We start from the raw sequence: 60,948 nt of genomic DNA, 5'->3' as shown, positions 1-60,948 counted from the left end.
AGACCAGAATAAAGATTAATAGAAATTGTTATTGAAGAAAACAAAGGCTACAGACACCAGTTATAAATGCTTGCTGCACCCAAACATTTTAGAAGTGCTACACACCCTTTATGCACAGTCATTTTCAATACTTGTTTATTTATATACACTTCTATGGACTTTTAGCGCGTAGATAGGACTTTTATTTTGGTGTATACGTGTGACGTCACAGCTTTGCGCCGCGATCCTTCGTTTGTTATTCGGTTGAGCAAATGTTTTTTATTTTAATTATTTAGTGATTAATACAATGCTAACTGTTTTGTTCGTTTCATAGAATAAACTGTTATTAAATGTAAGACCAGAATGCTTTAGCTATTAATGAACGTTATATTTGTAAATACAACAACACTTATCATAACAGGTGCGTCTCATTTCAGTTTGTCTGAAGTAAATATTAAGGGTTTCTATATTTTGTGCCCTTCCATTAATTTATAGTTACAGTTTTGAGTGTTTAAGGCTAATCGGGGCCATTGAATAACACTCAATAGGGACCTGATTGAGATAGGGATTTTATCAGTTAATTTTTCTAATTTTATAACGCTAACGTTACATGACAAATTGTCTAAACACACAGGGAAAACTCCTGGAGATGCGACTGAGCTCTCCATGTGAAACAGCATTATAAAAATGTCGCTTATTAAAGAGGAGAGTGAAGACGTGAAGATTGAAGCAGCAGTCCGAGTGAAACATGAAGATATCGAGACACAAACAGGTTAGTTTTACATTATCAACCATCCTAGTTTTTAGTGTTAAGAAATACATAAATTAAAAAAAAAATCATACATTTTTAAATGGCATGGATGATTGAGCAACATTTTGTAGTTTCAACATAATTTATTTTTTCAGACAATCTTCCTAAAATACATAAAGTATTAGCTTTATACAAAGTGACCCACATTAATTTTCGTTAAAACATTTTTTTAACCATTAAAATTTTGTAAAATCAAACTTTTTTTAAATATTTAATTATTTTTTTTATACAAAAAATGCAACTCTGCATAATCAGCTTTGTTCATTCAGTAGACAGCGCAAGATTGCTGAATGCAAACAACTTTAATTTGTTTGTTTACGATCTTGGGTACTTTATTTATTGTTGAATATTGTTTTCTCTGTGTACAAAATGTATTCTCATAGCTTTGTAAAATTACGGTTGAAGCACTGACGTCACATTGACTATTTTACCAATGTCCTTGGTACATTTCTATGCGTTGATCGTGGTGATATCTTGCTCTCTATGGAGGGTCAGATCAGCTCTCAGATTTCATCAAAAATATCTTCATTTGTGTTCTGAAGATGATCGAAGCACTTACGGTTTTGGAACAATATGAGGGTAATGCGATTACAATTTTTACCTTCTCTTTGGATTGTTACAAGTTAGGGTTGTGCCGATAGACGATAGGATCGTGTATCGACGATAGTCAGAGATATCGACATAAGCAGATTTCTCTGTCAATAATCAAGAGGCTATTAGGCTCATTTTCCTATAAATGTATTGGATTATAATAATAACTATTATTTTTATTTTAATTAGGCTGCTTATTATAATTCGGCTATCAAACTGCCCAGCAATTTCACTTCAGCACTGCATTTCTCTCTCACACCCTCACACACACAGCGAGCGCAGGGGGATTAGAGCTTGTAGTCGCTTAAATTGTCCGCTTTGACTCGGATAACTCGTTAAATCCATGAAATTAAAGGGATAGAAAACAAGGAGTTGGTGTCCCACACATTTAATGGCTGCTACACGATAACGCGCTCTTCTCATACATGAGAGATTAACTCTTTCATGCCTTACAAATAAAGTAAAGACAAAATAATAACAAAGCGACAGAGCGAACTTTTCATCCATAGTGGTTCTCACGTAGTTCTTCTCTTTAAAGACTGATCACTTAACTTATAACGCACACTATGTGGTGACGTAGAAGAACTACGTGAGAACCACTGTGGATAAGTTCGCTCTGCCACCTTTTTATTATTTTCATGCACACCGCACTATAATGTGAAGCATGCAAAATACAGAGTTTTGGCCGTTACAAAGTCTCCATCCACAAACAGATGTACATCGTCTGCAGATAGATATTTCATTGCACTTTAACAAGTAATCCGGCCTATACATGTGCAATATTTTAAACGAGCCCTCACCATCTGAGTGTAATGCCACAGTTATGTTAGAATGCATCTCTTTCTTGTTTCTGTGGCGGTGCGTTGGTCTCGTCATGAGGCACGGTCCCGAGTGCTGTATGACAAATTGAACTTTACTAATAATATATGAACTTAGCTGTTTTGAATACTTTATATTTAACATGTTCGTTTATGTCCAATATTAGTGTTAAACTGCTGGGCTTTAAATGAAATCGACTATTGATTTGCGCAGATGCGGCAGATTTGTCACCGGACGCGCGATATGACATTTGCGCCCGACAATATATGAACTAGCCATTTAAAATACAGTATTTTTATATTTAACATTAGTTTATCAGTATGTTTGAAAGTATATTTTTTAGATTACTGGTGATTCCATAGGCTCTCTCTCGCGCACCTGCTCGGTTTAAAACACCAAATAGTTATGCTATGACGAGAACAAAGAGTTTTCTTTTGCTCCACCCATGCACGATAATATTGTGTATTGTCGATCTCATGGGCTGATGATATGACGATCTGAAAAATGACCATATCGCCCAACACTATTACAAGCTCTAGGTGCATAAAGAAGATCTGTAAAGTTGCAAAGACTAAAGTCTAAAATCCAAAGAGATATTCTTCATAAAAGTTAAGACTTTTCTACCCCCCCTAAAACGGCTCATTCTAACACGCCCCCACGTCTACGTCACTATGTGGGAAGATTTGCATAACGTTGCCCAAATGTTCAGGCAAAGAAAGAAGGTGTTACTTTTATTCTCTCTGTTTCCGCTGCTGCCATGTCGTGGAGTTGCTGTGTGTTTCGTTGTGAAAGTGAAACTACTAGTTTGGTCTTCCAAAAGAGGACACGACTAGAAATCAGTGGTTAAGTTGTATTTCAGCACTGTCACAGAACAGTCCAACCCAAATATTCAGATGTGTGCTACTCATTTTATGGAGGATGAGGACTGTTTCCTGAACCAGTAGCCTGCAATGCGTCTGTGGCACAATGACTGTTTCTATAAAGTTGAGCAGTTCAAACATTTCAAGGACAGTCTGGCACTTCTGACTCACAGCCTTTAGGTACAGTACATTTATTTATATTTAAAATATTTGTCAATGATGATTCAAGCGCTAAAGCACTGTAGAGTAGACTTGTTTGTTGTTTCTCAGATCACAAATTAGGGCTGTGCGATATGGACAAAAGAAAAAAACTATCGCGATTTCTTTGATCAATTTTGCGATTTCTATTTTAATCATCGAGCTCAATGTAGCGGTGCCTCAGGTGTTGAAACAGAATTGTTATACATTTATAGAGGTTCACATTAGGGCTAGCAAAGTCACGATACGATACGTATCATGATACAGGACTGCACTTAATTTTACCTCAGTGGAATTTAGTAAAACAGATGTTTATTAAACACTGCATACTTTAGGGCCAGTGCTTACTATAACAGTTTACCTCTGCAATATCAAGGGCCTCTGTAACTGTACCACAGTAGAACATAGTGTAGGGGAATTTAGTTAAAACCCAACGACCAGATATTTGGCAATGAAGACCGGGAGTCAGAGATGAGTTAAATTAATAATAATAATTTTACTTGTAGAAAATAGTTTGCAGTTTCATCAGCAGAAGTCAGCTTCAATACACTCAACGGAGTTGGTAGGCTGCCCCCAGTACAACTCAAAATCAACCCCAGTTATACCCTGACAGAGGATACTAATTGCGTCAATACATAAGTCAACAAAATTCTGATTGGTTCCAAAACCTAGATAAACTCTCCAAAGACGTATATCTGATCTCCCTGTACAGACAGATACTAACACACATACACAGAGAACTTATCTAAAATTCAAGGCTTTCTAGCCCTGGCAAGTGTCTTATCATTACGGTTGGATACACACACATACTATGTGGACATTAATCTTGAGGAAAAGAAATACAGGGTAGAACAGGATTCTTTAATATCTCATAAGCGCACATAAGGGTTACACATTTCACTCTTGCCATAACATGATTAATAGTCAAACAAGAAATTGTGTAATAATATAATTAATATCAGTATGAAGGATATGGCAACTCGGCATCCACTCCTTCAGTAGGTAATGGCATGTGTTTAAATAAAAAAAATTAATTATGCATTTAGCAGACGCTTTTATCCAAAGCGACTTACAGTGCATTCAGGCTATCAATTTTTACCTATCATGTGTTCCCGGGGAATCGAAAACCCCCAACCTTGATAGCGCATTCATTGCTCTACCAATTGAGCTACAGGAACAGGACTGTTTAATGTTTTCATTGGGAACTCCCCACCAGGTACAACATTCTGATTGCTTGCATTTGTTTTTAAGCCCATAAATAATAATGTACTTGTTATAATAAATTTATATTGTAATGTACTCATATTAATATATAAAAAAAAATCTTAACATTGATGCTAGGTTATCATTCCACAAATTAATGCACTCTCCACTTTTTACAAATAAAATAAAGAGTTCTAAACTACTGTGCTGTCTTTCGTATCTTACGCGCACACACGTGCACAGTCACTCACACAGATCACGCTTTGCATGCAGTCATACAAATAAACACTTGATGAATTACAATGTTTTGAGAATAGAATATTGAAGTGGAGATAGCTAAACTGCAAGCTAACAGGTGTTTTGGGGATAACCTCTCTTCATATCAGGCAACTCCGGTTTTGTTCCTTTGCGGCCAGATTAAACCTTTTTGTAGTCTATATATTAAGCTCTATTCATTATTTTTAAGAAACCTTGCACTTTTCTACTTGGTTTTAAACTGTGTTCTTGCGTTCAAATTAAGCACTGTCCACTGCTGTGCATGTATCAATACAGGGCCAGCTGTATCGATATTCGTATGATCAAATCTCTGTGAGGATATATCGTCGTATCGAAATGTTGAACACAGCCCTAGTTCACACGTACTCCATCTGCAGTGCGTATACAGTATGTGTATGTGTATGCAGTGCAGAAGCAGCAGCGAGAGCACATTATTGTAACGTGAAGGTGCATTAAAATAAGCCGCGAGTGTGAATCTTTCCGCTCACACGCAGATTTCCTTTGCTTTGTCACAAAACCAGACATGCTGCTCTCGCCTGGAGAGAGTGCACGCACTTAAAACATGTCTCTCATCTCGCTCAAACTGTATCCTCCTGTGTTAGATATAAATTATTTTAGCACCTTTCTATTTCTAACCTTCTCGGTTCACATCTTTCACATCTTTTACTGCGTGCAGTGTGAACGCTCTGATCTGTTAACATGGGCTCGGAAAAAAATACGAACCACAGACGGAGTGTGTGAACCTGGAGTTACGTAGGCATATGCCCAGTCTGTTCTGTCCTTGCGCTCCATTTTGGCGTGCTGCATTCTTATTGGATCAGATAGCATCATACAGTACTGGATAGCATACTGTGGGAGGTCGGGCCGCGGAAAATCATGCGATAAACCGATTTAGAAATCGCGCACGCTCAAATCGGGATTTTTTTTTGTTGATGATTTTGATTAATCGCACAGCCTTATCGCAAATGCAAACATTGTTTACGCAGCACAATACGCAACGCAGCACGTAAAAAGACAGCAAAAGTCATTATAATCAGTAATTAATCCACAATCCACAAATTACTTAAGTTATTTGGTATATAAACATGACTTACACTCCCTCTGATGCAAGATAAACCAATATACCAAATATACCAATATACCAAAACTCATGTTTGAATCATCAATGGAAAATCCTTTACATACTGTATGTAAATGTACTTAGACTGTGAGTCAGAATTTTATTCTTCTTTCCCAGGATCAGGAAACAGTTCTTCATAAAATGTGCTCCACACACTCAAATATTTGGGTTGAACTGTTCTGGAACAGTGCTGTAAATACAAATTAACCACTGATTTCTAGTTATATCCTCTTTTAGAAGGTTAAACAAAGTAGTTTAATTTTCTCAACGAAACAGCGATTCCACAGTATGGCGCTAGCAGCAACAGTGAGGATAAAAGGTTGCCCCTTCTTTTTTTGCGTGAACATTTGGGCCGCGTTATGCAAATCTTCCCACATTGTGACGTAGACACGTAGGTTTTTTTTATTCGAGGTGTTTTAAGAGGGAATGGTCGAGTCTTAACTTGTATTTTTTTTAATAATTTTTTTTATTATGCAAACAGACTATTACAATATTTACAAAAAAACAAATTAAATGCAAAAAACAAATTCACAGACCAACATAACATACATATCAGTACGATTTGTGTGTGTGCGTGTGTGTGTGTTAGTGTAAATGGGTGAGGGAGTAGAAATATATGAATAAAGGGGGCTGTAGGGAAGTACAACAGACTTAACCAGAATTTTTTTTTATATATACACACATAACAATAGCAATAGTACTAATAATATAATAATAATAATTATAAATACAATTAATAAGAGTAGACAAATGGTAATAATAGTATTAGCAGTCGTAGTAATGATAAACATATATTAACAAATATTTCTTCCAGAATGAGGGGGAGGTTAAATGATCAGGAAAAGGACAAATAAAATAGTAGTAGGAGTCTTAACTTTTATAAAGAATATCTGTTTGAGTTTGAGACTTTAGTCTTGGCAACTTTACAGATCTTCTTTATGCACCAAGAGCTTGTGGCACTTCAAATAGAAAGGAAAAATTTGAATCCCATCACATGATCCCCTTTAATCAAGCTGTAAAGTGAAACACCAGGCTGTTGGTGCCCTCAGCAGGTCTTTGTTTTAATACATATACCATATCTGCTATTTCTGTGTTTTTAGACAGTTCTGTGGACTTTATAGTTATCCTTGGTGTGAATGGGCCTTTAGCCTTGGATTATTGTTAACTTCTTTATGGGCAATGGTTGCTTATAGAATAAAGCTCAAATTAAAACAATTGGAAAAAAAACCTTAAAGCCACGTTTCCACCACAGGAACTTTACCCAGGAACTAGGGACTTTAAGCCGGTACTCTGTGTGTACCCTCTTAAAGAAAGTGAAGAGTTAACATTGAGAAGAGGTTCTGAGATTGCTGGATGTGTATAGGATCTTGCATACATGCATGTGGTTTTGATTATTATTTTTATGTCTGTTGCTTTGTGTCATTAACTGGTGTTAACTTGTATTTTATTGTCTTTTTTTTTCAATTCAGACCCAATGGCTTTGAAAAAGGAAAGCCAAGAACTGAATAAAATGGAAGAGAATCAGTATGACAGAGATCAGGATTTTATAACTGGAGAAAAATCCACACAAAATGAAAAGACTTCCCCACAAAAAAGAGCTCAAAAGACTGAATCTACCAGTTGTTTCACATGCTGTCATTGTGAAAAGACTTACACTCAAAAACAAAACCTTGAAGTCCACATGAGAATTCACAATGGAGAAAAGCCTTTCACCTGCCAACAGTGTGGAAAGAGTTTCATTCAAAAACAATACCTTAAAATCCACATGAGGGTTCACACTGGTTATAAACCTTATACTTGCACTCAGTGTGAACAGAGTTTTACACAAAAAGGAAACCTTAATGCCCACATGAGAGGTCACACTGGAGAGAGTCCTTATACCTGTGGACTGTGTGAGAAGAGCTTTTCACGAAAAGAACGTCTTAAGACTCACATGCGAATTCACACTGGAGAGAAGCCGTTCATATGTGGTCAGTGTGGAAAGAGTTTCAGATGTAAAGAAAAGCTTAATTGCCACATGAGGATTCACTAGAGAGAGAACAGTTGTATATGTCATCAGTGTGGAAAGAGTTTTCCCGACAGGAACCACCTTAGAAATCATGTACAGTAGGTGGCCAGCCTATCAGGGCCTTACCGCCGCGCATACCGCCAGAGCCGCAGCGTTAACTGTAATTCAGTCGCGTGTTAAAATCATTCGCGAAAATACCGCCAGGTGGCGCAAAGGGACTGATTGCGAAATGACTTTAATTGTAAAATGAGATAAAAGGAAGTAAAACAACAATAATATTATGGTATAACATTGTAACATTTAGAAAAAAAAAACATAAAAAATTTACAATTTGTTAATTTTTAAAATGTAGGATAGTGTTAGGCTACAGTCTACTAAACCAAAATTAAAAGAAGACCTTTACACAAAGGATCATATGCATGCTATTTTAATAAACAGTACATAAATATAAGGCCTGTGTGTGTGTGTGTGTGTGTGTGTGTGTGTGTGTGTGTGTATATATATATTAGCTTAATGTTTTAATTTCATTTTCATTTTGGTTCTTGGTTTTAAAAAAATCTTCAGGTTCCACATGCAGAGCGAAATGGGAACGGTTCAGCATTTAGCAATAGTTAGTATTAACTCTGTTATTATTCTTGATTTTTGAAACTACCAGCATCTTTGAATTATGCCTTATGTGTGACCAAAAATTAAGTATAATTTGTTTCAGCGGTTTGATTGCTGGTGCCTCATGCACATATTCACTGGAAACAGCAGTCGTTCACCAGACATTCGGCGCAATCACTTTGACATATTGTTAATTATGTGTTTTTTTTTCATCGATACTGAAACGCACACAGCCTATTTACCTCATGAAAAATAGTTAAGCTTCAAATGGGCAACATCACAAACATGGAAATGTTTGATTTCTCTCAATTGAGAAAGCCCAACCTTACCTTATGCTTAGCTTTAAATTATTATTATTATTATTATTATTTTTATTATTATTACTAAGCTTATATTATTATATACTGCAATTATATTTATCCATTAGAATTATATATTTTTAATCATTGTTTTTTTCTGATAAATTTGTTAAATTTAAAGGATTTGTTGTAAAATATTTTCTTATAGCCTATTTTCTTCCTCTCACAAACTGATTTATTTTTTTAGCGTGTTTAAAAAACATGCAGCAAACGAAAATAAATAATTGATCCGTTAAAATGAAACATATACACCATTTATTCGGATCATTTTCAAAATATTACTGTTATTGTGTCATGAACTGTAATTTTAAAAGTATTTCAGTCGCGAATGTAGTTGTTTAAAACTCAAATCTGTGGTTTATTTATAAAGACAGAGCTTATTTAAAAATGTGTTTCGCCAATCTCGGAGACGGTGAGCTTCACGCGATCAGCAGTAGCTCAGTAATCATGTATCCGCCGAGAGCAGCCTCACCTCGGCTAGACCTTCTGATGTGTGCCGCTGGCAGTGGTACTTGATATCCTATTTCGTTTTATTGTAAATATACAGAGAAATTGCAGTAGTCAAGGCGAGCTGACTGAAGTTATCAAGTAGCTGCTGTTTGCAGAATTACCCGAATTGCGTCGTCGTGGACATCACACTCCTGAGTCGAATGAGCAAAGTCTGAACTACCGAGGATGCATCTCCAAAAACGCGTACTACAGTATTGAGAAACGCGCGCAAACCTACGTCACCAGTCTATTTGCTTAATTTTCCCGGTACTTTAGACCATGGTGGAAATGCAGAAAGCAACAGGTCTGGGGGAAAATAGTTCCTGGTACAAATGTTCCGGTTTTTTGGTGTAAACGCAGCATAAGATAACCTCTAGAAATAAACAAACACGCACACGACTTAAGCATGCAGAATAATGCAAATTAGATTTTTTTTTTTTTTTTTTGTAATTGAGACTTTGAACAGTTAGATAATTGTGGCATCCGTAATTGCAATCACGATTAGAAATTTGATTAATTATGCAAACTTAAGATAATTATTTTTAAGCACAGTATTTCTGCTACAATGGGGCTTAATTTCTAAATGAAAACTAAACTACAAAACTGAACATAGTTGAGAGTATTAACTTTTTCCTATTATTTTAGACCTATCTGGTAGATATGGGATTTGTCTATAATAAAACAATTTTTCAGGGTCCAGTGATAAGGGGTTTGATAGCTGCCAGGTTTTATTTTTTATTTTATTAAAAAAAAAATTGTCTTTAAGAAAGTGAACAGTTAACATTGAGAAGAGGTTCTGAGATTGCTGGATGTTGTATAGGATCTTGCATGCATGCATGTGGTTTTGATTATTATTTTTATGTCTGTTGCTTTGTGTCATTATCTGGTGTTAACTTGTATTTTATTGTCTTTTTTTTTCAATTCAGACCCAATGGCTTTGAAAAAGGAAAGGCAAGAACTGAATAAAATGGAAAAGAATCAGTATGATAGAGATCAGGATTTTATAACTGGAGAAAAATCCACACAAAATGAAAAGACTTCCCCACAAAAAAGAGCTCAAAAGACTGAATGTACCAGTTGTTTCACATGCCGTCTTTGTGGAAAGACTTTCAGTCCAAAACAAAACCTTGATGTCCACATGAGAATTCACAATGGAGAAAAGCCTTTCACCTGCCAACAGTGTGGAAAGAGTTTCACTCAAAAACAAAACCTTAAAGTCCACATGAGGGTTCACACTGGTGATAAACCTTATACTTGCACTCAGTGTGGACAGAGTTTTACACAAAAAGGAAACCTTAATACCCACATGAGAGGTCACACTGGAGAGAGTCCTTACACCTGTGGACTGTGTGAGAAGAGCTTGTCACGAAAAGAACGTCTTAAGACTCACATGCGAATTCACACTGGAGAGAAGCCGTTCATATGTGGTCAGTGTGGAAAGAGTTTCAGATGTAAAGAAAAGCTTAACTGCCACATGAGGATTCACTAGAGAGAGAACAGTTTTATGTCATCAATGAGGAAACATATACACGACTCATATATTTTTTTCCCTCTGACAAACTGAATTTATTTTTTAGCGTGTTTAAAAAATAAAGGAAACATTCAACAAATGAAAATAGGCAAAAATAATTAATCCGTTAAAATTTGTTACTCTTGGTTAAGAGTAATTATAATTATTTTACTTCAGAACAGAGCATGGGACTAATCTAGGTTACCCAGGTTTTTTCTTTTCTTTCTCATTGCATCTGAAAATGACTTTGTTCATTACATTCACTTCACGTGCTCTGGCGCAGATCAGCCTCCCGCAATGCTCAGCTGTGGACGATTTAAAAATGTTTGATATAAAGCAGTGGTTCTCAACCCGCGGCCCTTCACAAATTCAAATGCGGCCCGCACCACATGCTGAATAAAAAAAAATAAAAAAAAACTTTTTTATATAAAAAAAAACAGTTTGTAATTTTTTTTTTTTTACATGAATTAAAATAAAATATTATGCTACTAATGAAATATAAGCTATATTCTAATGTTTTTATGTGAATTTTCTTCTTCATATATTATTTTCAGACATGAGCACTGGCATAAGCATTGTAGCAGAAATGAGTCAAATCAGACAAATCAAAGAGTCTATCAGAGCTGTGTGCATTGAAACATGAGCTGAATTCCTCAGGAAGTCATAAATCAGTTCTAGTGCCACAAGAACCAAGCAAGATAACCAACCAACCAACTTGTTCACACAACAGCTTTCAACATTAACACCAATAGAACAATTATTGACAATTTTAATTCGAAGAAGAGATTGTCAAATTTATTGTTCGTGATTGGAATGCAACGCTGGACATCACATGTAAACCCAGGAGATCAAGTTAAATACTTGCATTGACTTCCCCCCCCAGCCAGTGAAACCAGACTGAAATTCCTAAGGGGGAAGGGCTTTAAACCTTTGTCTTCACAGAAAAGTCCTTTGCCAGAGAATGGCAAAGAAACCCTTTTTATACATTATATATGGACCAGAATGAACTCAAAAAAGACTTATGAATGAATCATTTCATTGCTTAACTCCATATTCATTTACGTGTAACCCACACATTTGACTATCATGTATAATCACTTATTGTGTATGTCTTTTGATAACTATAGGATACCTAGTCATGTCTAGTATTGAAATAATCGCATTTTCTTGCTTGATATTGTCCTGACAATCATTTATTTGTAAAATATATCATAATCATGTTATAGGAATCATGTCCAAAATTAGACCCTGTGAGGCAAGAACCACATGCTTGGTAAGATAAACAAATGATTTATGATACCCACCCCAAGAACATATCTGATTGGTCAAGGCAACATTTGAGGGGTGGCCAACAAGAAAGTTTAAATACTTTGGATACGATTAAATTTTTGCTTTTAGTTCTAGTCTGCCTGCTGCTATTAGCCATGTCGGCTTTTAGTCTGCTTTTAGTTCCAGCCTTGCTCGTGCTATCAGTCATGCCTGCTTTTAGCTTGTAGCTTTGCTACCTAGCTTTAGCTTGTAGCATCTAGCCATGCGGTTAGTCATCATTGTTCTTTGAGCGCGGTTCCAGCATGCCTGCCTGCTGCTACTATGCCACGATGAGAAAGAAAACAACCTAGTCTCGTCAAACTTTATTTCTTTTCTTTTCCGTTTGAGAGTTTCGTGTTCTGAGTTAAGTTTTGTAACGTCCATTCAACTTCAACCAGCGAACACGACTCTGCACTTTCAGCCAACGCCCAAGCACGGGCTCCCCAAGACGTCACTTCAGCCACTACTGAACTTCCAGCCAATCAGCGACACCGGGATACCCCTTTCAACTGGAGTCCCTTTCACAGCAAACGAAGGCAACGTATTCCCAGATATTTGTTGTGCTGGTGTATCTAATATAATTTTAGTCACATTGAGGAACTCAATGCAAGGGCTAATTACGTGATTGATGGTTGTTCATGTCTATGCAATTTAACGTATTGCTGTAAACTTGGGATTCCATATTTCCATTCTCTTAAACTCATCTTTCCTTTAACTTTCGACCTTCCTGCAACTGGTGTGAATGTGTGTGTGCGTGCGTTTATGTGTTAGATTAGTTTATATGTCTTAGATTTATCTAATAAAGCCTTATTCATATTGAAAAGAGAAGTATCTTGTGTTTTGTGCTTACAAGTTAATGTCTTAAACTGCCGATCTTGTTACTGTGCTAATTGATAGTGTTTTCACTATAGTTTGGATATTAGTATCCAGCGCAGATTTGATGTTAAACGGCTCGTTCACTGAACCGCAGGCGCGTCTCCGTGAACAGCCGTGAAACAGTGATTCTGTTCAAATTCCCTTTAAAATCTTAAATGATTCCCTTTGAGCTAAATTGACCTGTTTCCCTTACATTTATAATGGTGGAGAATGATTGCGGGCAGTTTAATCTAAATTGTGAGCATAAACCAAGTTATTTAATCTTTGTTTTGCTAAAGGAATGAAAGCTGAGAAGCTTGCGAGACTGGAGTGTGTGTTTGTGTGACGCGTGACGAAAGCAGCGCGCGCCCTCCCGCTTGAATGAAAGGAGCTAGAGGAGACTTTAACTCGAGTCCGTCTCCCCTTTGTTAACAGCAGTAAGTGAACTTAAAAGTAAACATCTGAGATCGTACAATAAGGTAGAAATTGAGCGTGTTCCTCATTTGTGTAATGCCTTGTTTTATAGCTGATTTGATTTCACTGCGTGTTCCAGTGTCTCAAACGCTATCTCAGTCACTGTTTGCTGAACGGAGCTAAACTGTTAGTGTTTAAAAAGGGATATAAATCGGTGAATAAAGAATAGTTTTGAGCGGGTTCCTCAATCTATTTATCAAAGTCCCCGTATTCATAGTTCATATAGTTTAATTGCCAGTGCGTGTTCCACTGCCGAATCAAATTTGATATTCGACTCCCCTAAGTTAACGTTAAACATTAGAGAACAATGTTTGTCCATTTGTATCCGTTCACAAAGTGAATGCAATCTCGCGTAACACTGCGTGTGTCCGAGAGTAATTTGAATGGGAGTGTTTTAAAAGCTTGATCAAGTAAATTTTAACTGTGTACCAACAGCGAAGGAAAACTTTTATGTTTGTGTCCAGAAAAACTGGCACGGAGAATCAAATTGCTGAGATTGATATAATAACTACAGCAGGAAGCTGCTATTTGAATTAAGATAAATTTAACTCTATACAAACTGAGAGTTTAAGTGCCACATCGCAAAACCAACTGAAAGGCGGTGTTGTTATTTGTACAGTGTTGAAATGAGCCGACATTTCATGTAACATGCTTAACTGTATTTGCAACAATGCAACGATTCATGTGCTAATCCACTAGAATGTGTTTTGGTTGCCATAGTGACGACCGTGACCAGGAAGACTAACGTACTTCCGGAGCAACTCTGAACTGTGCACGCGCAGCGCACAAACTCTGCGGTGTCGCTAAGCTAACGAAACCATTGCATTTACATTGAAGTCTATACTAAAGCCACTAGCCTCGAAGGTTAGCCGTTAGCATTACCATCCAGTGGTAGAATAATGTGTGTTTGGGCAACGCTGACGTGATTTAACCATTTTAAACATCTTAACTAACACTTGTTAGTCTCTTTCTTTTTATCGCTCTCTTTTCTCACTAGACCACTTATTTTCATTTTACTAGAAAGGGAAATACTGACTCACAATTATTAATTGTCAAATTGAAATTTAATTGAAACATTAAATTTATTTTGAATCATTTAAAATTTCCCTTTCAGATCATTTCATATGATCTTTTATTTCTAGTATTCTCTTTTGGGTCTAATTATTTTAGGAATGAATAAGCCTTGAACTTTGGAAGTTAAAGTAAACTTATTCTTCCTAATTTATTTATTACCCATCTGAATATATGCTATTCAGACCTTTACTTATTTGAATGCGTTTTACCCCTCTTCCTGTTTTGGTTATACACTTAACCACTATTGTTTTACGTATTGATTTCCTCTTTTTAATTTCATTTTTGCATATTTTGCCCATTTATTAATTTTTTTTAATTTTCCTATTTCTTACCATTTCTTTTGTGTATCCTAGCCTGGGAACGACAAACCTGAACCCTAAAAGGAGACATTGTTATCCCTCACTACGAGTTCAAATAAATTAGAAAGACAACTCTCTTTCACTTAAAGTTTATTTTGTTTGATTAGTTGTGCAGCAACTAACACAACGCTCTCCTTGTAGTTGAGGTAACCGCTTCTGAGACTTACCATCTCCGTCCTCTCTCTCCTTTACTTTCCTCTTCTCTTTTTACATTTGTAGGACATGTAAGAACCATCAATCAATTCTGAGTGAAGTAAATACACAATCGTGCCAAAGACGACGAATCATCCTTATGAATTTGATTGTAATCATCCTCTCATTTGTTCTTCCTAAACTCCCTACATTTGGAAACGCAATCCAAGTTTTAGCAACTCATCCAACGTTGAGATCAATTTAATAGAGCAACTGTCACCTTTGCTGACTCCCTGGTGATCGATCCAACTGAAAGGTGTACGGTGTCAATCCTGTCAGACTAAGAAAAGAGATATCAGAATTATTATTGTATTCTTTTGTCCAAAGCAAGAAATATAATAATATTATTTACGTTTTTGATAACATTTAATTGGAAAAAATAATTTTCCTCATTTGAAAAACTGAAATTTTGCTTGTCATTTGAATTTGTTTTTCACCTCTGTCTCTCTTTTCCTCTTCCTCATTAGAGTGACAAAGTCTTCGCATCTCTAGTCTACTTAGACACCCTGAGACCAACACAGTCATCACCACATTTCACTAGTGGTTCACAATCACTGATACAACACTTAGTTGTCCCACCACACATAGGCTTTTACTCCACACAGATCTGTGTCAGTCTCTCTTCTCCCCAGCGTGCCAACATGCCGCAGACTGCAGACCCCATTTCCCATGGGGAAGATGTGAACATTCGGCTGAGAGGCATAACAGACAGCCTCACTCCAAAGACATTTGAACTGTTATTATTTTTAATAATAATCCTAATCCTGAGAAGATTCCTGACACAAGATTCAAGCCAGAACAACAACCACGAGGAGCTAGTCAAGATCATGAGCTCACTAAGCTATGCCTTCACAACCCAGCTGAAACTGAGCGACAAGCACATCACCCACCTTCAAGAGGAGCTGACACGTGCTCAACGTCGCATAGACAAGCTGGAAGTGAAAGTTCAAGATCAACTCAAAGCACCCAGCGAGAGGGAGCAGGATACAACAGAACAAGTTAAGAAGCTCCAAGCAGCCCTGGCAGCAGCTCAGCTCGACCAGCAACATACAACGGCTGCTCAGAAAGACCTGGTAAACAGACTCCAGTATGCCGAACAGCTACTGGAGAAAGCCAAGATAGACATCAGAAACAAGAATTCTGAAATCAGTGCTTTGAAAGACCACCTTGAAAGGTACAGAACTGAAACGGACAATCTGACCCAACAACTAGACGATACCAACGATGAGCTCTACATGGTCAGAAAAGAACTCCAAAATGCTTACAAGCACAAACTAGAGCCAAGAAAAGAGAAACATCTCTTAGCCTCATCGCTGCTGAGCAGAGCAGAGTTCCACGTCCAAGAACTGGCATATGATGAAAGGAGCGAAGGGCCACAACCCAAAACCTCACCTGCCTTCGCCACACAACCCTTTTCTGCCAACGAAAGAAAACCTCCCGTCCAAGGCCTTGGAGCTGCACACGGGATGACCATCAAAGACCTCAACAAGCTGTCTAAAAACATCAGCAGGTTCAACCCGAACTCCACAGAGAGCCCCGACATCCAAGCTTATCTGCGAGAAATCGAATTTCACCTGGAAGTGAGACCTCATGTGACTGACAGAGACTGGTTATACCTCCTTAGAGCCACGTCCAGTCCCGAGGTACGAAACTTTCTAGATCGACAGCCCAGTCAAACCAAGTCAAACTACCAGCGACTTCGTGAGGTCCTGATTAAAGAGTTTACAGACCCAGAGTCTGAACATGGACTGTTAACTGCCTTGGAAACCAAACAAGGTCGTCAAGAGACTCCACAAGCTTATTACAACCGACTCCGACAAGCCTACTTTGGTGCACACAACAGCCCTGACCTTGAAGAGGATGTGAACTTCAAAACCCTCTTCCTAAAGAATCTGCACCCCGGAGTAAGTCACCATCTAGGTGTCATGGCCTGTCCGAACTCCATGACCATCCAACAGTTGCGTGACCTAACACAGAAGGCCTATAACAAGCAGAAGTTGGCCTCAAAGAAAGGTAACAAAACATCCACACTCTTGAACTCTGTCAACAAAGACTCAAGCCTTGCACTGGACGACACCCAGTGGCATCACAACACCAGATTCTTCCATCAAGAGCACAGAGAACGTGACGCCCATATCCACGACAGCTTTCAGCCCAACTGCTGGAAAAATCCATGGGACCTGCCACGCTTCTCAAGAAACCAAAAGGATAACATCTGGAAACCTAACCAGATATCCAATGGTAATCACCTGACTCATCCAAGAGCAACTCGTGTGGGTAAGCGACAACAAAACCCACCTCAGCACCACTCAGACATGCACAGTGCTGAGTATGCACAAGAACATAACCGCTTACCATTAGAAGACACGGAACAAGTCATGGAACAACTAAGAGAGTTCCTTCAAGACAATTTACATGCATATGACCACAAAGTTGAGTCATGCTCGCTGTGACCAGCGACAGAACGGAAGGCCGGTGATCACCTGGTGCACCACATCAGAGATGACAAGCACCTGTTCAACAACAACCCAGAATGAACAAGTCTTTCACGGCCAACTGTTGATGAAAAATCTGAGGTACTAAAGGACATCACCTCAGTCACTAACAAACTGTCAAATGAACTCCAACTCCAAGTTCCAAATTCCCTGTCTGTGCAACAGCAACCACCAGAGCACAGAAGGTCAGAAAGTCTGCTACAGCCAGAAGGCATCACAAGAAGAATGCAACATAGGAGACAAGTTTTGCAACTCAGCTTCACACAGCCATGCCAAACTGCCTCCGACTGTCTGCTAAAGAACTTCCTGCCTTGCTGGACTGACCCCTCATTAGACCATGGACACGCCCTCATCCAAGCCAAGGATGCAGAGAGCCAGTCTTCAGTGACATGCTAGAAAAAGGGGGAGACAACACAGACTTGAACAGATCTGACCACACATGCACTACACCAGTAACACACAACATTACCTACACCCAGAGGTAAACACAAATCTACTGACAGTCAACAAACATATTCTTCCCACAGGTAGAATATCCAACTTTTAGCGTAACAAAGTTACACATACCCACCATGAAGAAACATGCAGCCATCCTCACAATAGGTAGAACACCTGACACTAAGTTAAGGTTCACGACACACTAGCTGCACCTGACATCCTAGCTCAATAGTAGTTGTAACACATGCTAGGAAAACCCACAGCAGCCTTGTTTTGTTTTGTTCTTCTTTTACCTATCCTTCTCCTTCCCCTCTTTCCTGAGTAGGTGAAACGCCTAGACACCCTGCGAGGGTCGAAGGTCTGATATTAGGATTGACTCGCAACACCTAATATCCGCCAGCCACTCTAAACTGAATGGAAGCCAGAGAGCTCCATGCATGATAGGTCAATTCATTGAATTGAAAATGAAATTACTATAAAACTAATGGTAAACATGTAAAGTAAGACAACCTAGAAGAACCAAACAAAGTTAACCACAAATTTGATTGATGAATCAAAATAAAAACAATTTCCAAGACGATCTAAACTATCCTCAATGTGCTAAACTACATTGACTAATTGAACTTAACCACGTGTACCTAAATAACCTGATGCCTGCACCAGTACAGTAACTGTCATGGAGGTGTTGTCTTGCTGTTTGCTGTGTTTGTCTGCTTCTTCTGCCTTTGTTTCTCCAGCGATCGACGATGTCTTCACCTAAACACCTCGCCGATCGAAAGGGGGATATATGTAGCAGAAATGAGTCAAATCAGACAAATCAAAGAGTCTATCAGAGCTGTGTGCATTGAAACATGAGCTGAATTCCTCAGGAAGTCATAAATCAGTTCTAGTGCCACAAGAACCAAGCAAGATAACCAACCAACCAACTTGTTCACACAACAGCTTTCAACATTAACACCAATAGAACAATTATTGACAATTTTAATTCGAAGAAGAGATTGTCAAATTTATTGTTCGTGATTGGAATGCAACGCTGGACATCACATGTAAACCCAGGAGATCAAGTTAAATACTTGCATTGACTTCCCCCCCCAGCCAGTGAAACCAGACTGAAATTCCTAAGGGGGAAGGGCTTTAAACCTTTGTCTTCACAGAAAAGTCCTTTGCCAGAGAATGGCAAAGAAACCCTTTTTATACATTATATATGGACCAGAATGAACTCAAAAAAGACTTATGAATGAATCATTTCATTGCTTAACTCCATATTCATTTACGTGTAACCCACACATTTGACTATCATGTATAATCACTTATTGTGTATGTCTTTTGATAACTATAGGATACCTAGTCATGTCTAGTATTGAAATAATCGCATTTTCTTGCTTGATATTGTCCTGACAATCATTTATTTGTAAAATATATCATAATCATGTTATAGGAATCATGTCCAAAATTAGACCCTGTGAGGCAAGAACCACATGCTTGGTAAGATAAACAAATGATTTATGATACCCACCCCAAGAACATATCTGATTGGTCAAGGCAACATTTGAGGGGTGGCCAACAAGAAAGTTTAAATACTTTGGATACGATTAAATTTTTGCTTTTAGTTCTAGTCTGCCTGCTGCTATTAGCCATGTCGGCTTTTAGTCTGCTTTTAGTTCCAGCCTTGCTCGTGCTATCAGTCATGCCTGCTTTTAGCTTGTAGCTTTGCTACCTAGCTTTAGCTTGTAGCATCTAGCCATGCGGTTAGTCATCATTGTTCTTTGAGCGCGGTTCCAGCGTGCCTGCCTGCTGCTACTATGCCACGATGAGAAAGAAAACAACCTAGTCTCGTCAAACTTTATTTCTTTTCTTTTCCGTTTGAGAGTTTCATGTTCTGAGTTAAGTTTTGTAACGTCCATTCAACTTCAACCAGCGAACACGACTCTGCACTTTCAGCCAACGCCCAAGCACGGGCTCCCCAAGACGTCACTTCAGCCACTACTGAACTTCCAGCCAATCAGCGACACCGGGATACCCCTTTCAACTGGAGTCCCTTTCACAGCAAACGAAGGCAACGTATTCCCAGATATTTGTTGTGCTGGTGTATCTAATATAATTTTAGTCACATTGAGGAACTCAATGCAAGGGCTAATTACGTGATTGATGGTTGTTCATGTCTATGCAATTTAACGTATTGCTGTAAACTTGGGATTCCATATTTCCATTCTCTTAAACTCATCTTTCCTTTAACTTTCGACCTTCCTGCAACTGGTGTGAATGTGTGTGTGCGTGCGTTTATGTGTTAGATTAGTTTATATGTCTTAGATTTATCTAATAAAGCCTTATTCATATTGAAAAGAGAAGTATCTTGTGTTTTGTGCTTACAAGTTAATGTCTTAAACTGCCGATCTTGTTACTGTGCTAATTGATAGTGTTTTCACTATAGTTTGGATATTAGTATCCAGCGCAGATTTGATGTTAAACGGCTCGTTCACTGAACCGCAGGCGCGTCTTTGTGAACAGCCGTGAAACAGTGATTCTGATCAAATTCCCTTTAAAATCTTAAATGATTCCCTTAAATTGACCTGTTTCCCTTACAGCATTTAACGAACACATACAAGTGCGCACTTTGGCAGAATTCAATTCAAATAGTCATCAACAGCCATTAGGTAAATTGCCTTTAAGGTAAAATTGCGCATCAGAATGGACAAAATAGTTTTTTAAGTGAGAAAAAAATGAAATTTAAAAAATACCAGCAAATGAACATGTACAAACTGTGAATATTCGCAGTATCAGTATTGAAGGAGAAGTTCTGGATTTTCATTTTTTTTGCCCTGCAACTCGCTTGAAGAAGTTCAGGCAAATAGAAACACCACACACTAGCAATCCTTGATTGAAGAAATGTGGCAAAACATCTCTGGAGAGAACATTCAAAAATGCTTTCCATATTTGGATCAAATCGGCGTGACCGATTATCGGCGCCGATATTAAGCATTTTTATTGTTATCGGCATCGGCCATTTTCGAAACCGATTTGCCGATAAAATCATTTTATTTTGAAATGCGCAATCTGGCAATGATCCAGCCACCTCAGTCAGAGCGCACTGCTCTGTGGCCTAGACTAAGTCCTGCCCATCGTCCGTCCGTCGATTTGTTGGGAGTCACGAGCCTGGCCAATCAATATGGCTGGAGCGGCTGGAAAATGTTCCTCTCTCACACCGAAAGCACAGGAGCTGCTTCAGTGATCATCATCACACATCAATAAGTTCTCTCTAAAATCTCTCGAAGGTAAGAATGCAGTAAACGTTCCTGAAGTTGCAATAAATCACTACACTGAAGTTGCAAAACACCTAAAGATCAATTTATGATGACAAGCCCCGTTCAGTTATTATACTGTGAATTCCCGGTCAATGTCCGTCATTGCAGTGATATGCTTTAACGGATCATCACATCAGTGCTGAGATAGTGAAACTAAAACCTACTTCTCTCACCATTCGGCCAACTTAATGTTATATTGTGAATAGATTATCAACACGAATGAATTCACTCACGTCTGCCGCGTTTTTTTTTTTGTGTGTTGTTCACATAGCTTCACTGAACAGCGTCCGTTCCGTTAGGGCTCTTAGTCAAAACAATTGTGCATATTTGGGGAAATATTGCTTTATTCTAACATGATTGCAAAATAATTTATCATACAGATTCGGAATAACCATTATGCAATTTTGAAGAGCTGAAAGGGCATCAAGCGCGAGCTCTGACGCCCTGACGCGACGCGAGATCCCTATTCCTGATTTAGTTATATCTAGCTCTCTCATTTGACTAATAACCCTATGCTAATAAAGGAAATTGTCAATAATGTCACATTGCACGTTTCTGGATGACGCTGTCCTGTATACTTCCTAGTTTGTATCGCTGTGATAAACAGTCAAACAAACATTTAACACATAAAAAAAAAAACACTATTACAATATGGGTTGTGTGTAGGGCTGCATGATATTGGGAAAAAACGACATTGCATATTTTATTTTTCTGCGATATATCCCAGACAGCAACATAGTGTTGGCCAGACCTGGGCCAAAACTGCTTGCTGTCTGGGATATTGCAATATTTTTTCTGACAAACAAAAATTGGGTGAGCACACTTACATTCTCGTTTTAAATGATTTAAACATCGACACCAACTTGTCAATTGATTAATATGCGCGAGGGAGAGAGAACAAGACAGCGCTCGTGTTGTTTGAAGATGGATCGCTCTCTCTCTGTATCTCTCACGCGCGCTCTCTATCTGTCTCTCTCTCTCTCGTGCGCGCTCTCACACTCTCTCTCTCTGTCTCGCGCTCTCTCTCTCTCTCTCTCTGCCCTGTTAAACTTGCATGTGTTTTTCAGTCCTGTCAATGATAAACTTTCACTCTATGATGGTTAAAATGTGCAATTAATCCGCGAATCACATTCGGATTAACTAAAAAAGCACACACACACACACACACACACACACCCTTACGAAAAATAACCATGGTTTTATTATAGTAAAACTGTAGTAACCCATGGTTTTTTGGCGTGTTGACTACCATTTGTATAACCACAGATTTACTACAAATACCATGGTTATACTATGGTTAATTTAGCAAAACCATGGTTAATTTGTGGTTACCATGGATTAACTATAGTAACCATGGTTTTTTTGGTTTTATTTGTAGTAAAACCATGGTTAATTTTCGTACGTATATATTTTATATATATAAATTTTTCTGAAATGTTGTGCATCAGGTCATGCAAGCCTGCATCTTAAAGCTAGGTAGGCGTGACTTAAAAATCATCATTGGAGAGTGTGTGCCGAGGCTCTGAGCCAGAGACAGTAAAAGAAATGGACACAGCGACCCCATTGGAACTCAATTGAGACAAATGAAGCCCAGTTTTAGCGTTTTTTAGCACTTCCGTTTCTGACGCGCAGACTCAAACGAAGCTTGACGACGTCAGCAACCTGTCTGACAGATGTAAATCTTCTAAGTGGCTGTGCGTGCAAACTGCCATCGTTAATCTTGCAGAGACGGCGAGCTTGAGCGGGGAGTTCTTTGTCGTGAGTGAGCAGGAGTAAGTATTCTGATTAATTATTTTGTATAGTATTTTAAAATGTAACGCCAGTATGCCATATTAAGTTAATTGCCTGCGAGCTTCTCCTCCTGTCTGTACGGTAATGCGACAGAGAGCCGAGTGGTTATGACGCAATCGTTAGCCTATTTTTTACAAAAACTGTTTGTACGGGGCCATAATGTGTAACATAGAAGGTAATGGAGCCCTTTATACATTGTCGTGTATCTTTAGAAATAAATAATGGACAAACAGAGTCTTTAAACGCCTCAGATGTAAAGTTATTCGCTGTCAAAGTGACGCCAAAATGAATGGGAGTCAATGGGTATGCTAACGCAAGTGAAGTTCTGCTAAAAGATGGCAGCCCCCACCCGACTTCAACTTCCGGTCGAATTCCTTGCCCCTTGCTCTGAGCAGACGACCGCGCGGACAGGTGTGCATGGTCAGTAGGCTTCAAAAGCAAAATTGCACATGTGCAGGCCGAGTGAAGAAGCTCATTGCTACTTGAACCTGTGCAATCCGTCAATAAAAGAATATAAAGGCAGCGATGTGCAATAATTCTGGGCAATTGCAGAGCGGACCATCAGCCTGCGCATTCAGAAGTATAAATTGAAGAAGTCTGCATCCGCGCTGGCCTTGTACACTTCCGGATTGCTCATGCGGAAAGTATAACACAGGCGTTACAATCGCAACTTCTTTGTGCTGTTACTCCTTTCAAGCTGAATCTCACAAAATAAGCCAGCTCCCGACAGCATCAGGTGTTTTATTTATGGGGAGTAGAATTGTTTATTTCAATGAATGTAATAGATTATATATCATAATAGTTAGGCTATAATATTATAAATCAGGTTGGTTTGTATTGCTGACGTAATATGTAAATTGTATGCAACTTGCTCTTAGACCATAGTGCGGCCCGCTGGAAAAAAAGGTTGAGAACCACTAGGTTGCTGTCCCATTTTATACAGGAATTGTTCATTTAAATATAATCAAATTATATTGTTAACACAAGTTCATTTAGAACTTTTTTTACTTATAAACTCCTTGAGAATTTAAAGTTAGTTTAATAGTATTTAAATTATTGTAAAAAAAAATACGTGTTTATTCTTTAAGAAAACAAGGGAAAAAATAAGGGACAATCTGAATATTTGTTTTGCTTTACATATTTATGTAGGCTACAATTATTCAAAAAAATAAAATAAAAAATAATAAAATAATATCATTAAAAAATTGGCCTGAGTAATTTTGACCATTATAGAATTGTGACTTTAAAAATTAGTCACTTAGGTGGTAAAATACTGTGAAATTAATAATGGCACGGATTTTAGAGCATAACAACTGAAGGTTTATGAAACATTAGCCAATAAAGCATTTTTTTAAACAACGGAACTTAAATATTATTTCAACCATACAGCATGTGAATAAATAAAATGCATAGCCTACTTTTCATAACATTTCATTATTCATAAAATGCATAACGTTGGTGTTTGGATTTGTACTTCGATATAATGAGCTCCAAGTTTAAGAATAGCCCTAAACTAGTTTCTCTCTCTCTCTCTCTCTCTCTCTCTCTCTCTCTAACAGCATTAGCTCAATAAATTATGTCTTCCTTCAGGTAGAATGAATGTTTTCGTGCTTGCTAAATGTTGGGCTCATGATCAGTGGCGGAGCCAGAGGGCTAGTTGGGGGACGAAGTCCTTGCCACCCCTGTTGCCACCCCGCTGAAAACATTACACTGTTTGATTTTTACGAACATTTCTCAAATCTCCCAGTGGACGTGAATGCATCCTTACGCAGCACACACAAGCGTGCAGCTGGTGCTACACTTTTCATTGGTTAAGCTGACACGCAGCTCCTTCGTGTTCCAAACAGCTCCAAAACAATACGGCAGCATACACGGGATCGTTGGAAGAGCGTTTTACTGGTATGTACGGCTTTTATTGGTATTAAATTAAACGAAGTACTGTTTTAACGAGAAGGGAGATGTTACACTGTAGTGCTTAGCATTAATACTTAAATGAGCATTACCGTTACTAGCCTCGTGAAACTGACTGACTAACGTTAATACTGTCACGCCTGCATGAAGATGCTTAAAACATGTCGTTAGCAAATGTTCAGCAACAATCACAGACATTAGGTAGGCTTATTCATATTGGCACGTGTAATGCAGCATATTAAACTAATCTTAATAAAACCACCGTGGAGATACAGGGATGTATCTTTTCGGCGCCTCGCGCTTTTTCACGTCAGTTTGGGTGACTTGGGTCTGAGAGGGTCAGATTATAATTTCACAAAGTCATCTGAAGAAATTCCATAGCTTAATGTGAGGGACAGAAGACCATTTACATAATTAAATTAAAGTTTACAGACACTCGTTTTCCCTCCTCTTCGGCTGTCAATCATTCTCCATTCAGTATTCAAAAAACGCGCGCGCCTCGTCCGGTTACAGTAGGATACACGGTAAAACTGTCCAATATGGTATATTCACATTATAATGCTTGATCTGTAGATAAAAGGCTGTGGATTTGCATAAAATGACTTTATTGTGTGTATTTGTATTTCATATTTGAACAACACAACAACTGGAATTTAAAACTGTGAAGAAACAAATGATCAATAAAGTGTTGGACAGATATACACTCGGATTTGTGCACTCGACATTTCTTCACTTTGTGCCTTGAACTTCTAAATGCGCATTTGTGCAGCGCAGCACACTGTGACCCCATTTTGCTTTGAGCACATCATTCTGCACCCGCGATGCGCAGACGCGCTTTGTGCGCTCTGTTTTGAAGCGTTTCATATTATCATGGTTTTGCGCACTGAAAGATTATTAAAAGCCTATATTTTTTTAGACCTAGCCTACCCAATACATTTAAAATAAGCTTAATTTAATTGTATATTATTTATGTGTAATGTAGGCTATATAAATAAACTATATACTAATAGTAATTTGTTTTTATTAACATGATTAGATTTTATAAAGTTACTGTGCAGATTTTTTCAAGAATTATTTTTTGCTGCCCATTTATACACTCACTAAGGTTAATAAAAATACATAATACATTTATGTAATATTTAAAGGTGTTAACTGTAATCTTACAATGCAAAATGATAATTTACAAAGGATTAAATTCATCACAATTATGTAAGTATCTGGATATTTGCCACAGGGCGAGGGCTTCTATAACCTCTCTTTTTTTGACCGTACATGTGTTTGCATCCCTGACAGTAGATGTGACTGTAGAGATGTACTGAAGTACTGAAGTACTGTGGTACATATTTGAATGTGTACAACTGCCTTGTCCTGCCTTGTTTTGACAGGTCCAAGTTTACCTCAGTTTTTGTTTATTACTGGACTTGATTAGTCCAAGGAGAACTTTGAATACTTGTTCTATTTTTGCTGTATACTTAATACATATATAATTGTGTACATTTTGGAAAATAAACAACTTTAATTTAATCTGTATACATTTTGTGGAAAATAATTTATTTTTAGTGTAATTGAACACTTTGTATATTGACTCCCTGTCATTAATACACATTAATAATTTTTGCACAAACACTTGAATATGAGGGTCGTGGTTTTCACTCGCTCCAAGAGCGCTCCATCACGAGTACAATTCATGCCAACAGCCCATAATATAACTGCATATTCAGCAAGAATTCATGTTAAACATATTTAGCTTGATCAGAAGGTTGACTGCAAGAGTCGAGCGGGATGTTGTTTGTCTGTTTCTTTTACTGATTATTTTCGGGTTAAAGCATGATTTAAACAGATTCACACTCAATCGCTTTTGCAATAATGGGTTCAAACAAATTTAATCTTACAGTGCTACATTATCAGCATGCTATCTGATTTTGAAATCTTAAAGAAGTTAATCGATCTGTTTAGATAAAATAACTGACAAAAATATACTGTTATTTTCATCACAAACAAAATTTTCACAGCAGAAAGCAGCAATTAAAGATTAGTTTGGCATGTGATATAGGGAAAAAAGTTTACACATAGCTTAAGACACTTTGAAACTCTCCTGTTATTTTTTATTTTTTTATTATTATTATTTTATATGCTATGTTATGAACATAACATTTCAAACATATTGAAATCCTTTATTCACGGAGTGAAGGTGGAGCGTGTTTCTGGTATCAGGGCGTGGAGCGGAAGTTGTTGCTGCTCATAGAGAGCTCGATTCACCCGACGAAATGAAGACGACCGCGGGAACACAAGCACAGTACATCCGCCAAAAATCAACCTGCAGCAATGCTCGTTGATCGACTCGCTAAGCTTTATTTTTGTAGGTCGCATGGCAGTAAATAATTCGATAATATGACCATGCAGTCAATACAGATATTTAATAAAAACATTAAAACAAGCAGGGCTGTAAAAAAAAACAATAAAAAACGCACGCCAGATCTACACCGGACACAACTGGAATGATCCAAAAAAAGACAGCAGAACCCAGTGATGGATACACTGAACACGATCCCCATCAGTGAACTGATGCTCGTTCTGTTTATGATTAAATGTTCTGACACTGCGTTTAGATGATTTGACACTGTAGTGTGATGTCATAAAGTTTAGACACACTTTTCGCTGTGGGGCACAGATGAAAACTTTCGCGTCAGGTGTAGACACACAGAAAGTCGCTGCTCTATTTACAAATAAATTCTAAAAAAAAAAAAAAAATCTAAATCAGTGGCATAATGAGATGGAAATATAGACTAAGAAAAAATATTAACAGGTCCTCCGTCCATGACACTGACTCACTGCTGAGCTGCCAGTTTTAATCAGTTTTAATCACTCAAGCTGAGTGGATGGTTAAATGCATGATGGGCTAGTATTAAAAATATAATAATAATAATAAAAAAATAAATAGCATTTAGGTATAACAGTACTGTTTTTTTTTTTTTAAATCTTCTTGTTGCAGTTATAAATTTTACTGCTAAATGAATGATAAAGAACTATGTTAAAACTTGTTTTGTAAAATTTCTTCGTCATTGAATATTGATTTAAAATCGGTTTAAATCATAAATCAGATTTTTTTTTCTAAAATAAAAAAAAAAAACTGGGATTTTTTTTAGGCCATATGATATTACCCTACTTTAAAAGCAAGTAAGAAGTTTCCCTTTAAAATCACTTAAGTTGTCAATTACTAAAGCTATTTTTTACATCGTGTGAATGTTGGTGATTATAATGAGAGAACTTGAGTTTAATCGTGAGGACGTTTTATTAATTCTTTAGAGTTTCAAAGATTTAATTGTGCCGGTTTAATTTTATTCGTTTCTTGTTTTAGGAAAATTAGGCCTAAATAATGGGAATAATATTATACAGTGCTTCACATTTAAACATGCAACAATTTCTTAATCAGTTTACAGACAAATGTCTTTTTCCCAAAAGGTTATGTCAAAATAAAGGACAGGTAACGAATAACAAAAATGCATGTTGTTTTATTAAAGGAAAAACTATATTTAAAATATAAATTAAAATATAGGCAGTTGGGGGTTCGGAGCCTTGCTCAAGGGCACCTAAGTCGTGGTATTGAGAGTGGAGAGAGCACTGTACATGCACTCCCCCCAACTACAATTCCTGCCGGCCCGTGACTCAAACTCACAACCCTTTGATTGGGAGTCCAACCCTCTAACCATTAGGCCACAAATTCCCCCTATTCATCAACAGCAATTCAAGTCACCTTCATTTATATAATGCTTTAAACAAAATACATTGCGTCAAAGCAACTGAACAACATTCATTTGGAAAAAGTGTCAATAATGCAAAATGATAGTTAAAGGCAGTTCATCATTGAATTCAGTGATGTCATCTCTGTTTAGTTTAAATAGTGTCTGTGCATTTATTTGCAATCAAGTCAACGATATCGCTGTAGATGAAGTGACCCCAACCAAGCAAGCCAGAGCCGACAGTGGCAAGGAACCGAAACTCCATCGGTGACAGAATGGAGAAAAAAACCTTGGGAGAAACCAGGCTCAGTTGGGGGGACAGTTCTCCTCTGACCAGACGAAACCAGTAGTTCAATTCCAGGCTGCAGCAAAGTCAGATTGTGCAGAGGACTCATCTGTTTCCTGTGGTCTTGTCCTGGTGCTCCTCTGAGACAAGGTATTTACAGGGGATCTGTATCTGGGGCTCTAGTTGTCCTGGTCTCTGCTGTCTTTCAGGGCAGTAGAGGTCCTTTCTAGGTGCTGATCCACCATCTGATCTGGATACGTACTGGATCCGGGCGACTGCAGTGACCCTCTGATCTGGATACAGACTGGATCTGGTGCCTACGGTGACCTCGGAATAAGAAAGAAACAGACAAATATTAGCGTAGATGCCATTCTTCTAATGATGTAGCAAGTACATCGGGTGTTATGTGAAGTGTTTCCAGTTCTGTTTTACCTAATTAATGCAGCCTAAAAATCCTTTAAAGGATTTGGAAATTAAATGCATATTAGTATGTTCAAATAATCGAATTAGCCAGATCCTGATTAGTGAGATGATATCATCTTGAATGTGACATTTCATCTCGGATGTAATAAGCAACATACGAAGAATGGGCCCCAGGTCTGCCCTCGAATAAACATTTTTCTGGTTGACTAGTAGTCGTTCATTTTAAGCACTCAAGCGGACACATAAAGCTTGCCCCAGGACATCGGCAGAATTAATGACAATCAACGTGTCAACAGAGGCCGAGATGGCAGAAAGTACATCGTGTTTGATTTCATTATTTTACAAAAGCGCAATGTTGTTGTTGTTATAGTGACTGCACACAAATAAACAGTCTTTACAGATTTGAAAGATGTGTTATTCTTATCTGTATGACCCAAAAGATAGTATTTTAAGAGCAAGGGGCCGCACTGGCACCTCCATCTGTCCTGCAGTGAGCGCTACTACTCCGTTTTCACACTCTGCACAGACACTTGAATAGCACATATTTTTCTAGATTAACATTAGCTTGAGCAGCCATGTAAATTTGCTACTACTTATTACTACATATTTCTGATTATAAGCCCTATTTGAGGTTGATGAATGATAGGCAAGCATTTGGATCTACAGTATTCCAACAAAATCCAGCATTAAACGATCTGTCTGTTACTGACTGTCTGAACGCACCACTTTCTGTGTTGTCTTTTTTTTTTCTGCGACTACACATCTTATAAAATTTTAGTTGACCAGGCCTCTTCAAGAGGTTAGCTGCTAACTTATCAAGTAAAGCCTATATGGTGTTTTGGTTGATTTCTGTGATAGTCATCACTTTTACTCAGGCCTTGTTTTGTAAGATTTAATCTTGTCTGATTTGTCAGTGGTCTGTACTGAACTGAAATTAAAATAAAATAAACAAACTTCTAGTCATCATTCAGTTAATCTCATGTCGATTTATTTAATGTCAAGAAAGTCAAGGATATATATATGTACAGTATATGTATATCCTTGACTTTCTTGACATTAAATAAATCGACATTATATATATATATATATATATATGTGTGTGTGTGTGTGTGTGTGTGTGTGTGTGTGAGAGAGAGAGAGAGAGAGAGAGAGAGAGAGAGAGAGAGGGAGTATATAGTTGGGCCTAATATGTATTTTATATAAAAACCTTGTTTGTTGTGTAATAGTTAAAAAGAGATTTTTGCTATTTAAAAAAAAGACTAGAAATAAGATTAATAGAACTTGTTATTGAAGAAAACAAAGGCTACAGACACCAGTTATAAATGGTTGCTGCACCCAAACATGTTTTACCTTTTAGATGTGCTACACACCCTTTATGCACAGTCATTTTCAACACTTGTTTATTTATATACACTTCTATGGACTTTTAGCGCGTAGATAGGACTTTTATTTTGGTGTAGAAGTGTGACGTCACCGCTTTGCGCCGCGATCCTTAGTTTGTGATTCGGTTGAGCAAATGTTTTTTATTTTAATGATTTAGTGATTAATACAATGCTAACTGTTTTATTCGTTTCATAGAATAAACTGTTATTAAATGTAAGACCATAATGCTTTAGCTATTAATGAACGTTATTTTTGTAAATACAACCACACTTATCATAACAGGTGCGTCAAATTTCAGTTTGTCTGAAGAAAATATTAAGGGTTTCTACATTTTGTGCGCTTCTGTTAATTTATAGTTACAGTTTGAGTGTTTAAGGCTAATCGGGGTCATTGAATAACACTCAATAGGGACCTGATTGAGATCGGGATTTTATCAGTTAATTATTCTAATCTTATAACGTTACATGACAAATTGTCTAAACACAAGGGAAAACTCATGGAGATGCGACTGAGCTCTCCATGTGACACAGCATTATAAAAATGGCGCTTATTAAAGAGGAGAGTGAAGACGTGAAGATTGAAGCAGCAGTCCGAGTGAAACATGAAGATATCGAGACACAAACAGGTTAGTTTTACATTATCAACCATCCTACGAAGGAGGAGTAACGTTCAAATAACATGTCAGATTGCATATGTACATTCATATAAAGACATGGAGACGTTCTGTGTTAACACAACCAGAGTTCTCCGTCAAAAAAAAATTAGTTTTTAGTGTTAAGAAATACATAAATTAAGAAAACATGAGACATTTTTAAATGGCATGGATGATTGAGCAACATTTTGTAGTTTCAACATAATTTATTTTTTCAGACAATCTTCCTAAAATACATAAAGTATTAGCTTTATACAAAGTGACCCAAATTTATTTTCGTTAAACCATTTTTTTAACCATTAATTAATTTATTTATTTATTTTTACAAAAAAATTCAATTCTGCATAATCAGCTTTGTTCATTCAGTAGACAGCACAGGAATGCTGAACGCAAACATTTTTAATTTGTTTGTTTACGATCTTGGGTACTTTATTTATTGTTGAATATATTATTGTTTTCTCTGTGTACAAAATGTATTCTCATAGCTTTGTAAAATTACGGTTGAAGCACTGACGTCACATGGACTATTTTACCGATGTCCTTGGTACATTTTTGTGCATTGATCGTGGTGATATCTTGCTTTCTATGGAGGGTCAGATCAGCTCTCAGATTTCATCAAAAATATCTTCATTTGTGTTCTGAAGATGATCGAAGCACTTACGGTTTTGGAACAATATGAGGGTAATGCGATTACAATTTTTCCTTTCTCTTTGGAGTGTTACAAGCTCTAGGTGCATAAAGAAGATCTGTAAAGTTACTAAGACTAAAGTCTCAAATCCAAAGAGATATTCTTTATAAAAGTTAAGACTTGCCCCCCCCCCCCCCCAAAAAAAAAAACCGGCTAATTCTAACACGCCCCCACATGTCTATGTCACTATGTGGGAAGATTTGCATAACGTTGCCCAAATGTTCAGGCAAAAAGGTGTTACTTTTATTCTCTCTGTTTCCGCTGCTGCCATGTCGTGGAGTTGCTGTGTGTTTCGTTTTGAAAGTGAAACTACTAGTTTGGTTTTCCAAAAGAGGACATGACTAGAAATCAGTGGTTCAGTTGTATTTCAGCACTGTCACAGAACAGTCCAACCCAAATACTCAGATGTGTGCTGCTCATTTTGTGGAGGATGAGGACTGTTTCCTGAACCAGTAGCCTGCAATGCGTCTGTGAATTAAAAAAAATTAAAATTAAAATTAAACGTATGCATTTAGCAGATGCTTTTATCCAAAGCAACTTGGAGTGCATTCAGGCTATCAATTTTTACCTACCATGTGTTCCCGGGGAATCGAAACCCCCAACCTTGCGCTTGATATGGCAATGCTCTACCAATTGAGCTACAGGAACAGGAATGTTTAATGTTTTCATTGGAAACTCCCCACCAGGTACAACATTCTGATTGCTTGCATTTGTTTTTAAGCCCATAAATAATAATGTACTTTATCTAATAAATTTAAATTGTAATGTACTCATATTAATATATATAAAAAAAAATCTTAACATTGATGGTAGGTTATCAATTCCACAAATTAATGCACTCTCTACTTTTTACATATAAAATAAAGAGTTCTAAACTACTGTGCTGTCTTTCGTATCTTACGCACACACACAGGGGCGTAGCCATCTTTTCAGAAGTGAGGGGGACAGAAATTTTATATATATATATATATATATATATATATATATATATATATATAAGAAGTCTCTTCTGCTCACCAAGCCTGCATTTATTTGATCCAAAGTACAACAAAAACAGTAATATTGTGACATTTTAATATTTAAAATAATTTTTTCCCTATTTGAATATATTTTAAACATCATTTTTTAAAAACAGTTTTTTTTTCAGTATTCTTTGATAAATATAAGGATCCAACGATCAGCATTTATGTGAAATAAAAAGCTTTTGCAACATAATACACTATATCATTCAAAAGCTTAGAGTCAATATATAATTTTAGTTTTTTGGAAAAAAAATTATAGAAATTAACACTTATATTAAGCAAGGACTCTTTTGTGGGTTCTAGTCTCAGGCCAGCAACACCACTCTCCCCGGGCACCACTGCTCCGGGTGTGTGTTCACTGTGTGTGCACTTTGGATGGGTTAAATGCAGAGCATGAATTCTGAGTATGGGTCACCATACTTGGCTGAATGTCACTTCACTTCACTTTGAATTGATCAAAAGTGATGATAAAGTAATAATCTTTCAAAAGATTTCTATTTCAAATTAAATGCTGTTCTTCTGAACTTTCTATTGATCAAAGACACCTGAAAAAAATCAACTGCGCTGGTTTCAACATTATCATAATGTTTTTGTTTTTTTTTTTCTTTTTTGAGAAGCAAATCAGAATATCAGAATTATTTTTGAAGGCTGGTGTGACTGGAGTAATGATACTAAAAATTCAGCTTTGAAATCTAATTTTTTTTTTAAATATATCCAAATAGAAAACGGTTAATTTAAATAGGTTAATAAAAATATTTCACATTATTTTTTTTCAAGTAATCTCCAGCAGGTGATAAATAAAGGATGAACAATGCAGTATGCAGTAATGCAGTGCAGAAGCAGCAGCGAGAGCACATTATTGTAACGTGAAGGCGCATTCAAATAATGCGCGAGTGTGAACCTTTTCGGTTCACATCTTTTACTGCATGCAGTGTGAATGCTCTGATCTGTTAACATGGGCTCGGAAAAAAACACGCACCACAGACGGAGGGTGTGAACCTGGAGTTACGTAGGCATATGCCCAGTCTGTTCTGTCCTCATGCTCCATTTTGGCGTGCTGCATTCTTATTGGATCAGATAGCATCATACAGTATTGGATAGCATACTGTGGGAGGTCGGGCCATGGAAAATCATGCTATAAAAGATTTTTTTGATGATTTTGATTAATCGCACAACCCTGTCACAAATTGAGACATTATGTTTACGCAGCACAATACACAACGCAGCGCATAAAAAGACAGTAAAAGTAATTATAATCAGTAATTAATCCACAATCCACAAATTACTTAAATTATTTGGTTTATAAACGTGCCTTACACTCCCTCTGATGCAAGATAAACCAATATCCTGAGATACATTGACTGAACTACTAAAAGAGAACTGATGATGGGATGTGCACGAGCAGAGCAGCTGTACTAAGTCTCGTGCTGCTGGCCTGAGAGAGGCACATGTTAAGGGGCGTAACATTTTCCCGACACGCTTGAGGCATTCAGCCAATTACAACAGGCCAATCAGAGCACATCTCTTTTTCAGATCGATGAACCTTTTAAAAATCTACATGTTTCAGAAGGTATGGAAGCAGCATCATATGAGCCCTTTACAATAAAAAAAGTATCAGCTCAACACAGAATAAGGGTGTGACAAGATACTTATTCCATGAGACGAGACAGGATTAATGAGATGAGACAAGATTTTAACACAAAATCCCAAAAATGTAGAAATGTAGGAGCAGTTTGAAATTAACTTGTACATTATTAAAATAAACAGCAATTTTAATACATTTCATGTTGTAATGTAGTAAACAACATTGTAACAATGTTCGTATGGCAGAGAAGGACTTGACCTTTTGTCAAGTCCGATTTTACTCAAAATCAAAAAGAAAACAAACTCGCACCACATGCGCATCAATAATCAACATTCACTTTGATTACTCTTGGCTTCTCTCTTTCCGACTGCTGCTTCCTCCCACGAGTCCTCAGGTCTCTCTCTCATTTCTGGATAGCGGCTGGCTTAAATACTGCTTCCCCACGCCCATCACTGAAATGAGAAGCAGATGTCACTTGTCTCTCACCTAACCCACTTACCACCGCTGATCTCTTCACCCTCTCTCCCGTCGCAGACCTCGCTAAACCACGCCTCCCCTGCCACATACCCCCACAGCCCGACTCAGGCCGAGGAGCCATCCGACCTGCAGGACCGCGCCCAGCCCCTTGTCCGACGCGTCAGTCTTCAACAAAAAGGGGAGAGAAAAGTTAGGAGAGTGCAGGAGCGGTCCACCACACAGGGCAGCCATAACTCGGGTAAAGGCCTGTTGGCACCGCTCCGTCCATTGGACCGTATCTGGTAGTGAGGTCCGATTAACCAGGAATAAACCTTCTATAATATCCCGCCAGCCCCAGGAACTGCCTCACTTCCTTTTTGGTCTTGGGTCTTGGGCAAGTGGCAATTGTTGCCGTCTTGTCAATTTGGGGACGCACCTGCCCGTGACCCAAGTGGAAGCCCAGATAACTTGCCTCAATCCGCCCAACTGCGCACTTCTTCGTGTTGGCCGTTAGCCCTGCCCGTCTCAGCGCCTCGAGGACAGCCCTCACATGCTCCATATGCCGCCGCCAGTCCCCACTATAAATGATAATATCATCCAGGTAGGCGGCGGCATATGCAGCATGCGTACGCAGCACTTGATCCATGAGACGCTGGAACGTAGCGGGGGTCCCGAACAAGCCAAACGGAAGCGTCACAAATTGGTGTAAACCAAACGGCGTGGTGAAGGCTGTTTTTTCTCTAGACATGGGAGATAAGGGGATCTGCCAATATCCTTTTGTCAAGTCCGATGTTGAATAAAAACGAGCCCTACCTAACCGATCGAGCAACTCGTCAATCCGTGGCATTGGATAAGCATCAAATTTTGACACTTCATTCACCCTGCGATAGTCCACACAAAACCGCACCGAGCCGTCCGTTTTAGGGACCAAAACAATCGGGCTCGCCCAATAACTGTGGGACTCCTCGATTACTCCTAACCCCAGCATCGCTTCTAATTCTGTCTGAACCACTTTTTTCTTGTGTTCAGGTAATCTATATGGCCGGCTGCGAACTACCACGCCCGGCTCTGTCTCAATATGGTGCTGAATCAGATTAGTATGACCAGGTAGAGGCGAAAACACGTCTGCAAATTCGGACTGTAACTGCCCAATGTCAGTGAGCTGCGAGGGCGAGAGGTGATCCCCTCCCGGGGCCAGGGTGAGGGATTTTTCTTTATTGACCGCCTCTTGCCCGAGATCCTCCTCTCCGCTCACCGCCGTCGCTAGCAACACTGACTCCTCTTCGCTCCATTTTTTAAGGAGGTTGAGGTGGTAAATTTGCCTGGAGTCGCCTCTGTCTGTTCGTACTACTTCATAATTGAGATCGCCTATTCACTGCGTGACCTCAAAGGGTCCTTGCCACTTGGATAATAATTTGGAGCTGGATGTCGGCAGTAATACGAGCACTTTATCTCCCGGTGCAAATTCTCAGAGCTTAGTTCCCCTGTTATACAGCTGGCTTTGTCTGCCCTGGGCCTGGAGCAAATTCTCCCGCCCCAGTGTATGGAGTTTTGGTCTCAGGTCCATGATATATTGAATTTCGTTTATGCTATCCGAACGTCCGTCCTCCAAAGTTTCTTTCAGGACGTCCAACACCCCACGGGGCTGGCGTCCGTAAAGAAGCTCGAAGGGGGAAAACCCCTTGGGGGACCTCGCGCACAGCGAATAAGAGGGGCTCTAGCCATCTATCCCAATTTTTAGCGTCTTGTACGAATTTACGAATCATTGTTTTCAAAGTGCGATTAAATCGTTCGACCAGTCCGTCCGTTTGTGGGTGATAGACGCTGGTCCATACCGCTTTAATGCCCAACAATTTGTATAATTCGCGTAACATGCGTGACGTAAACGCGGTGCCCTGGTCCGTGAGAATCTCTTTTGGGATTCCCACGTGGGATATTAAACGAAATGTTGCGGAGCCCCACTGCTTCGGGATATCGTGTTGCGTAATCCACTATGACTAACACAAAACGATGTCCTCGTGCGGATCGTTCTAATGGCCCGATGAGGTCCATACCGATTCGTTCGAAGGGGACCTGCACTAGAGGTATAGGGCGCAACGGTGCTTTTGGAGTGGCCGGTGGGTTCACCAACTGACATTCCCGACACGAGGTGCACCATCTGCGGACGTTCTCGTGAATGCCCGGCCAAAAAAATCGGGTCATTAGACGATTTAGCGTGGTTGTCATACCTAAATGCCCTGCCATTGGATTACAATGTGCCATCTGGAAAAGCATTTCCCGACAGCTCTTAGGTACTAATAATTGGGTTGTATCTTCCTTTGTCTGAACGTCTTGGGTCACTTGATACAACCGGTCTTTAATAACGGCAAAATACGGATAAGAGAGTGGACGGTCAGGATGGAGGACCTGCCCATCGATGGAACGGACCTGCTCAAATGCATGTTTAAGGGTCTCATCCTGGGACTGCTCCAGAGGAAAGTCATCGCGACTGGAAAGGTTTAACCTTGCCAAATCGCTCGGTTCCCCTGAAGCTTCCCCACTGGGTCCTGGTACAGATTCTCCCACCTGAGCGCTTGCCCCTCCCTCCGGGCCTCTCTTCTTCCCAGAGGCATCCACTGTTAAGCACCCCAATAATTGTTCAAAAGCTGGCCAATTGGTCCCCAAGATTAGTGGATACCGGAGGCGCGGACTAACGGCCACCTCCACATAATGCTTTTGTCCCCTAAATTTGATGACTATGGTTTTTACAGGGTATTCCACTATATCCCCGTGCACACACCTCACCTTAACCATGCAGCCCCTATCCAATGCCCCGGATTGTATCAGGCTATGATGGATGGAGGTCTAGTTGCAACCTGAATCCACCAAAGCCTGATAGGTACCCCCCTTAATACTCACAGGTATTTGATACAACCCGGCTTGATCGGGGACAGCCTGCGGGTCGTCTGGGATCCGGACCAACGTCCCCACCTCCATGACCGGGCAACGGTCCACGAAATGGCCCGGATCCCCGCAACGTCAGCAGGCCGGCCCAGGCCTTCCCACCACCCTAGTGGTTTGAAGAGGGTCAGGTGATTGACATGGGGAAACAGCAGGTAACTCAACCAGTCCATCCCCGTGCGGCGGCCCCATTCCTCTAGTAGGACCCCGTGACATAGCTGCCGACTCCGCCCCTGTTCTCCAGCGGGGTGCAGCCCTCGGTGGCCCCGCGAACTGAGACCTGGGTAGAGGGACAGGCTTTGGAGAAAGAGGGGAGAGAGAGAGGGGGGGAAGAGAGAGAGAGACAGATGGAAGGGGTTCGCCAACCCCGGAACATGCCGCCAGCTGATCCTCCGCCAGTTGGATGGCCAGATCCAGCGACGCCGGCCGGTGGCACTGGACCCACTGAGCAGTCCTCTTTGGGAGTCGTGAGATGAACTGCTCTAGCACCACGATGTTGATAATGGTCTCGGCGTCACTTCCACCGGCCAACAGCCATTTGCGGCACGAGTCTCGGAGCTGCTGGACTAAGACAAAGGGCCGGCCCGCTTCAGTCAGTTCTAGCGACCGGAAGCGTTGACGGTGCTGCTCGGGGCTGAGGCCGACCCTTTGGAGCACTGCTCTTTTTAAGTCTGCATATACCAGGAGGTTCTGGACGGGCAGTTCCTGAGCAGCCTTCTGGGCCTCCCCGGACAGCAGAGGAATTATCCTGACCGGCCTCTGTCCTTTGGCCACCCACACGCCTCGGCTGTCCTCTCAAATAGATCAAGGAACGCTTCCGGATCATCCGTTGGCCCCATCTTCGCCAGAGGCATGTGGGCAGCAGGGCTGGAACTGGGGGAGGCTGACCTCGTCCAAACCTCCCGGTCCAGCAAGCTCCGGAACAGCTCACGGTCCTCCCGCAGGACCTGCATCATTGCCTGAAACCAATGTTCGTGGTCTGCTCGCAGCTCCAGCAGGGCTTGATGTTGTTTCTGATAAAGGCCCGCGAGCGGTGTAATGAGCTCCGCAAACGGCATTGCCGATGATCCTGATTCCTGATAGGGTTTGCATGGTGGCGTCGTTCTCCTTCCATCCCGGGTTTCGGCACCAGTGTAACAATGTTCGTATGGCAGAGAAGGAAGGAGACCAGGGTCGGCGTACTGAGACTCGTGGGAACTTTATTTACTCAAAATCAAAAAGGAAAAGAAAACAAACTCGCGCCACATGCGCATCAATAATCAACATTGACATTGATACTCTTGGCTTCTCTCGTTCCGACTGCTGCTTCCTCCCACGAGTCCTCAGGTCTCTCTCTCGTTTCTGGATAGCGGCTGGCTTAAATACTGCTTCCCCACGCCCATCACTGAAATGAGAAGCAGGTGTTACTTGTCTCTCACTTAACCCACTTACCACCGCTGATCTCTTCACCCTCTCTCCCGTCGCAGATCTCGTTTACTGTATGTAAATGTACTTAGACTGTGAGTCAGAACAGCCAGAATTTTATACTTCTTTCCCAGGATCAGGAAACAGTCTTTCATAAAATGTGCTCTACACACTCAAATATTTGGGTTGAACTGTTCTGGAACAGTGCTGTAGATACAAATTAACCACTGATTTCTAGTTATATCCTCTTTTGGAAGGTTAAACAAAGTAGTGTCGTTTTAGGTATAGGTATTTTACATTAAGTATTTTAACAGTGTTGAAAAAAACCTCAAAGCCGCGTTTCCACTGCAGGAACTTTACCCAGGAACTAGTAACTTTAGGCCAGTACTCTGTGTGTTTCCACTGGAAGAACCAGGAACTAAATAAAGTTCCAGGTAAAAAAAAATGTCCCTCAGAAAGTCTCTGCTGGCGAGGTAGTACTTTTTTAAAGTTCAGGAACTTTCGGGGGCGGGACTTGAGCGCTAAACATCCTGATTGGTTGAGTTCACACAGCAGTGATTTCAACCACCATTTATTCGGATCATTTTCAAAATATTACTGTTATTGTATCATGAAATGTAATTTTAAAAGTTTTTCAGGTGAGAATGTAGTTGTTTAAAACTCAAATCTGTGGTTTATTCATAAAGACAGCGCCTATTTAAAAATGTGTTTCGCCGATCTCGGAGACGGTGAGCTTCACGCGATCAGCGGTAGCTCAGTCCTCATGTATCCGCCGAGAGCAGCCTCACCTCGGCTAGTCCTTCTGATATGTGTCGCTGGCTCTGATGTCTTTTTAGTGGTTAAACATAAAATATAATTTGATTTGGGTAAATCTAACAGGCCTGTATCTTTGGTCTGTATTCAATTTATCTATATGTTAAAATAAAAATAAAAAAGTCCAATTTATATAATATTTTGTTTCATTGTAATTGCTGTATATATATACACGTATCCCTGAACTAAGTACATTTCTACAGCTGTTATTATGTTTAAATGAAAACGAAAGAAGGCAGTGGTACTTGATATCATATTTTGTTTTATTGTAAATATACAGTGAGGAAAACTGCAGTAGTCAAGGCGCGCTGACCGAAGTTATCAAGTACGCTGTTGTTTGCAGAATTACCGGATTTGCATTGTCGTGGACATCACATTCCTGAGTCGAATGAGCAAAGTCTGAACTACCGAGGATGCACGTCCAAGAACGCGTACTACAGTATTGAGAAACGCGCGCAAACCTACGTCACCAGTCTATTTGCCTAATCTTCCCGGTACTTTAGACCATGGTGGAAATGCAGAAAGCAACAGGTCTGGGGGGAAAATAGTTCCTGGTACAAATGTTCCGGTTATTTTGGTGTAAACGCGGCATAAGATAACCTCTAGAAATAAAAAAACACGCACACGACTTAAGCATGCAGAATAATGCAAATTAGATTATTTATTTAGTTTTTGTAATTGAGACTTTGAACAGTTACATAATTGAGGCATCTGTAACTGCAATCACGATTAGAAATTTGATTAATTGTGCAAACTTAAGATAATTATTTTTAAGCACAGTATTTCTGCTACAATGGGGCTTAATTTCTAAATGAAAACTAAACTACAAAACTGAACATAGTTGAGAGTATTAACTTTTTCCTATTATTTTAGACATATCTGGTAGATATGGGATTTGTCTATAATAAAACAATTTTTCAGGGTCCAGTGATAAGGGGTTTGATAGCTGCCAGGTTTTTTTTTTTTTTTTTTTTTTTGTCTTTAAGAAAGTGAAGAGTTAACATTGAGAAGAGGTTCTGAGATTGCTGGATGTGTATAGGATCTTGCATGAATGCATGTGGTTTTGATTATTATTTTGATGTCTGTTGCTTTGTGTCATTATCTGGTGTTAACTTGTATTTTATTGTCTTTTTTTTTTCAATTCAGACCCAATGGCTTTGAAAAAGGAAAGCCAAGAACTGAATAAAATGGAAGAGAATCAGTATGATAGAGATCAGGATTTTATAACTGGAGAAAAATCCACACAAAATGAAAAGACTTCCCCACAAAAAAGAGCTCAAATGACTGAATCTACCAGTTATTTCACATGCTGTCATTGTGGAAAGACTTTCAGTCAAAAACAAAACCTTGAAGTCCACATGAGAATTCACAATGGAGAAAAGCCTTTCACCTGCCAACAGTGTGGAAAGAGTTTCACTCAAAAACAAAACCTTAAAGTCCACATGAGGGTTCACACTGGTGATAAACCTTATACTTGCACTCAGTGTGGACAGAGTTTTACACATAAAGGAAACCTTAATACCCACATGAGAGGTCACACTGGAGAGAGTCCTTACACCTGTGGACTGTGTGAGAAGAGCTTCTCACGAAAAGAAAGTCTTAAAACTCACATGCGAATTCACACTGGAGAGAAGCCGTTCATATGTGGTCAGTGTGGAAAGAGCTTCAGATGTAAAGAAAACCTTAACTGCCACATGAGGATTCACTCAAGAGAGAACAGTTGTATATGTCATCAGTGTGGAAAGAGTTTACCTGACAGGAACCACCTTAGAAATCATGTAACAGCTCACATTGGAGAGAAGCCTTTCATGTGCCATCACTGTGGAAAAACTTGCACAAACAAAGCAATCCTTGAGATTCATTTAAGAGTTCACACTGGAGAGAGGCCTTACACATGCCCTCAGTGTGGAAAGAGTTTCACAAATAAAGGAAATCTTAACATTCACACGAGGCTTCACACTGGAGAGAAGCCCATCACATGTCTTCAGTGTGGAAAGTGTTTCACATATCACACAGACCTGAAACGACATTTGCAAAGTCATTCTTGAAAGAAATTGTAGTATTCCTCAATTTTACAAAACAGTTTCAAAACTCACCTGCACATTCACTCCCCAAGTGAAAAAAGTGCACTTCCATAATGTACTTAAAGTGCACTTGTGAATGATAGTTGGGTTCAAGTGTACTACATGTGGTAACAAAATTTTTTTTATAGAACGATAGTATGTTAAAAGCACGTTTTAGTTCATATTAATAGTTTCTCAAAATACCACAGTTGAGTACATTTATCTTAAGTATTTAAGATTAGTTTTTAGTGTATATAATGAACAAATTTTTGTGTAAACATAGCACCTTAAGTACATTATGGAAGTGCACTTTTTTCACCTGGTTTTAAAGAAGGACTGCTTTATGTTCTTTGTGTGAAAAATGTTTTAAATGGCTCAGAGGTTTAAAATGGCACCAGAAAAATATTGTAAATGTTTAAAGGTTTAACTTGTATATATTCAAATCAGTTTAATACGTCAGAATCACCACAATTATTATTATTATTCTTTTTTTGAAAATTCCACAATTTAATTAAAATACAAATGTAAAAAAAGGATATAAGCTAAAGAAGTTAGTTGCCATCTTATGTTTAAAAGCTTTAATTGTGGCACTAAAATAGTTGCAGAATGTGTATTTATGAAATATTAGTAACAACTGCATAAGCTATGACAGGAAAATAAAACACTAGACAGTGTTTGAAAAGCTATTCTGAACACCACTCTCTGAACTTGAAGTGGAGCAATCACATTTGACTCAGTTGCCCAGCAGAGGTTATACTTCCTTCACCAGGAATTTCAACCTGCTGATGCAGTTCTACACAGCTGTCATCGAGTCTGGCTTCTGCCCTTCTATAACAGTCTGGATTCGCTCAGCTGTCAAATCAGACTTCAGAAAGGCCACTTTGGGCTGCTGGGGGAAGTACTGGTGCTGCCCGGAACTGTATACATTCGGACTGAAGTAAAGAGAGCTTAGAAAAGCGCTAGGAATTCCTCACAACATCTTTGAACTTATGTTGTCTGGATGGCGGTTCAGAACATTGAACACTTTAACAGCCATAAGAAAAGCTATTTACCCCAGGCAATGAATAGTTCATATGGCCCATTTTCCCCACTGTGCAATAAAAACTCTGTGCAATATTATGTTTAGCAATACTCTACCTCTATGACACTAATTGTTTAGAGCACTTGTATATACAAGTATACCTTGTTAAATCATGTTCACCGCAAACAGTATATAATATGTCATTAAATACATAATCAGATTTACTTTCTAAGAATTTAAAATTCCCAAATGCTAAATACAAAGTATGTTTGCACTTTTCTGAATGTTTCTGCATTTACAATATTGAATGAGCATTTGCAAGTCATCATGTGTATATTTATTCGCTACTGTAAATTTGAGTAATTTTAATATATTTAAAGATATTTTATACTTGTACTTCATTACACGAGGCAAAGTTTGTATTTTTTTTTTCTCCACTACATTTAGTAGCTTTGGTTCCTACACAAGTTATTTTTCTCATAACTGGTGGCATGGTGTTTGAATGGTTTTGCTATCTTTGTATGGACAGGGATATGACTCTGAGGTTCTGGCATCTGTGTCTATAAATGTTTTGAGCAGTTGTCATCTAGTGAAGTTTGGGCACCATTACGATATTTAAGTGTCTTTAATAAATATGCCCTTAAAAAAAGAACATTAATTGTGTGCATCTTGAGACAAAACAATGCTCTAGGCGGGTTTCCATCCAAAGTTGTGAATTTAAATTATGCGCAAAATTGGATTATAGCACAAAACATTTGCAAACAAGCACCGTTTCCATCCAAATAGGTCAAAGAGAACAAAATCATAATTTCCTGATAAAAATACTTGGATGACAGACTTTGCTCGGGCTTTTACGAATGACTACAACAGCATTTTAGATGCTGTGGAATGAGATTGGTCCGCTGGTTAGTCAGGATTTACCATCCCATAGCGCAGAGACATACGACATCATTGAACTTGATGAAGAGCTGCCTTTATTTTGCATTACTGTTGCACTGTTTTCCTAATTAATGTTGTTCAGTTGCTTTGACACAATCTTGTTTGTTTAAAGCGCTATATAAATAAAGGTGACTTAACTTTTTAATGCATTTCCATCTCGCATTAACACTTTTTCACCCAAGTCAAAAATCACCACAAACGAACGTTAAAACGTTTTTGTGAATGAAGGCATAAGGCATTAAGGCATTTTATTCTAAATTCAGCTTTCTACCACTCGATTATGATGCGATAATTTCAACATTCGCATAAAAGAAGGGTGATGGAAACTACATTTTAAGATCAGTCAAGCAAGTTTCTTTCAGTTAAAACAGCAGACATTTTAGGATTTTAATAATGCCTAGAACATCCAGAGCAGTTTGACCAATAACATGCAGGTATTGTACATAATCGACCAATCGTGGGGCTGCGTGTGAGAAGGTGAGATTGAGAGGGAACGATCAAAGTGATGCAAATATGTGCACGTGTTGACAACAGGCAATGAGCACTACTCTTTAGCTAGGGTGGCCATATGCGCCATTCATACGGGACACGTCCCAGACAGGATTTTAATATTGCCTAAAATATCCAGATTTTGGCTATTTGCACTGTGCAGATTGATCGCTTTGTAACATTCATGAGAGCTATAAAGAGCAGAGCTGACGGCTCCTTATACATTCGAAACGCTTTCTAGTGTTTGTTGATTCATTTGACTTTGAAGCGTAGTTTAAACTAGTCCTGTTCAAGGAAAGTCTGTTCACTCCACATGTACAGTACAGACCAAAAGTTTGGACACACCTTCTCATTCAAAGAGTTTCCTTTATTTTCATGACTATGAAAAGTGTAGATTCACACTGAAGGCATCAAAACTATGAATTAACACATGTGGAATTATATACATAACAAAAAAGTGTGAAACAACTGAAAATATGTCATATTGCAGGTTCTTCAAAGTAGCCACCTTTTGCTTTGATTACTGCTTTGCACACTCTTGGCATTCTCTTGATGAGCTTCAACAGGGTATCTACACATTTTTTAACAGCAAATTTAATAACTTTTAAGACCTTTTTAAGTCCTCTAAAAGGAAAATTTAAGACTTTATCTAAACAAACAAAAAAAACAGGAAAATGTTCAGTCCGACAACACAGATTGATGTGGTGAAGCATTAGTGTGGCACAACTCACCACAGCCACGCTCAAGACAGGTCAAAGGGGCGCGAAAACTTTTATACCAAGTGCTGATTGACCTTACAACCCTGACATGGTTGACTATGTATAAACTATCAGCCTTTAAGGTACTTCAGGTAATTTCTAAATTCTGGCCCCTCATAGCAGTTTGAAAAAGACATGGAAGACAGCCCCAGGACATTACAAAAGCCCATGTATTCATCATACTTGATCTAAATTATGGGTAAATGTTGCTGCCTAATAGTCTTGAGTTGGGTTTGGGGGTTCTCCCCCAAGAAAATGTTGTTCAGGGTCTGATTCGTGTTTTCTATGTCATTTCAGACACAGATAAATGCAAGCACATTCAATAATCTATGCATAGACCTAATGAATGTCAGACAATTGTAGGAAAGATCAGGATCAGAAATTTATTGCATGTTCCAGTTGTAGGAGATCCATGACTTTCCAATTTACTGTGGGTCCATCCATTGACACAGAAAGCATGTTCCTTAAATTAAGTTCCTTGGTGCCCTCCTGAAATTATAAAAAAATAAAATCAAAACAAAGTCCACCTCAAGAATGATAACATTTTCATTCATGTTCACTCAGATTAGATGGTTTGTCTAAAGTAGTGATTCTCAAACTGTGGTCTGGGGACCACTGGAGGTATGCCAGATTACCAAAGAGGTCTGTGAGCAAAAGTCATCAACCAAAAATGACTGACATGGACTGTGACGCCGTTGAACATTTCCAATTCGCTTCTCATGACTTGTTTTCTAATCATGCACATTATTAGCAGGTGAAGTTAGCCATGGTTTCAGAAGACTAAAATGGCCTGCATTTTTACATGCATTAGGGATGATCATTAAGCCAAATATGTCAAGATTGTTTTTGTTTTTTTTATTGACTAAGTGGTCCTTGATTTGAAAGAAAAAATATGTTTGAGAAACAAGTTTAGCCATAATAGTGAATGCTCACAAATTGGGCCTATGTGATAGGGTTCAGTGTCAACGTTGTTAACCTAAAATTGAGAAGCACAAAACAGATATTTGGAGTCTAATTATGAACTGGGCTACATCATTTAATTCAATTCAATTTTACTTTTCACATAAAAAATATGCAAGAAGCATAATGCATATTGAATGCTTTATACAGTAAAGTTATGTACAGCACTGCCTTCCGTCCATAATGCAAAAGTCCTATGCCTAGATGTCACCCACCCACAACATTTTTTTAACTGATTGGCTGGGACAATATATCGATGCATTTTGAATCGAGAAATTATTCTGGATCGATTCCAATTTTTCTGAATGCATCGCGATTCTCTCTCGAAAACGATTCTTAGTTTAGTTTTTAACAACAGATGCCACTGCGTTTAGATGCCTTACACACACCACTTGAACCTACTATAAAATAACAATTAATAAAGTTTGAAAACGTTGAAGCGAAGTACAAGGGTGTTTGCAGTGGGGCGTTTACATTAATCTCGCGTCATAAAAGCAATATATCAATTACATTCTCAGACTCTGCAGAACGCGCGAGCGCTCTTCATCGTGAGCATTTGAGTGTTCGGTTAAAAACTAGCCTAGAGCGCCATCTGCAAAAACTAAGCTCAGAATCAATTTGCAAAGTATTCTGAAAAAATTTAAATCAATCCAACAATTGTGACGCATCTATATATTGTCCCAAATATTCATTAGGAAATAACAAAAACACATGAAGCATGTTAACATATTCAAATAATTTTAAATGTTACTTTTAGAGTCTTACCTTAAAGTGCTACAGCAAGTCTTCTGCCGTTGAGGGGCTCAAAAACTGAGAACCAAGATAGGGAGACCTGACAATCGTGGTCTTGTCCACAGCTTTATCGTCTTTGCCCATGCTTGCGATTTCGCAAAATGCCGTGGTGGCGAACCATCAACGCAACGCGTTCATTAATCACTTACTCGTATGTCACCTATGGAATGATGCAGGTTGCACCGACGAAGTGCTGCCCCCAAATGTTGCGCTGGTCAAAGTGCGGTCGAAAAAATAAATAAAAATGACGAGTCAGACATGAAATTTAAGATCCCACATGAAATTTAAGACATTCATATGGAAAATTCCAGGATTCAAGACATTTTCAGACCTTAAAAATCGAAAATTGTATTTAAGACATTTCAAGACTTTTTAAGGACCCGCGGGGACCCTGTTCAAGAGGTAGTCACCTGAAATGGTCTTCCAACAGTCTTGAAGGAGTTCCCCGAGAGATGCTTAGCACTTGTTGGCCCTTTTGCCTTCTGTCTGCGGTCCAGCTCACCCCTAAACCATCTCGATTGGGTTCAGGTCCGGTGACTGTGGAGGCCAGGTCATCTGGCGCAGCACCCCATCACTCTCCTTCTTGCTCAAATAGCCCTTGATGCCTTCAGTGTGACTCTACAATTTTCATAGTCATAAAAATAAAGAAAAGTCTTTGAATGAGAAGGTGTGTCCAAACTTTTGGTCTGTACTGTATATTTGCAATGGCTCTAGGCAGCAGCTATTTCAGGCATCCAAGATCAGACATCGGAAAGAACTAACAGAGTTACTGGAAAATGAATTTCTAAAAAAATGTGTGAGCCAGATATGTCCTCTAGTTGCCACATTTAGGAGGACAAAAAAGATCGTGTTCATAGTTTTGAGATTAGTTTTGAATTTGGATAATGGGTCTGAATTACAGATGTAAGCTGGGAAAGAATTTCAAATGGCGAGGAGCAGCACTACTAAAGGCTCTATGGGGCAGGTGGTTAAATGAGCCAGTGGTATATGGAGGAGACTTAATGAAGAGGAGCGGAGAGTTTCAGACAAAAAAAAGTTGAAAGAATTTGAGAGAGAACCAAATGTTTATTTCGTGAAGACAGTAGGACAGACAGGTGGAAGAATGGAATCAGTCTTTGTACATACATAAAGCTGTGTATTATGTATATTATACATACAGTGGGGCTCGAAAGTTTGGGCACCCCTTGCAGAATCTGTGAAAATATGAGTAATTTTCAAAAAATAAGAGAGATCATACTAAATGCATGTTATATTTTATTTAGTACTGTCCTGAGTAAGATATTGTGCATAAAAGATATTAACATTTAGTCCACAAGACAAAAAAATGCTGAAATTATTAAAATAACCCCACTCAAAAGTTTGGGAACCCTTGGTTCTTAATACTGTGTTCTGTTACCTGATGATCCTCGACTGTCTTTCTGTTTTGTGATGGTTGTGCATGAGTCCCTTGTTTGTTCTGAACAGTTAAACTGAGCAGCGTTCTTCAGAAAAATATTGAAGGTCCTGCAGATTCTTCAGTTTTCCAGCATCTTTGCATACAGTATTTGAACCCTTTCCAGCAGTGACTGTATGATTTTGAGATACATCTTTTCAGACTGAGGACATTTGAGGGACTCAAACACAACTATTTAAAAAGATTCAAACATTCACTGATGCTCCAGAAGGAAACAAGATGCATTAAGAGCTGGGGGGTGAAAACTTTACATTTATCTGACGCTTTTATCCAAACAACTTACAACTGTTATATATATATATATATATATATATATATATATATATATATATATATATATATATATATATATATATATATATGTGTGTGTGTGTGTGTGTGTGTATGTCAGAGGTCACACACCTCCAGAGCAACTAGGGGTTAAGTGTCTTGCTCAGGGACACATTGGTGTCCCACAGTGGATTCAAACCCAGGTTTCTCACACCAAAGGCATGTGTCTTATCCACTGCACCAACACCACCCATTTTTATGCTGAATAACTAAAATGACACAGTTTTTACATTCAAACATTTTATACATTGTTTATCTGGCATTTTGTTTTGTTTGTCAGATATTGTCTTTATTGATCATTAATGGTGTCTTATAATTCTTAAGTACATAAACACAAACGTCTCCAGAATCGTTTTTGGCTAATTAATTTAGTTTGTTCACTTTTTTTGCCCATTTTGAATATTTAATTATTGTATTTCCATTTTGTTTTTATTTCTCCATCATATTATTTCAAGCAGGATTGTTAGTAGAAACTATATGGCTTCGAAATATAGGCTGCTGTTTTATTAATACTGCTATATACACTAACATCTTATTTCTTTCTTTGCTTTATCACACAGTTCCTCATATATTTAGCTACACCTGATGTTTCCTATGCTAAACCTTTTTTTCTCTCTTTTTTTCTTTTTTTTTTTACCAATGTCGAATTGTTAGCATTGGTTTTGCTTATCTTAGGTAGCACCATTGAAGGCATCTTAAGTAAAACGGGTTTTAAAAACTATTTAAATTATTAGTTTAGTTATAATTTATGCAATAAATACTTTGCTCAATTATATAAATTATATGTAATTACAATTATATCAATTATATATATAAGTTTGAAGGGGGGGATTTTAAAATGTTTTTCCACCAAATTTTAATATATGAATACCTTTGATATATGTTTTATTATATGTGTGTTTTCAATCTGTGCATAATGTCTCTTCACCTGTGTAATTTTAGACAGCAGCGTGTGAAATTTACTTTTATTTTGGGTGACGATGTGACGTCATAAGTCAGCGCCGCTCTCCTGCATCTGTTGTGATCAGGTTGGGACAAGGTGGGTGTTTTAAAAGATCTAAAGTGCTAAAATCGTTACAATTAATTAAAACAGCTTTTACCAACGAAGTAAGTGAGTTAACAGTTATTCATTTAACACTGTAGTGCTTTATATAACATTACAAAACGTTATTTTTATGAGTAAAGCCTGTCCTCACATGAGCAACAGAAAAGGTGCGTCATATTTCGTTCCCAATATCATTAATCTGTCTATCGTAAACGCAAACTCTTTCACAGGCAAGCAATGGTGGGAGAAATTTAGCTTTTCGGAACTCCGAGTCAATTGAATCAATTGCTTCGCTAAATGATTCACTGAATCGAAGCGTTCGAATCACCGCTTCAATCTAATCGCTGTTGGTCAGAACAGTGTAAAGGCAACAACAACACAAACATGAACACTAAATATATACAAATATAAATCACAATCAAATATGAAGTGCATGTGTTTTTTTTTTGTTTTTTTTTTTTTATTAATTTACAGTTAAGTTTTGTGGCTAATCAAGCAATTTAAGACAATTCGTCACTATGTGTTGACTACTGAACTAATGAGCTGATTAAGAAATTTAGTTTCGGTTTTATTTCTGTCCGATTTTATTAGCATCTTAAGCAAGATAATGTGTGAAAACACCTGATGAAGCACCTGAGATCCATGTAAAATACTGTTATGGAGTTTATCAAAGAGGAGAGAGAAGACATGAGGATTGAAGAAGCAATCGGAGTCAAACAAGAAGATACTGAGGAACAAACAGGTTGGTTTCCATTCTCAAAGATGAATACTGATGCTTATTAAAATCTCTTGAAAAAAAAAATATATAATGTTTTGTAATATCATATATGTTCTTACTAAAGCTGTTTAATGTGAGCACATGCCCAGTCAAATACCAATGCTACCTTAAAATGCACCTAAACACATAAAAATATAAAATAAGATTAGAACTGCACTTTAGAATCTACTTCTAAATTTAAAACCATAAAAATAATTAATTTCTGTCACATAATTATGCAACAATATCCAACAAAAATCTTAATTTTGCATACAGAAAAACTGTTAAAGGTGAGTAATCAACATTACACTTGTTTTCTGTGAGTAAGATTTTATTAATTGTCAAAAATGCTCACTATATCAAACCAGATACTTTTAAGCACAGTTGTAATTCCAGATGGACATCTCTGTGCCCTTTACTTCTGAAAGTACTAACGTTTAAAAGGAAATAAACTGTGTAATTGTCTTTTTTGTCATAGATCTGATGGTGTTGAAAGAGGAGACAAGAGTACTACATAAAACTGAAGAGAAGGACCAATATTTCACAAATGGAGAAAAATCAATTAGCTGCTTACAGACTGGAAAGACTTCCTCTCAAAAAGGAACTCAAAAGACAGAAACTAAAAGTTTCACCTGCCAACAATGTGGGAAAAGTTTCAACCGAAAAGGAAACCTTAATTACCACACGAGAATTCACACTGGAGAGAAGCCTTACACGTGTCCTCAATGCGGGATACGTTTTATTCAAGGAGTAATGCTTAAAAGGCACATTAGGACTCACACTGGAGAGAAGCCTTTCACCTGCAAACAGTGTGGAAAGAGTTTCATTCGAAAAGGATGCCTTAAAAGTCACATGAGAACTCATACTGGAGAGCAGCCTTACACTTGCTCTCAGTGTGAAAGGACTTTTGCACATAAACAGACTCTTAATGCCCACATTAGGATTCACAGTGGGGAGAGACCTTACACCTGCCAACAGTGTGGAAAGAGTTTCTCTGAAAGTGGAAACCTTAAAGTCCACATGAGGATTCACACTGGAGAGAAGCCTTTCAGCTGCCAACAGTGTGGAAAGAGTTTCAATCAAAAAGGAAACTTTAAAGTCCACATGAGAGTTCACAATGTGGAAAAGCCTGAAAACTGTGTGGAAAGAGCTTCACAGCAGAAGTAAACGTTACAGTGCGTTCACACCGCTGCAGGCGAGAGCGTCAAAGTGGAATGGAAGTCATTCATTATCATTAGGGCCTTTTGCACTGCAGGAACCTTTTTATAGTTCCAGAACTAATTGTGGAACTACGTACAATTTTAGTACCACCTTTTTAGAGAACCAAATTAGCTCCTACACCGGAGCAGGGTCTAACCAGCATAAACTTGCACTTAATGTGACGTAAGTAGACATTGATTGGCCAGATGTATTCAAAAACGGCCCCAATATATGTGACTGAGTGCTGGTGTCCCATTAGTGATGTGACATTCAGCCAGGTATGGTGACCCATACTCAGAATTCCAATTTAACCCGTCCAAAGTGCACGCACACACACACACACCTCAGTCATGGTATTGTCTGCCTGAGATTCAAACCCACAACCCTAGGGTTAGGAGTCAAACTCTCTAACCACTGGGCCACGACTTCCCCACATTATGGTGCATGTAGCTAGTATACTACCACTAGATGGTTTGCATTGTGCAGTCCCAACAGAAAAAACTACTGCAAAAGCAGTGATTGAGCTGTTACACATCCCAGATGATATGACAGCACCCCAGACAACAGTTGCACGCTATCTGTAAAAAATACATTGCTGAAATTGATCTGAACACCCTTTAACTTTTCCTTCAGTTCTGTACTGGTTCAGATATAATAGAGAAGCCTATTACAATTGAATTTATTGAAACAATGATTTGTTTCTAATCATTTAAGATCCTCACAAGCTCAGTGTGGGCTATGGATATAATTTAGGTCCACAAGCACAATTAAACCATCCATGTGAAGAAATCAAGAAACATGAGCGGGCTAAACAGAAATTTGTACACAAGTGAATTGACCCAACATTTGGCGCGATGATAATACAACTGTTTTCAGGATTGTTGCTGTTTTACAAAATCAGTTCAAGTTAAGTTGCGAACTTTCTGGAGTTGTTTGACTCCACCCAGAAATTATGTTCAGATATGTTAGTTGCTTGTGAACATTAAAATTATTCTAAATATGCTTTTCTTTTTTTCAGAGATTTAGGAATTAAACTGAATTTTGTTGGTGTGTTCTGATCTTTGAGAGTTTTAAGTGCGATGTTTCAAAATGGTTTTGGTGATGGTCTTCAGGCCACAGACTAATTTTAGCATTAAATGAAGACATAATATCTTAGCTCAATTGGTAGAGCTCTGCGATATCAAGCACAAGGTGGGGGGTTTGATTCCCCGGGAACACATGATAGGTAAAAATAAATAGCCTGAATGCACTGCGAGTCGCTTTGGATAAAAGCGTCAGCTAAATGCATAAATTTAATTTTAAATTTACTTATCTGTGTCTTTACACTGTCCATGACAAACAATAAGAAATTTGAAAGGTGAATACAAAATCTAAATTCTTGACAATCATCCGGTTTCTGACTGTAAATATGACCCTACAGACAAATTCATTGATTTATCACAAATGTAGTGTAGTTACAGATAATCAAATAAAAAAAAAAAACAATGTACAATTTATAAGCGACAATAATATGAATTTAAATACGAATTCATAGTAACATTTATTTACACAGTTTACAGTACTGAATAATAACAGCCTTAAAATGCATGCAATTAAGGCAAAAATGCAGTCAATGTATGAGTGTTGGCAATTTAATTGTCCTGTCCTCTTATCTGTGGCACAACATCACTTAAATGTAAATCTAGGTCAAGTGCTTGTGTTCCTGTAGAGGGAAACTGCAAGCCTAATTCCTTCATTATAATTGTGCAAAAATCAAATACATCCACATCACATGGCACAGTACTTAAGATTTTGCCGTTTTCTTAACAAGTAGTTAATTCTTCAGTCAGTGGAACAACATGGTCTTCCACTCCCCACAATACATACCATATTGGTGGGACATTGGTGTTTTTAGACGGCCTTATGCGGTGAGCGTTCCAAGCATCTTTTATCCCATTTAATTCCTATAAAAGAAACAAAATACAATGCCTAAATTGCCCGAATAGAATAGTTTTGGCCTATAGCCTACATCTTATACACTGATTTCAAAGTGAATTGGGGTCCCAGGGGACTGATCTCTGTCCAGTGCTGAAATAAATACATGCAAACATATGAAGAGTGTGCAATAGTATTTCTCAGATTAAGGACATGAAAAAGAATTGTGATAGAGCTCTCTCCAAAACATCACCGGTGAAAAACCCTTCATCCTTGAGTTGTCCTGGAAGTCTGATCAAGTATTCTGTTCCCTCCTTTCTCATCACTCCCCACCAGCTTTCAATTCGCTGGTTTGCAGTGTTTCTCCCTGTAATTTAACTGTGTTCTGCTGCTCGTTCGTCCTCACCGTTTCTCTGCAAATACTGCTGAATATCTCTCACCACCGCATTCTCCGGGCCAATCTCAGTCCGCACAAGCTTGGGACACCCTCCAAAGCGCTCAACTGTTTCAACAAAGAAGCCACCAATAACTTTAGCCACATAATTTTACGTGAAAATCCGTCCATGTTGCCATTAATGCATATTCCATAGGGCTTCAGTTTATCATATGAGTCTTTATGCCATATAAAGTTGTGTCCTTGTGCAATAAACTGTCTTCGTCTCAAGCATCGAGTCTGGCGAGCCTGGGAGTAAACAGGGCCAAGTATAGAGAGAATGATTCTTACTTCTTTTCTGATACGAATTCCTTGTTGCAAACACTTTGTATACATCAAACGATATCCATGATCTTTTTTTGGAGCCTTGCGGCTGATCAACAATGAAGTCAATACAAGACCCTAAGTCATCGTAACGTCACCGGTAGAGTCCTCCATTTCTTAGTATGTGATGTAGATGCAAGGCTTTTGAGAATGTCTTTATAAATCATTCCCATAAAATAAAACCCTATTAAAGCGTATCTTCACAACATAACATGACATAGCATAGCAGCAACATATTTTTATGAGGAATTATTATATTGAGTGCGTGATTTACTTAAACCGAGGGAACTATTTATTAAATCGTGTGCACAATCTAGTAAATTACAGAAAATGTGTCTTAAATTGCGTTCCGAAGACAAACTAAGCTTTTACAGGTTTGAAACAACATGAGGGTAAAGTGATTAATGACAAAATATCATTTATTATCTTAATGAGTGCTGTCTCTATGCTGTGATGCGATCGGAAACCAGATCGAAAACCAGATTGTCAGTCTTTCAACAGTGGCAAAAAGAGTGCAAGTGTTGTTTAAGTTACTGTTTATAAGGTTTGAGAAAATCCTCTGTCAAGCTGTGGCTAGTTACACATTGAAAGCACCTCACCTCTTTCACACTAGTGCTATTTATGCATTAAACATACACTGCTTTGGTTATGACATGAAAATGTTTTATTTTTTTTACATTTTCATAATTTACAAAGAATATATAAAATACAAATTTTAACTTACTTTTTTTTTTAAAGAATCAAAAAGATAACGTTTAAAAACTTCAATGAAAAAAATATTTAAATATTATTTTCATAAATTGAAATTTAGGGGTTAGATTCCGGACAGCCACCTCCCAGATGAAAGTACCCAATAAATGATGATTCTATATATAAATTAAGCTTAGTAATGTTTTACATATTATTATGGGTTTAAACAGATAATAGAAGGATCTTAGTAAACATATAAGATTTGAATAATTAAAACATTTTTAAATGTTTTTAAGTTTTGGACAGCAGTTTGGACCAATTCTGTAGAATGGCTCATATAGAGACAGGTGTGTTTGATCAGGGTTGAAAGTGAACTCTGCAGGTTGATAGAACTCCAGAGCTAGGCCATTCAAAGCTTTGTGTGTAGTTGGCATCATTTTAAAATTGATAGGAAACCGTTAATCTGTGTAGAGCTAATTTATTGACCCTGCAATATTTTAAAGGTGGAAGAAGATTGTTTTTACAAATGTTGTAAATGTTAATATCAAAGGACCGACTTCTGCAACACAACACCTAAGTTCATATCTATAAAAACCTTACCACAATACAAACATCAAGGTCTAGATTATCATTTGTTGTGGCATTTGTATTAATTTGTTATTAATATTTAATACCTCATTTCGAATTAAAACACTGCCAACTTGAAGTGTTTCAATATAAGTATCATTGACATAACAGTTAAGTCTAATAATATTTCCCCTCAAGGAGAAAAGCACAGGACCTAATACTGAGCCCTGTGGTACTCCATATTTGCGTATGATAAGGCATCTAGCATACCTGTTGTTGCTCCTAAGTGTAAATGTTTGGATGTATGTTGTTTTGTGCCATTAAACTCAGGTTATCAATCATCAATTTTTTTTGGCTATAGACCTGGTGGTTCTGAAAGAAGAGAGTCAAGAACTGAATCAAAAGGAAGATAGAAATCAGTATGAGAAAAAATATGATTTCATGATTGGAGAAAAATCTTTAAGTTGCTCACAAACTGAAAAGAATGGAAAAAGAGCTCAAATGACTACAGTTCGATATAAGTTCACCTTCCAACAGTGTGGGAAGAGTTATGCTCATCTTAGAAACCTTATAGTCCACATGAAATTCACACTGGAGAGAAGCCTTATACTTGCCAGCATTGTGAAAGGAGTTTCATTCAAAAACAAAACCTTGAAGTCCACATGAGAGTTCACACTGGAGAATGCCCCTTCACCTGCCAACAGTGTGGAAATGTTTCAGTCTAAATGGAAACCTGAAAGTCCATATGAGAGTTCACACTGGAGAAAGCCCATTCACCTGCAATCAGTGTGGAAAATGTTTCACTCAAAAAGAAAGCCTAAAAGTCCACATGAGAATTTATACTGGAGAGACGCCTTTCACATGCCATCAGTGTGGAAAGAGATTTAAACATAAAGGAAAACTTAATGACCACAAGGAAACTCACACCAGAGAGAAGCAATTTGTTTGTGGCCAGTGTGGAAAGACTTTTAAATTGACCAGAGCCCTTATAGAACACACAAGGATTCACTCAAAAGAGACCTGTTTTATATGTCATCAGTGGAAGTAGTTTCAAAGATAAGAAGCATTTGAAGAATCATGTAAAAATTCACATTGGAGAAAAGCCTTTCATGTGCCATGAGTGTGGAAAGAACTGCAAAAATAAAGGAAATCTTGAGGCTCATTTTAGAGTTCACAGTGGAGAGAAGCCTTTTACATGCCTTCAGTGTGGAAAGTGTTTCACACTAACAGGTAACCTTAACATTCACTTGAGGCTTCACACTGGAGAGAAGCCTTTCTCTTGCCTTCAGTGTGAAAAAAGAAATCTTGCGGTTAAAGGAAATCTTGAGGCTCACATGAGGCTTCACACTGGGGAGAGGCCTTATAAATGTCTTCAGTGTGAAAAGAGGTTAACAAATAACAGAGACCTGAAAGGTCATTCGCAAACTCATTCTGGACAAAAAACTACAATGTTCTGAGTTTGACGAGATGTTTACGAAAAGGAGCAATTTAAAAAATCACCAGCAACTTCACTCTGTAGGAATGTTTTTTAATTGTGATCAGAGTAACAAAAAATTATTTTGCCATTACACTTGCAGATACATATGAAATGTCAAGTATTAATGAGAACCTAATCTACTTTTTTGTGGAGAGAGTTCTTTTTTTTCTGGTATATATACGTCATATATTTTTTGGTTGGGCTGTTTACATGACCATTTAATTGTGTCCCATACTCATCTGAACAGGTGACATTTCTTCAAGACTCCATCCTCTTCATCACAAGTAATAAGTAATTTTATGTCCATTCTTCATCTCTTTATACTTTGACTTAAAGAGTAATTAAACCCTAAACCAACTTTTTTTAGTTAATGATCTGTAAGAACGGGGCTTTATTATTGCTGTTCATTGATTTGAGTAACTTTTTTGACATGAGTATAAAGTGTTTTAATTCTACAACATATGGTGTAAAAACGTCTGAGTGCTGCACTCTTCAGGTTGAACGGTGGCTACTGCAGTTGATATTTCCTATTGGATGTTTGCGGTGGCAGATGACGTATGCTGTTTCCAGCTCACCACGCCCATCGGTACGAGCTATCACCTTGTTCTGTCAAAATCACTGTAGTGAGTCAGGAGTTGGAATTGCGAGTATTGAAAACGACCAGGATAGACTTATCTATTTAGCATAGCATTTATATAGTTATTTAGATTATTTTGTGAAGCCTATGTAGTTAATTAGCATAGTTGTTAGTGTAATGTTAGTATTGTTAGAACCATAGTTAGTAGCATAGTATTGTATCAGTTAGGATAGTGTCAAGTTAGCGTAGATTTATCTGTATTTAGTACAGTAGTCAGGATGATACGTAGGTGTAGTGCTGCTGGTTGGAACCATAGAGAGTAAAAGAAATGGACACAGCGACCCCATTGGAACTCAATTGAGACTCAAGTGAAGCCCATTTTTAGAATTTTTTAGCACTTCCGTTTCTGACGCGCAGACTCAAACTAAACTTGATGTAACAAACTAAAACAGATGTAAGTCTTCTAGTAGCTGTGCGTGCAAACTGCCATCGTTAATCTTGCAGAGACGACGAGCTTGAGCGGGGAGTTCTTTGGCGTGAGTGAGCAGGAGTAAGTATTCTGATTAATTATCTCCCATGACTTTTTATACCTCCACGTTCCCCCGATAGACAGTAAAAGATTGCCTGCGAGCTTCTCCTCCTGTCCATACGGTAATTTATCTACTGTGCGACAGAGAGTCGCTGGTTATGACGCAATCGTTAGCCTATTTTTTTACAAAAACTGCTTCTACGGGTAAGTTAGATACAAGGTAATGGAGCCTTTTATACATTTTCGTGTTTCTTTAGAAATAATTAATAGACAAATGGAGTCTTTTACTCAGATGTAAAGTTATTCCCTGTCAAAGTGACGCCAAAATGAATGGGAGTCAATGGGATGCTAACGCAAGTGAAGTTCTGGTACAAGATGGCGGGACGCGGCCGACTTCAACTTCCGGTTGACTTCCTTGTCGCCTGGTTGCAACAGTACTACTGGACTGCATAGTTTTCCAGCAGACTTTAAAATTAGGCGCCAGTGGTTGCATGAACTTGGCCTGGAAGGCCGCGTGTTCCCCCTAGAGCTAGAGTGTGCAAACTACATTTTAAACGGGATTGCTTCTACAACGCAATGGAGGTGGAAATGGGCTTCTCCACACAGCTCGCGCTGAACAGCGACGCGGTGCGGGAGTTAAGACCACAGTTTGAGCCAGCGGCTCGAATTGATAAGGCTCAGGGCACAGACACCTCGACATCTTCCACTTCAGGCGAAGGAGGGGGAGAAAAGTCCTCTACTTCAAATGAACGCTCTGTTGCTAAGCTACTTGCGTCACTACAGTCACTCTCCATTTTAGTGACTCTGACAGCAGCTGTCAATCAATCCGTCACTGCGTGTCTCAGGTTCACGCCCCACCCGCTCAGTCCTGCCCTAGGTTCGTCCCCTCTATCCCCACTGTGCTCTGCCAGTACAGTAAGTATGTATGGGAGTATTAAGAATAAAAAGGAATGCAAATTTCAACTGAGGAGGGCCTTTAATCAAACCGTGCCCAGGACATCACTGTGTCATAATCTGTCCCTGACAAACAGACATAAAAAACCGTTATTTCACCTGCTGTCAGTGTGGTAAGAATATAATTAATAAGCAAAACTTTGAAGTTCACATGAGAGTTCACACTGGATAGAAGCCTTTCAGCTGCCAACGTTGTGGAAAGCGTTTCACTCAAAAACAATACCTTAAAGCCCACATGAGAGTTCACAATGGAGAAAAGCCTTATACATGCACTCAGTGTGAACAGAGTTTTAAACTTAAGGGAAACCTGAATGCCCACATGAGAATTCACACTGGAGAGAAACCGTACACCTGCAAACTGTGTGGGAAGAACTTCTTACGAAAAGAAAGTCTTAAGACTCACATGAACATTCACACAGGAGATAAACCTTGCATATGTGGTCGGTGTGGAAAGAGATTTAGATGTGAAGAAACCCTTAATCACCACATGAGGATTCACACAGAAGAGGATTGTTTTATATGCCATCAGTGTGGAAAGAGTTTCCTGCATAAAAGAAGCCTCAACACTCACATTAGACTTCATACTGGAGAGAAGCCTTTCATCTGCCCTCAGTGTGGAAAGATTTGCACAAATAAAGCAAACCTTGAGATTCACAGTAGAGTTCACACTGGAGAGAAACATTTCACCTGCCCTCAGTGTGGAAAAAGCTTCTCACAAAAAGGAAACCTTCAGACTCACATAAGTATTTACACTGGAGCGAAGCTTTTCAGATGTCATCAGTGTGAAAAGAGTTTCACGTATCACAAGGACCTGAAACATCATTTGAAAAGTCATTCTGTTGACAAATTGTGTACTCTGGAGGAAGCCAATTTAACTGTGGCGAGGGTACCCAGACAGCAACATAGTGTTGGCCCAGATCCGGCCCACATCTGGCCCGCATGAAATCCATGTGGGCCAGATGTGGGCCAGACCTGGGCCGAAACTGCTTGCTGTCTGGGTAATAAAATATTGGAACCAGAAAAAATTTACCGTGGAGAACAATTTATTAATTGTTTTTTGGGAAATATTGATGATTATCATTGCTCAAAATTTGAAGGAATCTCATTTCCCTAATGACCAACACAATATACCAAGCGCAGTGCAAATTAGCGCAAGGATATGTTCGGATTCTGATAATGTGTTCTTCTAGCATTCCAAAATAAAAATAATTAAAAATGAGCTTTTTTGGTCATTAAATAATGGTGCAAATACCAAC

At 38.4% G+C, this 60,948-nt stretch overlaps 2 protein-coding genes and 1 long non-coding RNA gene across 6 annotated transcripts; 2 read left to right on the top strand and 1 right to left on the bottom strand.

Moving 5' to 3' along the window:
• The first annotated feature begins 210 nt into the window (after positions 1-210).
• On the top strand, positions 211-44,156 carry LOC127955932 (gastrula zinc finger protein XlCGF7.1). Of its 4 annotated transcripts, XM_052553595.1 has the most exons (5): positions 211-400; positions 614-751; positions 7,327-7,827; positions 10,246-10,746; positions 41,567-44,156. In XM_052553595.1, the coding sequence occupies exons 2-5, from the start codon at positions 667-669 to the stop codon at positions 42,466-42,468; spliced, it is 1,989 nt and encodes a 662-aa protein (XP_052409555.1). In that variant the 5' UTR covers positions 211-400; positions 614-666; the 3' UTR covers positions 42,469-44,156. The 4 variants fall into 4 exon arrangements, with proteins under 4 accessions (XP_052409555.1, XP_052409558.1, XP_052409556.1 ...); XM_052553598.1 differs by lacking the exons at positions 614-751; positions 7,327-7,827; positions 10,246-10,746 and adding an exon at positions 31,348-31,485; XM_052553596.1 differs by lacking the exon at positions 10,246-10,746 and having other exon boundaries at positions 211-751.
• Positions 44,157-46,059: 1,903 nt separating this feature from the next.
• LOC127956098 (uncharacterized) lies at positions 46,060-47,682 on the bottom strand. The gene is made up of 2 exons (XR_008153459.1): positions 47,416-47,682; positions 46,060-46,179 (listed from the first exon to the last, which is right to left on the bottom strand). It is a non-coding gene; the product is annotated as an uncharacterized LOC127956098 (long non-coding RNA).
• A 2,550-nt stretch (positions 47,683-50,232) lies between these two features.
• On the top strand, positions 50,233-53,285 carry LOC127956060 (gastrula zinc finger protein XlCGF49.1). The gene is made up of 2 exons (XM_052553827.1): positions 50,233-51,012; positions 51,506-53,285. Exons 1-2 carry the CDS (start codon positions 50,928-50,930, stop codon positions 52,192-52,194), a joined length of 774 nt encoding a protein of 257 aa, XP_052409787.1. The 5' UTR covers positions 50,233-50,927; the 3' UTR covers positions 52,195-53,285.
• The last annotated feature ends 7,663 nt before the right edge of the window (positions 53,286-60,948 follow it).

This window comes from Carassius gibelio, chromosome B4 (genome assembly GCF_023724105.1).
Source record: "Carassius gibelio isolate Cgi1373 ecotype wild population from Czech Republic chromosome B4, carGib1.2-hapl.c, whole genome shotgun sequence".
Taxonomy (NCBI): Eukaryota; Metazoa; Chordata; class Actinopteri; order Cypriniformes; family Cyprinidae; genus Carassius; species Carassius gibelio.
The sequence above is the reverse complement of the archived record's forward strand: the minus strand, read 5'-3'. Positions and strand labels throughout refer to the sequence as shown.

Excerpts from the sequence above, each read along its gene's own strand:
- LOC127955932 (XM_052553595.1), top strand. The coding sequence starts at position 667 with ATGTCGCTTATTAAAGAGGAGAGTGAAGACGTGAAGATTGAAGCAGCA. Across the intron at positions 752-7,326 it reads AGATATCGAGACACAAACAG|ACCCAATGGCTTTGAAAAAG; the intron begins GTTAGTTTTACA and ends TTTTCAATTCAG. Across the intron at positions 10,747-41,566 it reads AGAGAAGCCGTTCATATGTG|ACCCAATGGCTTTGAAAAAG; the intron begins GTCAGTGTGGAA and ends TTTTCAATTCAG.
- LOC127956060 (XM_052553827.1), top strand. The coding sequence starts at position 50,928 with ATGGAGTTTATCAAAGAGGAGAGAGAAGACATGAGGATTGAAGAAGCA. Across the intron at positions 51,013-51,505 it reads AGATACTGAGGAACAAACAG|ATCTGATGGTGTTGAAAGAG; the intron begins GTTGGTTTCCAT and ends TTTTTGTCATAG.